The sequence below is a fragment of the Procambarus clarkii genome, chromosome 73, assembly GCF_040958095.1.
Source record: "Procambarus clarkii isolate CNS0578487 chromosome 73, FALCON_Pclarkii_2.0, whole genome shotgun sequence".
NCBI classification, from domain to species: domain Eukaryota; kingdom Metazoa; phylum Arthropoda; class Malacostraca; order Decapoda; family Cambaridae; genus Procambarus; species Procambarus clarkii.
This window is the reverse complement of record NC_091222.1, coordinates 3,732,464-3,793,411: the sequence shown is the minus strand read 5'-3', so window position 1 is coordinate 3,793,411 and position 60,948 is coordinate 3,732,464. Positions and strand designations below refer to the sequence as shown.

General features: G+C 39.2%; 1 protein-coding gene across 1 annotated transcript; it reads left to right on the top strand.

Annotated features, from left to right (window-relative positions):
- Positions 1-2,920: 2,920 nt before the first annotated feature.
- LOC138356546 (DNA ligase 1-like) lies at positions 2,921-31,441 on the top strand. The gene is made up of 11 exons (XM_069312738.1): positions 2,921-2,983; positions 4,626-4,772; positions 8,278-8,376; positions 9,908-10,045; positions 10,383-11,224; positions 12,976-13,114; positions 22,912-23,058; positions 26,563-26,661; positions 28,196-28,333; positions 28,673-29,514; positions 31,261-31,441. The coding sequence occupies exons 1-11, from the start codon at positions 2,921-2,923 to the stop codon at positions 31,439-31,441; spliced, it is 2,835 nt and encodes a 944-aa protein (XP_069168839.1).
- The last annotated feature ends 29,507 nt before the right edge of the window (positions 31,442-60,948 follow it).

Below are 60,948 nucleotides of genomic sequence, written 5' to 3'. Positions count from 1 at the left end.
ATTATTGACTAGACGAGAGGTTTGTCTCATCCTAATCACACTCATTCCTTGATTTGGTGTAAATTCCTTACATAAATTTCAAAAGTACACAAGTTTGGGTATTATTATTATTAAAGGCAACGAGTTGAGATGGACATGATTGAAGTGTACAAATACAAAAATATAATAAGGTTTCATATGTATAAACACATAAGAATAATGGTAACTGCAAAAGGTCTGTGAGCCCATACGAGGCAGGTCTTATTGATAACCACCCAATTCCACACACACAGATTTGTTCATTTGATGCATCACGCTATTGTGATTTCTGTGTGTAATGAAGAAAGGGCGAAGAGGTAGAACAGCTAATTGACAGAGCCCGGATGCATGGTATAAAACCCTGGTTTGTGCAGAATCCGGGTGAGGGCAGATGAACTCCCGGTTGCAATTCTTTTGACCTTATCGTGGCCTAGTCGATTAAGGCAGCGTCTGGGATCCTATCAGACTTAGGTTCCAACGCTCATCATGGCCCTGTGTGTTCATTTGATGCATCACACTATTGTGATTTCTGTGTGAAATGTCCAATCCACGTTTGAAACAATCGATGGACCACACTTCCACCATGTTACGCAGTAATTGGTTCCACAAATCAACAAGCCTATTACCGAACCAAGTCTTTCCTCAATCTGAACTTATCTAGTTTATACCAGTTATATAGGGGGAACCTACTTCCCCCATGCCATGAGATATGTCAATGGGCCGTTCTCCCTCTTCCCTATGTAATGAAGCAAGGGCGAAGAGGGAGAAGGGCCTATTGACATAGCTCGAGTGCATGGGGGGAGTTGTGTAAAACCCTGGTTTGTGTCTCGGAGAGACTGCGGGATCCAGTAAGTTCAGTACAACTTCGGTTTCAACTCCCTTTGACCATGTCGTAGCTCAGTCGATTAAGGCAGCGTCTGGGATGCTCTCGGACGCAGGTTCGAATCGTTGTCACGGCCCTTCTGGATTTGTTTAATTATAGGGTTATTTTTGCAGAAACCACGCAGTTTAAATAAGAGATTTTGTCTGAACATGGTCAGACATTCGTTCACATATACAGTGGATTTACTAGTGACTGCAGATTTGATAAGGTCAGACTTGCGGGAGCAGCTATCTAGTTTCACTGGAATTCTCTTGTTATTCTCTACCAGGTGATTTGTTACCCACTCTATAAGTAGATTTAAAGTCACTAGTTTTGATTGAGTATTTAATCTTATTCTGCAATTCATGGATCACGATGGCAGCACAGTCTTCTCCATCACATTCTTGGGGAAAATCACGTGAAGAGATAACGACGGAATCAAGGAGTTTATGCTGGTCTGATTCGTCTTGGGTAATAGTGTGTTGCTGTTGAAGGTGGTTTGAAAAAAGATGGTTGTCAAACTGTTGCAGCATGGCTTCCTGTTGTCTAGTGGTTTCTGCTGGTTTAAAGTCAATAACTGTGGTCTTGAGAGAGCTTAATTCTTGTTGGAGGAAGTCGACTCTGGCAGACAGATCTTGATTAATCTTGAGCATTGCTGAAGCTTCACTTCGCATGTTAATTATTAAGTCCGATTGCTCTTGGATTACTGATAGTTGGTCCCTCCCCGAGGAAGGGACAGCTGGACTAACCTTGATGCTAACGTGGCAAGTTCATTTATTCCTAATCGGTGCGCTATCTGCCTTAGTGACCTTACCGGCCTTGGATCTGTTATTCGTTGTAGCAAGATAAATGTAGGCAGGCACAATAGTGAAGACTCGTTGATGTGGCAGCAGAGAACATCGGGTGCAGCTTCCTCCAGGGAACAACACTAGTGAGGTCGAAATGAGATTTTGAGGATTGGTATGGAAGTTTGTTTCAATCACATTTGGGTCACTGTGTACTTAGCTGCCCTCGGGAAAAGCTACGTCGTTTGAGGGTTGCAGAGAGGCCAGGGACAGCAGATAAAATTGGAGAGACGGCGGAGCAGTCGAGCGTTGGAGTTTTTTTTAGCCAAAACATATCTTTATATGTTTTGATCTTTAACATATAAACATCTTTGATCTTGGTAGATTTTTAGATCTTGGAAATCTTGGTAGATTTTTGATCTTGGTAGATCTTTAGAACCAAGATCTACCTACACCCCATCTTCGCTCTCCAGCTACTTACTGGCAGAGGGCCTCAGCAACACGCTGACAGGGGTCCCAAACAAACTCATATAAGGGCAGTTAACCCCTGGCAGAAGCCGCTAGCAGTACTTCACACTAGGCATATCATACCTGTAACCCTTAATAGCCAATCCCGGGGTCTATCGATCTTCACCAACACTGCCTATCCAAGCAGCTAACACACTGTTTCGATCGACGGCGGCTACTTAGTCTTCTTCCAGAGCCACGCTAAGGGTTCGTGGACTGCCCAAGGTAAACTGCCTTCCTCAGTATAACTGCCTCCAAACATCACTTCTGTGGACATAAAAACATCATTAATTAGATGGACAGGACACTGGGGAAACCACGAGATAACACTCGTTCACCAGGGAGTTGACATTATGCTCTGTAACCACAACCTAGATGGCATTGAGCGTGACATGGCACCCACCAGAGGTCATCCATAACGACGTCTCTTTCTAGCTAAGGTAGGAAACTGGAGCCATTCATCATTGTCATGCCACCACCGACCGATGGCGCCTAAAACGCAACTACATACTAAAATAAAGGTATCGATACATTAACAATTTCCCTACCGATTTCTGTATCATCGGAAAATTTGCAAATGTTGCTACTCGAACCTGAATCTAAATCATTTATAAACAACAGAGCTCCCAGGGAAGAGCCACAGGCACTCTACTTACAACATTTCCCACTCTGATTAACCCCATTTATACTATCTGTTTCATCTGGTATAGCTATGCCCTAATCCAACTTAACATAGCACCCTAATACCATGAGCCTCTATCTTTTAATCAATCTTCCATGTGGCTGTATCAAAAGCTTTGCTAATGTCAAGGTACACAACATCATAATCCTTACTATTATCAGCTGCCTCAACTATGCTGGAATAAAATTATACCAGATTTGGTAAATATGAGCAGCCATTTGTAAAACTATGTTGAGACTCATTTATTAATTTATGTTTTTTCAAGATGAAGACGAATTGTATTTGCAATTATTGATTCAAGTAATTTTCCCACGTTAGGCTAATTGACCGATAGTTTGACGCAAGTGATCTATCTCCTTTCTTAAAAATTGGTACCACATTAGCAACCTTCCATGATTCTAGCATTCTGCCTATTTATTTAATAGGCTATATTTAATAAATCAATAGCCTAAGTATTGATTTATTAAATATGGTAGCCAGTGGCTCGCAAAGCTACTCTTATCATTCTTTAAGCATCCTGACAAACACTTCATTCGGCCCTGAAGATTTGTTTTGTTTGAGTTTTACTATTTGTTTAATAATATCGTCCTTGGTAACTGTTAGATTAGTCAACCTGTCCTCGTCCCCACCCACTTAGCCTTGTTTGGCTGAAGGCATAGAATTAGGTTATTCTTTAGTAAATACGAGATAAAATATTTATTAAAAATACTACTCTTGTCATTATCCATTCTTGGTCATTATCCATTAGCTTACCTGTCTCAGTTTTTAATGAACCTATCCTTTTGCTAATATTTGTTCAATATAACTGAAAATCCCTTTAGGATTGCTTGCCCTGCTATACAAACTTCATAGTATCTTTTTTGGCCTCCTTATCTCTTTTGTAATATTTAATATTTTTAATATAATATTAATCAGTCTCCGTGGTGTAGTTGTAAGACACTCGCCTGGCGTTCCGCAAGCGCTTTGTCACGGGTTCGTATCCTGGCCGGGGAGGATTTACTGGGCGCAAATCCGTAATCCTGTATTATTATTAAAAGCGAGGAGTTGGGGTTGACATGATTGAAGTGTACAAGTAGAAAAAATGAAAATACGGTTTAATATGTATAAACACATAGGAGTAAAGGTAACTGCCGAATGCCTATGGGCCCATACGAGGCAGGTCTAATTTATAACCACCCAATCCCACTCATATATATGTCCTACCCACGCTTGAAACAATCGAGGGACCCCACCTCCACCATGTTTCACGGTAATTGGTTCCACAAATCAACAACCTTGTTACCACACCAATATTTTACCATGCCCCCTAAATCTAAACTTAACCAATTTATACCCATTGTTTCGTGTTCTGTCTTTCGTTGATACTTTTAATACCCTATTAATATCCCCCCTTGTTATGACCATTCTTCCACTTGTAAACCTTTATCATGTCACCCCTAACTCTTCGCCATACTGATAAATACATAATATATATAATAGGATATATAGGATAAGGATATCCAATATAGGTTATAAATTGGATAAATTAAGATTTAGCGAAGACCTGGGTAAATACTGGTTGTATTTACCTTTTACATTTACCCAGGGATGTGGATTTGTGGTACAAATTTTCGGGTAATATAGTAGGCGTAGGATCTGTTGGTTGTCTCAAGCGTAGGTTAGACATATGAATGAGTTTTGGTGGATGTAAATAGGAGCCACATATTAGCCAGTTTAATTGATTTTTATGTCCTTACTTAAACCACGCACACTATCATTTATATTATTTCAGGCAGCAATCAGTGGGTTTCGTGCAACGTCCTCCAGGCCAAACAAGGTAGAAAGACCAGCTCCTAAACCGGAAGCAATCCAAGCTGTGTTGTCCAGGAAAGAAGAGTTGAAGCAGAAGGAGAATGAAGAAGCTCGGCTTAAGAAAGAGGTAGGTTTATTTAAGGATTTTAATATGCTGTAAATTCACAAATTTTCACGTGATTTTCTTTCCTGAACAGATAACAATGAACCAGTGCTGTAAAGAGTTAGGCAATACTAATCCTATTGTTGTAGCGTATTTTGATCCCCGTTCTTGTTTAAGCCGATTAAATAGGCATTATTAAAAAATAAAATATATTGATTTTTTATCTCTTTTTGTACTAGACAAAATTTATGTATCTGAAATTTATGATTGAAGTTAGAATGTGGCAGACAATTAATTTCCATGACAAAATAGCGCCTATTTATCATTCCTGTAAGGGGCTGGGCAGCTCTCGGGATTCGTAGTTCCAAGGTTCTGGGTTCGATCCCCAGTGGAGGTGGAAAGAAATGGGCAGAATTTCTTTCACCCTGATGCCTATGTGTACCTAGTAGTAAATAGATACCTGGGAGTTAGACAGCTGCTACGGGCTGCTTCCTGGGGTTGCTTCCAAGAAGTTACACTTCCTGGGGATGTGTAACAAGGAGGCCTTGTCAAGGACCGAGCCGCGGGAGCGCTAGGCCCCGAAATCATTTCAAGATTACCTAACATAATTACTGAATACACTGATGGCTTCCTCATGATGCCTCTACTCTTGTTTTTCCTGTGGCATGCTGTGGTCTCTCTAACTCTTTTACTCCTACTAATGTTCATATAATATAATTTTATCTATTGTTCTTCGTGTTCACCTTACATATTTGAGCTCAAAGTTGACTTGTTACACCGTGTTCTTGTGCTGGAAAAAGTTAGTCAGGAGGAGGAGCAGGGCGACACTTGCCTCTCTTCTTTATTTCAAGTATTGCTTTCAGGTTTTAAAGTGAATTGGAATATCTATATAAATAAAATTGAAAATGTTCATTTGTTCAAAATCGGTAAACTCCCAAACTTCTTCACCGATTGCTTTGAAATTTTGACACAACGTTCCATTCGCATAGAGCGTGTTTTTATATACCTACTATATAGATATCATGTCTGTGACAGGTAAACAGTTTTTTTTTAAACTGCGTTTTTCATGTGAGGGAAATCTCCGAAACCTCTTTACCGATTGCTTTGAAATTTTGAAACAATGTTCCATTCGAATACGGACGTATTTTTATATATCTACTATATAGATTCCTCTCACGTGACAGGTAAAAACAAGTTTTTATGGGAAAAACAGTGCCATTTGTTGCACGTAGAAGCAGTACATGCTATACTAAATATACTGCGATTCCATATCATTGTTTCCGATTTCGTTGATGCATTGAATTTTCATAGATTTCGATTTATAATCATTTTGATTTAATTATTTTGTGTGACATTGCGTTGGAATTGGGCTGTGATGTTATCTTACCGTTCATTTTGTGAATATAATTTATTTGTTTATTTTTTCATTGTTTTACATTTCGTTTTCTTAACTGTTTTTCTTATTTTTCAGTGATAATGATACCATCATATCATTTGATGTTCCCATTTTTCTGATGGGAACATCAGATCATTTGGGAACGCATCAGACTAGGGAATGGGGATTGGTGGGAAGGATGAGGGGACGGGAGAGTGGTGGTTTACTTGTCCTCCCCAGTTTAGAATGGTGGGTAGGACAAGGAGAGTGGGGGATGGTGACGAAGACGAGGGGACAGGGAAGGGAATGATGGGAGGAAGAGGGAACAGGGGAGAGAGGGGAGTGGAAAATGATTGTTAGGATGAGGGAATAGGGAAGGGGGGTGGAGGACAGGGGGACAGGGAGAGGGTGTCAGCTAGTTCTTTAAATACTTTGTTTTTAAAGGAAGTTCCCAGTACATGTATACTTTAGGCTTGCGTTGAGGTCCCCTCAAGGTCAAACTACTGACCTTCACCAGCATACAATCCGCAATGCCTAACTCCTAGGTAACTATTAATTGCAAGGTGAACAGCGGCATTAAGTGAAAGGAAAATTTCGCAACCACTTCTGTTCAGCCTGGGAATCGAACCCGGGATCTCCAATTGTCAAGGGCAAAACCATATCTTCTCTGCCTGTTATACAACCTGGCCTCTCCAGTACTACATTGCATTTTGACTTATAAATCTCTAAAGGTCAAAAACTGATGTACCAAATATAGCCGCGGCTCACATAATTGACGTTATGTCCCGTTTTCTGTTCGTGGGTCCGCAGTTAGGTTAGGTTCGGACAGTTTAGTACATGTATTTAGTGACGCTGTTGAAGCCGGGCTGTGTTATGAGCTGTAGCGAGTCTCCTCATTTATTTATTTATTTTGTGAGAGTACATAACAGATTATTATAAGTAGGTACATTGTAGCAAAACATGTATGTTGTGTTGAACATAATAACTACGATATAAGGTGATGGCAGTGATTACAGTGATGAAGTTGCATGTCTTTACTACTAATATTGGGGAAGTTGGCAGCACAAGATGCAGTGCGAATTTGAAGCACAAGAGTGGAAACTATGAGCTTGAAATTAGCTATTTTTTGGTTTTACTTCTGAGTAAATCATAGGTTGGACAGCTTTGTAATTATTTAGGGAGGGAATTCCATAGACAATTTATTTGCATAGTTTTTTACACAGATTGTTTGACTCTGGGGCTATCACAGAGATACTTAATTCTGGTGAGGTGCACATGGGTTCTATTACGTCTGTCAATGAAGAGTTTCATATAAGGATTTAGGATAAGGGCTTTGTACATGTAAAAAGCACAAGAGAATGGGTGGAGTGAGTGTATGTTTAGCATGTTTAAGGACTTAAACAGAGGGGTTTAAAACTCTTGAAGGGTTTGTGTTTGAAAACCGATTGTTATTATTCGGATTGTTGTTGAGTGATGTTGGGATTGATGTAATTTGCAGTGGGTGAACCCAATGCACCTTATGTAAGATTAGCGAGTAGTATAATGAGAGGAGAGCAGAGTGGGGAACATAATATCTGATTTTGTCGAATATACTAACAGTTTTATTTTTTTTTTATTTTACTTTTTAGCTGTGTTGAATGTGTGCTGTAATTCTTTCTTGTCAATGTAGGGCAGGGACCTTTTATATCATATCTGGAGTTGAATTGCCAAATGAGGCATTTTATTGCAAAATGAACTTTTTATTGCAAAATTTATTTATTTTATTTATATTGCCAAATGAAGTTTTTATTGATAACTTCAAATCTGTTTGACGACGTATTTCGCTTAATGATTTAAGATGAGTAAAGATTCACACTGCATCATAAACGAGAAAGTCACACTGTTCAGGACTACAGGGACCAGCTCAAAAAGATTTGTTTAACGCAAACATATTATGTTGTTTAACCAACAATTGTTTTATTTTTATACGTATGTCACATGGAACATTTTATTTCACAATACTTGTTCAGCAATGTTTGAGCGTCTTTCCCATGGAGCTGGTTGTGAAGTTGTTATAGTTGTCATTATGCTAAACTTAGCAACTATAACAACTCCACAACCTATTGTTTAGTGTTTGAATTCAAAACATTTGACACAGAAAACTTGACATTTCAGAATTTGCTGGCGCTGAGAGCACAAGCCAGGAAGTGTAATAAGCAAGTTAAGGCCATAATCAACAAGGGGGCTTCCAAGTTTGTTGTAGATGAGGCTAAGGTAAGCTTGCACAGAGAATATTGATTATTTGGTGTTATTAGAAATATTAATGAAACTACTGTCTAGTAGTTTAATGGTTTTCATTTTCTTATACCTGAATTAGTGTTATTATTTTTTAAATCAAATATTGAAGTGGTATTACCAGTTTAATTCTAGTATTCTGAGGACCAATACGTACTGACGCGAGACTCTTCTTTCAATTATAAAGCACGGTTTCTCGATTGTTCTTTCTATAGGATCACTATAGGCGGGGTTCTGTGGAGGGACATTTGTCAAATGAAATAACAAACCAATATGATAAATCGAAGTTAAATTGCAATATCAGCTGTACAGATAATCTAATAAAAAAATTCAATGTTAAAAAATATTTTAAAGTAAATCAGTTTAGTTTGAATTAATGATAAGAATTTCATAAAATAAAAAATAAAAACAGTTTTTACTGTTAATAAATATGCATAAAAAATCGTGCTTAGCTTTAAAAAGAATACTAGAACTAAGACCATCCAGCACAGTAGGGAGTCCCTATACCTGCTGCGTGTCCCATCCAGCACAGTGGGGAGTCCCTATACCAGCTGCGTGTCCCATCCAGCACAGTGGGGAGTCCCTATACCAGCTGCGTGTCCCATCCAACACAGTGGGGAGTCCCTATACCAGCTGGGTGTCCCATCCAGCACAGTGGGGAGTCCCTATACCAGCTGGGTGTCCCATCCAACACAGTAGGGAGTCCCTATACCAGCTGCGTGTCCCATCCAGCACAGTGGGGAGTCCCTATACCAGCTGCGTGTCCCATCCAACACAGTGGGGAGTCCCTATACCAGCTGCGTGTCCCATCCAACACAGTAGGGAGTCCCTATACCAGCTGGGTGTCCCATCCAGCACAGTGGGGAGTCCCTATACCAGCTGCGTGTCCCATCCAGCACAGTGGGGAGTCCCTATACAAGCTGGGTGTCCCATCCAGCACAGTGGGGAGTCCCTATACCAGCTGCGTGACCCATACAGCCTCAGTGGGGAGTCTCTATACCAGCTGCGTGTCCCATACAGCCACAGTGGGGAGTCCCTATACCAGCTGGGTGTCCCATGCAGCCACAGTGGGGAGTCCCTATACCAGCTGGGTGTCCCACCAAGAACAGTGGGGAGTCCCTATACCAGCTGCGTGTCCCATCCAACACAGTGGGGAGTCCCTCTACCAGCTGCGTGTCCCATGCAGCCACAGTGGGGAGTCCCTATACCAGCTGGGTGTCCCCATCCAGCAAAGTGGGGAGTCCCTATACCAGCAACGTGACCCATACAGGCTCAGTGGGGAGTCCCTATACCAGCTGGGTGTCCCATTCAGCCACAGACGAGAAAGGGTCTCTGGGACATCAAACATGTCCCCATAGAACATAGTAACATAGGAATTAGGGAACTGTAGAATGCCTATTGACGAATGCGAGTCAATTCACAATAAAAATGTTCTGATTCAATTATTTGATATTGCTGCTCTTGTTGTAGTGTATTACAAGATGTAATGATCGCTGTATTGTCGTTGCAGAACATAACAACTGTCAAAGGAGAGGAGCAGTATGACATGAATGATTTTGGATATGAATCTACTAATAATCAGCACATTTTCAGCAAGCTGGTTAATCAATATGCAAGCAATGCTAATTGCAGTGCAGCAGATATCAAGGTGAGTGAAATCTCGTTTTTTATGAGTATTATGAAGTTCAGTTGTCTTATTATACTCTGCTATATCCTTGTACAGGTCAGACATGTGTCGGTAAATGTCACATATCAGACATGTGTCTGTAAGTAACACAGGTCAGTCAGGTGTCTGTAAGTGACACAGGTCAAACATGTGTCTGTAAGTGACACAGGTCAGACATGTCTGTGGCGCTTGCGAGTTAGGTAGGAGGACAGGTTGGGCTGAGACATTTTGATTCCATATTTTCTTTTTACAAAACATAAAAATATTGGTATTTTATTATGTATTTTTATAATAATAAAATTACTGTATGTTATTACAGAGCGGAATTACTAACACAGTGAAGACTCAACTGGAAGATAAATCAACTTCTGGAAAATTAAAACGTAAATACAGTAGAGAGAGGGAAAACAAGGGTTATGATAAGAACCCCAAAAAGCTCAAGGTGACGCCTAGACCGGACGCACCACCACCAGTGAGTTTTAAAGAGCTTCTTGTAATTGCTCGCAAGAAGCAGTCACTGCCTCTTGCAAACTTGAAGGATGGAAAAAAAGAGAAAGACAAAGGCATATCACAGAAATACTTTGGTCGGCCTCTGACTGCCATAGAGAAACTAAAGCTGGAAGACGAGAGAAGACGTAAGCTAAAATGGTTGGGAAAATTGCCACAAGACAAAACCGGAGTTGAAAAGCCCCAGAAAAAGGAACAAAAGGCTGATGTAAAAGATTCACCAAAACTGAGTAAGAATGGTGAGATTATAAAGAAACAAGAAAATACTGCCAAATTAAACCAAGCTCTCGAGGAGCCCAAACAAGAATCTAAAGTATCGGACAGAATGAAGTTATTTGCTACTGCGGGACATTGGCCTCGGGATCATCCTCAAATCAAAGGAATCAAACCTGTGCAAAATTCCAGACCTGCGCCTTCAGAACCTCAAACTTCTATTGGTAAAGATATGAAACCTCAGAAGCCTAGATATATGCAAACAAAAGACATGAAACCATTAAGACCACAGAAGATTCCACATCCCAAACTGCGCATTGCCAGTGATTCAGAAGAGGAGGAAGACTCTGATATGGATGATTTCATTGACGATGGAGATCAAGGGATAGATTTCTCGAGGGAAATCAGAAACCTATTTGGCTATGATAAGAGAAAGTATCGGTGAGTATTGTATTTTGTTTGAGTATTTTTCCTTTTGTGTACATATGTGCAAAAGCGTTAACTAAATGGTCACAGGATGGGAGCCACAGTACTGGTTTCCTGCCTTATCTATAACCTTATTATACGTTGCTTTGATATTCCAGATGTTTTAAACATACACTACTTTCTTATTTAACAGACATTTATGCATATACTGTATTGCGTATTTGTTTGAATGCTTGAAATTATTGCCTCTTGTTCTCGATGCTACAGATGTAAACACATGCTTAAACACATTTCCTCGTAAATTCTATTGCAAGTTTGTTCATGAGGATTCTTTCACCACTTTCTCTTGTTTAATAGTTTCGACAAATCTTTTTCTTTGATTAAAAATATATACAATTTTTTCCCATATCTCTTTTTTGTCTCATATAATAGTGTATTAATTTTACAAAAATACTGTAGTGTGTGTAGAATTTTGAACTTTTAAACTTAACTTTCTCTTCCTAGGGTTTTCTCCGTGACAATTGCCTCTCATAAAATTGCATAAAACGCAGATAACTGACACTGATCAGAAAGAGACACGAATGTTGAGTTTTTACCATTGTATGTAAAAAAGGAATCTGCCATACTTATTTTCTCTTTGTTTAATTTAAAGATTTATTGAATTAAGATTTTCAGTTTCCATCTACCGTAATATGAAGCTAACCTACTGTACATTTAGTGAGTCTATTAGTTATCATTTACGCACATATTTCTATATGCATTCTTAACTATGTCATCTAGAGCTGGTTTGTTTTAGGTTTAACTACTTGGAACGAAATGTACATGTAACACGGGTTGAAGTGAGCCCTAATTGAGTTCGGTTATTGACAGTAATTTTGTTACATTGATATTTGGGTCAAAGTTTCATATGAAGGTATAGTTTTCTTCTTTTCGCACTTTTGTTTTAACAACATTATCTTGGTACATTATGTGATTTGTACATTATCTTGGCAGTGGATATAGATGCACAGTGTTCACTAGTGTGTCCCATTCTTCAATTTTTTTTAACCATTGAAGTCGCATTATATGTGAATTTTGCATTTAATGCAGCTGCTCAAGTTGGTTGAATGTTGAGTTTGATGCGCAGTGCTTGAGTTGCTTCACATTCTAATACGTAATGTAAAAGTAGCATTTCTGCATCGTTTCCACAGATATGACACCCTCTAACAATTGGGTTTGTTACCTTCCAGCAGCACTTATAGACAAGTCTAAGTCTGTATGGCTAATGCAATTTCTCTGGATAGCTTTTTACCAGGTTTGAAGAAGTAGTACCCCGTGGCATGTTAGTACCACATTGAAATGTGTCCGCTTTTCGCTACTTTGGCTCTGTGGCGACTTTTGATATTTGGGAGTTCTTTCTTTTTGATTTGCTTTTTAATCTATGAGAAACTTAGAGGTATTTTTACCTGTACAACAGTTAAAGCAGTAGCAGTTTTTACTAGTGAGTCTGCCTTTTACATAATCAACTATGCCAATGTAATTTGGTATATAATTTAGGGTGACTAACAGCCCTAGATTGTGTGCTTCTTTTCCTATTGTAAGATTTCAGTGATGAGTTTTATATTATCTTTGTGCTGGCTGGATAACAATGCTCGAAGTAAAGATTTAGATTCGGTATGAATGATGACCTCTTGTAAATTGTTCGAATCCTTAAGGGGTCAAGAGATTTCAGCTGCATACTTAAGAATAATTGTTTGGAGATGTGACTTATATAATGTGTTTTTCAGGGATGAAGTTGATGACTGCGGTGATATGGAGGCATCTTTCTCTCAGGTGCAAAAAGAAGAGAGAATATCTGCCAAAATTGGACTTAAAGAAGATCTTGAGGATATTCGACGAGAAGAAGAAGAGAGGAAGAGGAAGATTGTGAGAAAGAAGCACTTAAAACCATCTAAGAAATGTTAAACGTTAAAAAAAGTTATGATTTGAGTACACAAGATACCAGGTGTGTAATTGTTTATTGTAAATGCCACCACAATTCACACCCCATTCATTCACCAACATTCCCACCCAATTCACTCACCACCCTTCTCGCCCCATTCACTCACCAACATTCCCACCCCGTTCACTCACCACCCTTCTCGCCTCATTCACTCACCACCCTTCTTGCCCCATTCACACACCACCCTTCTCGCCCCATTCACTCACCACCCTTCTTGATCCATTCACTCACCACCCTTTTCGCCCCATTCACTCACCAGTCTTCTTGCCTCATTCACTCGTTAGCCTCACCCTCTTTAAGAGGCCTGGTCGACGATTTAGCCGCGTTGAAGCTAAGTCCCGGAAACACCTCAAGGTAACCATTTTCGCCCCATTCACTAGCCACCTTTTTTGCACTATTCAGTCCCCATACGTTTCCGCCATTTCTGTATTGAAGTTCTAATTTTATTATGTTACATGGGGCATATAACATATTTTGACAAAATGTTAGGTAATTTGACATGTTCTATATCTATCAATCCATTTATGTATGTTTGTGACAGTGTCAGACCACGGAGGAAGAACTGAAACAGGAGCAAAATTTATGGAAATTCAATTCTTCCTCCGTGGTCTGACATTCACATTTTTCATCACGTGTTAATTTTCGTGACTTACACACATGTATGTATGTTAGTATGTACGTATGTATGTATGTATCTATGAATGAATCTATCTATCTATGATTCTATCAATCCATCTATATATCTATCTACCCATCTATATCATAACTAGCCGCCATAACAGCAATATGTGGCCTAGTAAGCAAGACCTCACATAGACAGCGACTTTGCTTGGCATTTCAAGAAATGTCTTTCAAAGCTGTTTATTAATATTTTGACATCTTGTTTTTAGCTTAGAAATATTTTACGTGGGTTAGGCGGTATTGAGAAATGTTCAGCATATTTAAGATTAGCTTATAATTTAACTTTGACTCAAATCATAAAAATACCATCCATATATATTTAAATTAAAATTATCACTGCACATTATAATTTCTGATAGAAAAAACTTTTGAAAAGTTTAATATTTCATAATTTTTTTTATGCAACTCTGTCTATTAGGTGCTACATGTAAACATTTATTGTGTTTCACTCCCGCCCCTCTCACCCCGTCCCTTTATGGAGGGGCAATCAGGGCGAGGAAGAAAGGCATCTATAGGAAATGGAAACTGCATTTTAAATTCTATTTTAATTTTCATTTGTCCACGTTTTAAATGTTTTTCTTTAACTGCCATCCCCTGCCTGGAGAAGTGTGAAAAACGTCACCTGTCATAGTAGCTGGAGAGAAATGCTGTAGTGTACAGATTATATCAATAAAAGAATGTCTAAAAAGTACATAGCTGCCAATTTTATGTAATAATCCTTGAATATTATGCTGTGAAAAACATGATAATATATGTGGCACTTCTGCGTCACCAAATGTGAACATGAACAAGCACCTGTTGAACAAGAGCTTGTTCAACAGGTGTTGAACAAAGCAACAACAAAGTTCTTTTGAACTTTGGTATTTACCGCTTTTTATGACTAAACTATCAATAGAAGGCTTCCTACCACGAGAACTGCAAGTGAGATGTGTATATAATGTGTAAATTTAAAAAAATATATTTATATTCAGCTGTAAAGAAAGGCACTTGAACAAATCCACAAGGGCATTGACGAGGATTCGAACCTGCATCTGGGAGCATCCCAGACACTGCCTTAATCGACTGAGCTAGCTCTCAGACTGAGCTTACTCCCCTACGCAGGTTCGAATCCTCGTCACTGCCCTTGTGGATTTGTTCATTTGATACATCACTTTAGTGTGATCTCTGTGTGTAAAGGCACTTGCTTTCCAAGGGAGAAATTTCAAATCTAAGGAAATGAATTTTAGCCAAAGGAGGAATTAGGGAGGAATATTACTCAGGGAAGAAACTCCACACTGGGAAAGAATATACTCTATACACTAAATAGAACATAACGATGCCAACACAGAAGACACCGTTCAACATAACAGGACAATTACACTTGACTAATCATTGTATGTAGATAGCAGCTGCCTCGTATGGGCCAATAGGCCTTCTCCATTCTTATATTCTTATGTTCTTATGTATTCCCCCATGTTTTCACATTTATTGTTTTATCACCTGACCCAGTGCGGGTATAAAATCAACCAAACCTGAAAATTCCTTTCACTTGAGAATGAACCATGGAGGTTCGAAGCGTTGTGCAAATTGTATAAATAAGTGTAATACATTCTATTGTAATTCACTTCTTTTCTTCACCTTAAAATTACGAAAATAAGTTTTGGAGAACTCCTATTTCAGCTAAGCCCTGATGCTAAGAAAATAGTTAGAGGGATAGAAGCCCTAAACCAGAAAATAGTAAATACAGAATATGCGGTCATATTCAATGAGACATATACACTAAATATGTATGAAATGAAAACCAATGTACACAACAAATCCGGAAAACTTCTCTTCTTGGATTGCTCAGCTATTTAACTTGGAAACCAATTCTTTGCTATTTTTTACACTCAATACTAGACAACAGGCAGTAAAATAGTATTTATACAAAGTACAATTACAACTGGTGTAGAATTTTGTTACTCAATCAGTAAACACACAAAGAACCAAGAGGTAACATAAGGCACGCCAGCCACAGTAACCTCACTATTTATGGTAAATGTCACTATTGAGGGTAAATGTATTTGTTGTTGCAGGGGGGAGGCAAATTTAAGTTATTTAAATTTTAGAATTTTCTTGAATATTTTAATAAAAAAGTAATCTAAAAATTCTCATGACCAGTCAGACCATTTCTTATGTTAAACCAAATATTAAGAGGTATACTGCACCCAAAGGAGATTTAAATAAACATTTTGTGGAGAAGTCAATCTCAGTCATGTAAAAAAAGTCAGGAGTCTTATACATCATACAATGATGTAATTAAAAGTAATAGGCAGAGTTAGTGGGGGACACAATGAAATTTGCGGAAGACGTATGTAGCGATAGTCCTTCACCGTAGCTGCTTCCTACGACACACGTTCCAGTCAGTGAGGTGCTGTCACAATGAGAGGTTGCGTTAGCTGGAGCTCCGATTGTAGTAATATTATTACACCAATAATAGAAGGAAAAGTGAAGGAACTGGTGAATCTAGTTGGAGCTCTGAGGACAGAGCTGGATTCACTACGGGAGGAGGTACGACAGCTGAAACAACATCAGGAAGAAACAAAGGAGGCGACCAGCATTAAAAAGACCTCGTCTTGGCAAATTGTAAAGGACAGGGGTCCTAAGAAGACCTTGGCAAAACCGACAGTAATAGCCTAAGGACTTCTAACGCATTTGATGTGTTAGTGGACGAGTGCTGTGGTGAACCTGTAGTTCAACGGGGAGGCAAAGACAAAGCAACGAGGATCATTGAAGCGCAGGTTCCTCAAAGAAAGGGAAAAGGGAGGAACAAAGCAAATTTTGGTTATGGGAGATTCCCAGGTGAGGTATTTAGACAGAACGTTTTGTGCCAGAGATAAGGGGAACAGGTTAAGGGTTTGCTATCCGGGAGCTGGTATTGGTGATATTGTTGGAAACATGAAAGATATTATGACGGGAAATTGGAACAAACCCATTATTTGTATTAGTGCAGGGGGTAATGATGTTAAAGAGAAGGGCCTCAAAATAACAATTCACTTAGGGTATATTACACTAACAGAAGAAGTATAAGAAATAAAATAAACGAATTGAATGCTCTTATCTGAACAGACAAAAATATATTATCGAGCTTACAGAAACGTGGATGAATGTAGAAAATAGAGAACTATTAGCTATTTTTGGAAAGCAAAAAGAAACTATGAAGTTTGCATAGCAGAGCAAGCAAAGACAAATCCTGAAGGGTTTCTCCAGTTTTACCGGACAAAGATTAGGGAAAGGATAGGTCCATTAAAAACTGAGACAGATCAAATAACAGATAATGATGTAGAGAGTAGTATTTTTAATAAATATTTTATATCTGTATTTACTAAAGTGGAACTTAACAATATGTCTTCAGCCGATCCAGTATATGTGGGTGGGGACAGGGACAGGTTGACTAGTTTAAAAAGTCAACCATGTCATGGGTGACTTTAATTTTATTGGAATAAACTGGTTGAGCAAAACAGGGAATAGTGAAGCAGAGAATTTTCTAGAATTAATTGATGATTGCTTTCTTACGCCACACATTAAGGAACCAACGCGGGAAAATAATATTTTAGATTTAGTGTTAACTAACAGGGAAACACAAATTAATGACATCGAAATGTGGAGTGAGCTAGGGAACAGTGATCACAAAGAAATCAGATTTAGGACAGAATGGAATAGACCAGAGAAAATTCTGTTAAAGAGCCCGATTTTCGAAAAGCTTATTTTATTAGCCTAAGAAATTTTTTGGGTCAAATAGATTGGAAAGTCTTGGGTATGGGGTGTGGGCCAGTCTTGGAGCGAGACATGAACCCAGCGATAGGTGACGTAAAAGGGGATTTCGATGTGGATTTAATATATAACATAAGAACAAAGGCAACTGCAGAAGCCCTGTTGGCCCATACGAGGCAGCTCCTATTTATAACCACCCAATCCCACTCATATACATGTCCAACATGTTACGCGGCAATTGGTTCCGCAAATCAACAACCCTGTTACTGAACCAATATTTACCAAAGTCTTTCCTAAATCTAAACTTATCCAATTTATACCCATTGTTTCGTGTTCTGTCTTGTGTTGATACTTTTAATACCCTATTAATATCCCCTTTGTTATGTCCATTCACCCACTTGTAAACCTCTATCATGTCACCCCTAACTCTTCGCCTTTCCAGTGAATGCAACTTAAGCTTTGTTAATCTTTCTTCATATGAAAGATTTCTAATTTGGGGAATTAACTTAGTCATCCTACGCTGGACACGTTCAAGTGAATTTGTATCCATTCAATAATATGGCGACCAAAACTGAACTGCATAATCTAAATGGGGGCCTAACTAGAGCAAGATATAGCTTGAGAACCACACCAGGTGTCTTGTTACTAACGCAGCGATTAATAAATCCAAGTGTCCGATTTGCCTTATTACGAACATTTATGCATTGATCCTTTTGTTTTAAATTCTTACTAATCATAACTCCCAGATCCCTTTCGCAATTCGACTTCGCAATCTCAACACCATCTAGCTCGTATCATTACCTAACCTCAGAACTTTACATTTATCAGCATTAAACTGCATCTGCCAATCCTTCGACCATTTCAAAACCCTATCTAGATCAACTTGAAGTGATAGTGAGTCCTCCTCCGAATTAATTTCCCTACCGATTTTCGTATCATCGGCAAATTTGCAAATGTTGCTACTCAAACCTGAATCTAAATCATTTATATATATTATAAACAACAGAGGGCCCAGGACAGAGCCCTGAGGCACCCCACTTACAACATTTTCCCACTCTGACTTGACTCCATTTATACTAACTCTGTTTCCTTTGGTATAGCCATGCCCTAATCCAGCTTAATATAGCACCCCCAATACCATGAGACTTTATCTTTTGTAATCAGTCTTTCATGTGGCACTGTATCAAAAGCTTTGCTAAAGTCAAGTTACACAACATCACAATCCTTACCACTATCAACTGCCTCAACAATGCTAGAATAAAAAGATAACAAATTTGTTAAACATGAACGGCCATTTATAAAACCATGTTGCGACTCAATTATTAATTTATGTTTTTCAAGATGAAGACGAATTTTATTTGCTATTATAGATTCGAGTAACTTGCCCACAATAGACGTTAGGTTAATTGGTCGATAATTAGACGCAAGTGATCTATCTCCTTTCTTAAAAACTGGTATCAACTTTCCAAAACTCTGGCACTCTGCCTGACTCTATTGATATATTAAATATGGTAGACAATGGGTCACAAAGCTCCTCTTTGCATTCTTTAAGCACCCTGGCAAACACTTCATCCGGCCCTGGGGATTTGTTTGGTTTGAGTTTTACTATTTGTTTAAGAACATCCTCCCTGGTAACTGCTAAACTCGTCAACCTGTCCTCGTCCCCACCCACATAGACTTGTTCGGCTGAAGGCATATTGTTAAGTTCCTCTTTAGTAAATACAGATACAAAATATTTATTAAAAATACTACTCATCTCTTCATCACTATCTGTTATTTGACCTGTCTCAGTTTTTAATGGACCTATCCTTTCCCTAGTCTTAGTACGATATAACTGAAAAAACCCTTTAGGATTTGTCATTGCTTGCCCTGCTATGCGAAATTCATAGTTTCTTTTTGCTTTCCTTATCTCTTTTTTAACATTTCTAACCAGTTGTACGAATTCCTGTTCTAAAGTGACCTCCCCATTTTTAATCCTTTTGTACCAAGCTCTCTTTTTACCTATAAGGTTCTTCAAATTCTTTGTTATCCACTTTGGGTCATTAGTATTCTATTCAATTTGTATGGTATACTACGTTCCTGTGCTTTGTTTAGAATATTCTTAAATAAGTTATATATTGAATCCACATCGAAATCCCCATTTACGTCACCTATCGCTGGGTTCATGAATCGCTACAAGACCGGCCCCCATCCCATACCCAAGACTTTCCAATCAATTTGACCCAAAAAATTTCTAAGGCTATTAAAATCAGCTTTTCGAAAATCTGGCACTTTAACAGAATTTTCTCCTACAGGTCTATTCCATTCTATGCTAAATCTGATTTCTTTGTGATCACTGTTCCCTAGCTCACTCCCTATTTCGATGTCATTAGTTTGTGTTTCCCTGTTAGTTAACACTAAATCTAAAATATTATTTTCCCGTGTTGGTTCCTTAATGTGTTGCGTAAGAAAGCAATCGTCAATTAATTCTATAAAATCTTCTGCTTCACTATTCCCTGTTTTGTTCAACCAGTTTATTCCACTAAAATTAAAGTCACCCATGACGTAAATACTGTTAGATCTAGATGCCCTAGATATTTCATCCCATAGATGCTTTGCTTCCATTCTGCCTAAGTTTGGTGGCCTATATATAACTCCTATTATAATATTATTTGCTTTTTCGTATAATTCTATGCAAATAGTTTCTGTGTGTGGCTCAGTTTTGATTCCCTCTTTGAGACTACATTTCAAATTGTCCCTAACATATATGGCTACTCCCCCTCCTTGTCTAATATATCTATCTGTGTGAAATAGTTTAAATCCATTTATTTGATATTCAGCTAATAGTTCTCTATTTTCTACATTCATCCACGTTTCGGTAAGTGCAATAATATCTATTTTTTCTGTGCAGACAAGAGCATTTAATTCGTTCATTTTATTTCTTAGACTTCTACTGTTAGTGTAATATACCCTAAGTGAATTGCAATTTTGAGGCCCTTCTCTTTCCCTGATCATTTTACCAATTCCTTTCTCCCACAAACACGTACTTTTATTATCTCCTTCCTCCAAATCAATTCCCATACCTCTATCTACTAACACTTTACATCCAAACAAACACCTGTAACCACTTCTTTCAACGAGTTCACAACAGCAACAACCCCAGCTCTCGATAGATGCACCGCATCACGAGCATACATTTCATTTCCTCCATAGAAGTGTTCCCAGTTGTCTATGAAAGATATTGCATTTGATTTGCAATATATTTCCAGCCGGCAGTTGACAACAAGTGCCCTTGACATCCATTCATTTCCCACTCCCTTTCTTGGAAGAATGCCACATATGATCGGGATTCCTCCCTTGCTCCTAACTAATTCAATGGCTGTCCTTAATCTCTGTATTAGTTCCTCACTCCTAACTCGTCCAACATCATTACCCCCTGCACTAATACAAATAATGGGTTTGTTTCCATTTCCTGTCATAATATCATTCATGTTTCCAACAATATCACCAATTCCAGCTCCCGGGTAGCAAACCCTTAATCTGTTCCCCCTATCTCTGGCACAAAACGTTCTGTCTAAATACCCCACCTGGGAATCTCCCACAACCAAAATTCGCTTCGATTCTCCCTTTTCCTTTCGAGCAGTTTGAGGGACCTGCGCTTTAATGCTCCTCGTTAATTTGTCTTTGCCACCTCGTTGAACAACAGGTTCAACACAGCACTCGTCCTCTAATACGTCAAATGCATTAAAAGTCCTTAGGTGTAGGCTTTTTGTTTTCGGTTTTGCCAAGGTCTTCTTAAGACCCCTGTCTTTCACAACTTGCCAAGACGAGGACTTCTTAATACTGGTCCCGTCAGTCCTTCTTAATGAGGTCCCGTCAACACTGGCCTCCTCCTTCGTTTCCTCCCGAAGTCCCAGCCGTCGCACCTCCTCCCGCAGGGAATCCATCTCTGCTCTCAGAGCTCCAACCAGACTCACCAAATCCCTCACTAATCCTTCCATTATTGCAATAATAATGTTATTAGAATCGGAGCTCCAGCTAGCACAACCTCTCACTGTGACTGACTTTAAGCATCCTGACAAACGCTTCATTCGGCCCTGAAGATTTGTTTTGTTTAAGTTTTACTATTTGTTTAATAATATCGTCCTTGGTAACTGTTAGACTAGTCAACCTGTCCTCGACCCCACCCACTTAGCCTTGTTCGGCTGAAGGCATAGAATTAAGTTATTCTTTAGTAAATACGAGATAAAATATTTATTAAAAATACTACTCATCTCTTGGTCATTATCCATTAGCTTACCTGTCTCAGTTTTTAATGAACCTATCCTTTTGCTAATATTTGTTCAATATAACTGAAAATCCCTTTAGGATTTGTCTTTGCTTGCCCTGCTATACAAACTTCATAGTATCTTTTTTGGCCTCCTTATCTCTTTCTTAATATTTAAGATTTTTAATATAATATTAATCAGTCTCCGTGGTGTAGTTGTAAGACACTCGCCTGGCGTTCCGCTAGCGCTTTGTCACGGGTTCGTATCCTGGCCGGGGAGGATTTACTGGGCGCAAATTCGTAATCCGGTATTATTATTAAAAGCGAGAAGTTGGGGTTGACATGATTGAAGTGTACAAGTACAAAAAATGAAAATACGGTTTAATATGTATAAACACATAGGAGTAAAGGTAACTGCCGAATGCCTATGGGCCCATACGAGACAGGTCTAATATATAACCACCCAATCCCACTCATATATATGTCCTACCCACGCTTGAAACAATCGATGGACCCCACCTCCACAATGTTTCACGGTAATTGGTTCCACAAATCAACAACCTTGTTACCACACCAATATTTTACCATGCCTCCTAAATCTAAACTTAACCAATTTATACCCATTGTTTCGTGTTCTGTCTTACGTTGATACTTTTAATACCCTATTAATATCCCCCCTTGTTATGACCATTCTTCCACTTGTAAACCTTTATCATGTCACCCCTAACTCTTCGCCATACTGATAAATACATAATATATATAATAGGATATATAGGATAAGGATATCCAATATAGGTTATAAATTGGATAAATTAAGATTTAGCGAAGACCTGGGTAAATAATGGTTGTATTTACCTTTTACATTTACCCAGGGATGTGGATTTGTGGTACAAATTTTCGGGTAATATAGTAGGCGTAGGATCTGTTGGTTGTCTCAAGCGTAGGTTAGACATATGAATGAGTTTTGGTGGATGTAAATAGGAGCCACATATTAGCCAGTTTAATTGATTTTTATGTCCTTACTTAATTAAACCAAGCACACTATCATTTATATTATTTCAGGCAGCAATCAGTGGGTTTCGTGCAACGTCCTCCAGGCCAAACAAGGTAGAAAGACCAGCTCCTAAACCGGAAGCAATCCAAGCTGTGTTGTCCAGGAAAGAAGAGTTGAAGCAGAAGGAGAATGAAGAAGCTCGGCTTAAGAAAGAGGTAGGTTTATTTAAGGATTTTAATATGCTGTAAATTCACAAATTTTCACGTGATTTTCTTTCCTGAACAGATAACAATGAACCAGTGCTGTAAAGAGTTAGGCAATACTAATCCTATTGTTGTAGCGTATTTTGATCCCCGTTCTTGTTTAAGCCGATTAATTAGGCATTATTAAAAAATAAAATATATTGATTTTTTATCTCTTTTTGTACTAGACAAAATTTATGTATCTGTGAAATTTATGATCGAAATAAGAATGTGGCAGACAATTAATTTCCATGACAAAATAGCGCCTATTTATCATTCCTGTAAGGGGCTGGGCAGCTCTCTGGATTCGTAGTTCCAAGGTTCTGGGTTCCGCCTCCCCAGTGGAGGCGGAAAGAAATGGGCAGAATTTATTTCACCCTGATGCCCCTGTATACCTAGCAGTAAATAGATACCTGGGAGTTAGACAGCTGCTACGGGCTGCTTCCAAGAAGCAATACTTCCTGGGGATGTGTAACAAGGAGGCCTTGTCAAGGACCGAGCCGCGGGAGCGCTAGGCCCCGAAATCATTTCAAGATTACCTAACATAATTACTGAATACACTGATGGCTTCCTCATGATGCCTCTACTCTTGTTTTTCCTGTGGCATGCTGTGGTCTCTCTAACTCTTTTACTCCTACTAATGTTCATATAATATAATTTTATCTATTGTTCTTCGTGTTCACCTTACATATTTGAGCTCAAAGTTGACTTGTTACACCGTGTTCTTGTGCTGGAAAAAGTTAGTCAGGAGGAGGAGCAGGGCGACACTTGCCTCTCTTCTTTATTTCAAGTATTGCTTTCAGGTTTTAAAGTGAATTGGAATATCTATATAAATAAAATTGAAAATGTTCATTTGTTCAAAATCGGTAAACTCCCAAACTTCTTCACCGATTGCTTTGAAATTTTGACACAACGTTCCATTCGCATAGAGCGTGTTTTTATATACCTACTATATAGATATCATGTCTGTGACAGGTAAACATTTTTTTTTTAAACTGCGTTTTTCATGTGAGAGAAATATCCGAAACCTCTTTACCGATTGCTTTGAAATTTTGAAACAATGTTCCATTCGAATACGGACGTATTTTTATATATCTACTATATAGATGCCTCTCACGTGACAGGTAAAAACAAGTTTTTAATTGGAAAAACAGTGCCATTTGTTGCACGTAGAAGCAGTACATGCTATACTAAATATACTGCGATTCCATATCATTGTTTCCGATTTCGTTGATGAATTGAATTTTCATAGATTTCGATTTATATTCATTTTGATTTAATTATTTTGTGTGACATTGCGTTGGAATTGGGCTGTGATGTTATCTTACCGTTCATTTTGTGAGTATAATTTATTTCTTTATTTTTTCATTGTTTTACATTTCGTTTTCTTAACTGTTTTTCTTATTTTTCAGTGATAATGATACCATCATATCATTTGATGTTCCCATTTTTCTGATGGGAACATCAGATCATTTGGGAACGCATCAGACTAGGGAATGGGGATTGGTGGGAAGGATGAGGGGACGGGAGAATGGTGGTTTACTTGTCCTCCCCAGTTTAGAATGGTGGGGAGGACAAGGAGAGTGGGGGATGGTGACGAAGACGAGGGGACAGGGAAGGGAATGGTGGGAGGAAGAGGGAACAGGGGAGAGGGGGATGGGGGAGTGGAAAATGATTGTTGGGATGAGGGAATAGGGAAGGGGGGGGGGAATGGCGGGGAGGACAGGGTGTCAGCTAGTTCTTTAAATACTTTGTTTTTAAAGGAAGTTCCCAGTACATGTATACTTTAGGCTTGCATTGAGGTCCCCTCAAGGTCAAACTACTGACCTTTACCAGCATACAATCCGCAATGCCTAACTCCTAGGTAACTATTAATTGCAAGGTGAACAGCGGCATTAAGGGAAAGGAAAATTTCCCAACCACTTCTGTTCAGCCTGGGAATCGAACCCGGGATCTCCAATTGTCAAGAGCAAAACCATATCTTCTCTGCCTGTTATACAACCTGGCCTCTCCAGTACTACATTGCATTTTGACTTAAAAATCTCTAAAGGTCAAAAACTGATGTACCAAATATAGCCGCGGCTCACATAATTGACGTGATGTCCCGTTTTCTGTTCGTGGGTCCGCAGTTAGGTTAGGTTCGGACAGTTTAGTACATGTGTTAGAGTGACGGTGGAGAAGCCGGGCTGTGTTATGAGCTGTAGCGAGTCTCCTCATTTATTTATTTATTTTGTGCGAGTACATAACAGATTATTATAAGTAGGTACATTGTAGCAAAACATGTATGTTGTGTTGAACATAATAACTACGATATAAGTTGATGGCAGTGATTACAGTGATGAAGTTGCATGTCTTTACTACTAATATTGGGGAAGTCGGCAGCACAAGATGCAGTGTGAATTTGGAGCACATGGGTGGAAACTATGAGCTTGAAATTAGCTATTTTTTGGTTTTACTTTTGAGTAAATCATAGGTTGGACAGCTTTGTAATTATTTAGGGAGGGAATTCCATAGACAATTTATTTGCATAGTTTTTTACACAGATTGTTTGACTCTGGGGCTATCACAGAGATATTAATTCTGGTGAGGTGCACATGGGTTCTATTACGTTTGTCAATGAAGAGTTTCATATAAGGATTTGGGATAAGGGCTTTGTACATTTAAAAAGCACAAGAGAATGGGTGGAGTGAGTGTATGTTTAGCATGTTTAAGGACTTAAACAGAGGGGTTTAAAACTCTTGAAAGGTTTGTGTTTGAAAACCGATTGTTATTATTCGGACTGTTGTTGAGTGATGTTGGGATTGATGTAATTTGCAGTGGGTGAACCCAATGCACCTTATGTAAGATTAGCGAGTAGTATAATGAGAGGAGAGCAGAGTGGGGAACATAATATCTGATTTTGTCGAATATACTAACAGTTTTTTTTTTTTTTTTTTTTTTTTACTTTTTAGCTGTGTTGAATGTGTGCTGTAATTCTTTCTTGTCAATGTAGGGCAGGGACCTTTTATTTCCAATCTGGAGTTGAATTGCCAAATGAGGCATTTTATTGCAAAATGAACTTTTTATTGCCAAATTTATTTATTTTACTTATATTGCCAAATGAAGTTTTTATTGATAACTTCAAATCTGTTTGACGACGTATATCGCTTAATGATTTGAGATGAGTAAAGATTCACACTGCATCATAGACGAGAAAGTCACACTGGTCAGGACTACAGGGACCAGCTCAAAAAGATTTGTTTAACGCAAACATATTATGTTGTTTAACCAACAATTGTTTTATTTTTATACGTATGTCACATGGAATATTTTATTTCAAAATACTTGTTCAGCAATGTTTGAGCGTCTTTCCCATGGAGCTGGTTGTGAAGTTGTTATAGTTGCCATTATGCTAAACTTGGCAACTATAACAACTCCACAACCTATTGTTTAGTGTTTGAATTCAAAACATTTGACACAGAAAACTTGACATTTCAGAATTTGCTGGCGCTGAGAGCACAAGCCAGGAAGTGTAATAAGCAAGTTAAGGCCATAATCAACAAGGGGGCTTCCAAGTTTGTTGTAGATGAGGCTAAGGTAAGCTTGCACAGAGAATATTGATTATTTGGTGTTATTAGAAATATTAATGAAACTACTGTCTTAGTAGCTTCATGGTTTTCATTTTCTTATACCTGAATTAGTGTTATTATTTTTTAAATCAAATATTGAAGTGGTATTACCAGCTTAATTCTAGTATTCTGAGGACCAATACGTACTGGCGCGAGACTCTTCTTTCAATTATAAAGCACGGTTTCTCGATTGTTCTTTCTATAGGATCACTATAGGCGGGGTACTGTGGAGGGACATTTGTCGAATGAAATAACAAACCAATATGATAAATCGAAGTTAAATTGCAATATCAGTTGTACAGATAATCTAATAAAAAATTTCAATGTTAAAAAATATTTTAAAGTAAATCAGTTCAGTTTGAATTAATGATAAGAATTTCATAAAAAAAAAAAATAAAAACAGTTTTGACTGTTAATAATTATGCAAAAAAATCGTGCTTAGCTTTAAAAAGAATACTAGAACTAAGACCATCCAGCACAGTAGGGAGTCCCTATACCAGCTGGGTGTCCCATCCAACACAGTGGGGAGTCCCTATACCAGCTGCGTGTCCCATACAACACAGTGGGGAGTCCCTATACCAGCTGGGTGTCCCACCAAGAACAGTGGGGAGTCCCTATACCAGCTGCGTGTCCCATCCAACACAGTGGGGAGTCCCTATACCAGCTGGGTGTCCCACCAAGAACAGTGGGGAGTCCCTATACCAGCTGGGTGTCCCACCAAGAACAGTGGGGAGTCCCTATACCAGCTGCGTGTCCCATCCAACACAGTGGGGAGTCCCTATACCAGATGGGTGTCCCACCAAGAACAGTGGGGAGTCCCTATACCAGCTGGGTGTCCCACCAAGAACAGTGGGGAGTCCCTATACCAGCTGCGTGTCCCATCCAACACAGTGGGGAGTCCCTATACCAGCTGGGTGTCCCACCAAGAACAGTGGGGAGTCCCTATACCAGCTGCGTGTCCCATACAGCCACAGTGGGGAGTCCCTATACCAGCTGTGTGTCCCATACAGCCACAGTGGGGAGTCTCTATACCAGCTGGGTGTCCCATACAGCCACAGTGGGGAGTCTCTATACCAGCTGCGTGTCCCATACAGCCTCAGTGGGGAGTCCCTATACCAGCTGCGTGACCCAAACAGCCTCAGTGGGGAGTCTCTATACCAGCTGCGTGTCCCATACAGCCACAGTGGGGAGTCCCTATACCAGCTGGGTGTCCCATGCAGCCACAGTGGGGAGTCCCTATACCAGCTGCGTGACCCATACAGCCTCAGTGGGGAGTCCCTATACCAGCTGGGTGTCCCATTCAGCCACAGACGAGAAAGGGTCTCTGGGACATCAAACATGTCCCCAGAGAACATAGTAACATAGGAATTAGGGAACTGTAGATTGCCTATTGACGAATGCGAGTCAATTCACAATAAAAATGTTCTGATTCAATTATTTGATATTGCTGCTCTTGTTGTATTGTATTGCAAGATGTAATGATCGCTGTATTGTCGTTGCAGAACATAACGACTGTCAAAGGCGAGGAGCAGTATGACATGAATGATTTTGGATATGAATCTACTAATAATCAGCACATTTTCAGCAAGCTGATTAATCAATATGCAAGCAATGCTAATTGCAGTGCAGCAGATATCAAGGTGAGTGAAATCTCGTTTTTTATGAGTATTATGAAGGAGTTCAGTTGTCTTATTATACTCTGCTATATCCTTGTACAGGTCAGACATGTGTCTGTAAATGTCACATATCAGACATGTCTGTAAGTAACACAGGTCAGTCAGGTGTCTGTCAGTGACACAGGTCAAACATGTGTCTGTAAGTGACACAGGTCAGACATGTCTGTGGCGCTTGCGAGTTAGGTAGGAGGACAGGTTGGGCTGAGACATTTTGATTCCATATTTTCTTTTTACAAAACACTAAAAATATTGGTATTTTATTATGTATTTTTATAATAATAAAATTACTGTATGTTATTACAGAGCGGAGTTACCAACACAGTGAAGACTCAACTGGAAGATAAATCAACTTCTGGAAAATTAAAACGTAAATACAGTAGAGAGAGGGAAAACAAGGGTTATGATAAGAACCCCAAAAAGCTCAAGGTGACGCCTAGACCGGACGCACCACCACCAGTGAGTTTTAAAGAGCTTCTTGTAATTGCTCGCAAGAAGCAGTCACTGCCTCTTGCAAACTTGAAGGATGGAAAAAAAGAGAAAGACAAAGGCATATCACAGAAATACTTTGGTCGGCCTCTGACTGCCATAGAGAAACTAAAGCTGGAAGACGAGAGAAGACGTAAGCTAAAATGGTTGGGAAAATTGCCACAAGACAAAACCGGAGTTGAAAAGCCCCAGAAAAAGGAACAAAAGGCTGATGTAAAAGATTCACCAAAAATGAGTAAGAATGGTGAGATTATAAAGAAACAAGAAAATACTGCCAAATTAAACCAAGCTCTCGAGGAGCCCAAACAAGAATCTAAAGTAACCGACAGAATGAAGTTATTTGCAACTGCGGGACATTGGCCTCGGAATCATCCTCAAATCAAAGGAATCAAACCTGTGCAAAATTCCAGACCTGCGCCTTCAGAACCTCAAACTTCTATTGGTAAAGATATGAAACCTCAGAAGCCTAGATATATGCAAACAAAAGACATGAAACCATTAAGACCACAGAAGATTCCACATCCCAAACTGCGCATTGCCAGTGATTCAGAAGAGGAGGAAGACTCTGATATGGATGATTTCATTGACGATGGAGATCAAGGGATAGATTTCTCGAGGGAAATCAGAAACCTATTTGGCTATGATAAGAGAAAGTATCGGTGAGTATTGTATTTTGTTTGAGTATTTTTCCTTTTGTGTACATATGTGCGAATGCGTTAACTTAATGGTCACAGGATGGGAGCCACAGTACTGGTTTCCTGCCTTATCTATAATCTTATTATACGTTGATTTGATATTCCAGATGTTTTAAACATACACTACTTTCTTATTTAACAGACATTTATGCATATACTGTATTACGTATTTGTTTGAATGCTTGAAATTATTGCCTCTTCTTCTCGATGCTACAGATGTAAACACATGCCTAAACACATTTCCTCGTAAATTCTGTTGCAAGTTTGTTCATGAGGATTTTTTCACCACTTTCTCTTGTTTAATAGTTTCGACAAATCTTTTTCTTTGATTAAAAATTTATACAATTTTCTCCCATATCTCTTTTTTGCCTTACATAATAGTGTATTAATTTTACAAAAATACTGTAGTGTGTGTAGAATTTTGAACTTTTTAACTTAACTTTCTCTTAATAGTGTTTTCTCCGTGACAATTGCCTCTCATAAAATTGCGTAAAACGCAGATAATTGGTACTGATCAGAAAGAGACACGAGTGTTGGGTTTTTACCATTGTATGTAAAAAAGGAATCTGCCATACTTATTTTCTCTTTGTTTAATTTAAAGATTTATTGAATTAGGATTTTCAGTTTCCATCTATCGTAATATGAAGCTATCCTACTGTACATTTAGTGAGTCTATTAGTTATCATTTACGCACATATTTCTATATACATTCTTAACTATGTCATCTAGAGCTGGTTTGTTTTAGGTTTAACTACTTGGAACGAAATGTACATGTAGCACGGGTTGAAGTGAGCCCTAATTGAGTTCGGTTATTGACAGTAATCTTGTTACATTGATATTTGGGTCAAAGTTTCATATGAAGGTATAGTTTTCTTCTTTTTGTACTTTTGTTTTAACAACATTATCTTGGTACATTATGTGATTTGTACATTATCTTGGCAGTGGATATAGATGCACAGTGTTCACTAGTGTGTCCCATTCTTCAATTTTTTTTAACTATTGAAGTCGCATTAAATGTGAATTTTGCATTTAATGCAGCTGCTCAAGTTGGTTGAATGTTGAGTTTGATGCGCAGTGCTTGAGTTGCTTCACATTCTAATAAGTAATGTAAATGTAGCATTTCTGCATCTTTTCCACTGTTATGACACCCTCTAACTATTGGGTTTGTTACCTTCCAGCAGCACTTATAGACAAGTCTAAGTCTGTATGGCTACTGCAATTCTCTGGATAGCTTTTTACCAGGTTTGAAGAAGTAGTACCCCGTGGCATGTTAGTACCACATTGAAATGTGTCCGCTTTTCGCTACTTTGGCTCTGTGGCGACTTTTGATATTTGGGAGTTCTTTCTTTTTGAATTGCTCTTTAATCTATGAGAAACTTAGAGGTATTTTTACCTGTACAACAGTTAAAGCAGTAGCAGTTTTTACTAGTGAGTCTGCCGTTTACATAATCAACTATGCCAATGTAATTTGGTATATAATTTAGGGTGACTAACAGCCCTAGATTGTGTGCTTCTTTTCCTATTGTATGATTTCAGTGATGAGTTTCATATTATCTTTGTGCTGGATAACAATGCCCGAAGTAAAGATTTAGATTCGGTATGAATGATGACCTCTTGTAAATTGTTCGAATCCTTAAGGGGTCAAGAGATTTCAGCTGCATACTTAAGAATAATTGTTTGGAGATGTGACTTATATAATGTGTTTTTCAGGGATGAAGTTGATGACTGCGGTGATATGGAGGCATCTTTCTCTCAGGTGCAAAAAGAAGAGAGAATATCTGCCAAAATTGGACTTAAAGAAGATCTTGAGGATATTCGACGGGAAGAAGAAGAGAGGAAGAGGAAGATTGTGAGAAAGAAGCACTTAAAACCAAGTGCATCTTGGTTTTAAGAAATGTTAAGAAATTTAACATCTAAGAAATGTTAAACGTTAAAAAAAGTTATGATTTGAGTACACAAGATACCAGGTGTGTAATTGTTTATTACACACCTGGGTGGTTCAAATAGCCTCGGCTATCACCTCATTATGTCCGGTCGTGATGGTCAAGTGGATTAAGGCGTCTTGTACATACCAGTTGCGTTGCTCCTGGGAGTATGGGTTCGAGTCACTTCTGGGGTGTGAGTTTTCAGTTGCATATTGTCCTGGGGACCATTCAGGCTTGTTCGCATTTGTGTTCCTCACGTGTGCCCCAAAGAATGAGGTGATTTGGTAAAATGCTATGCCCAAGATTACTATCCGAGTGCCGGCGGTGGGGTGGTTCAAATAGCCTCGGCTATCACCTCATTTTGTCCGGTCGTGATGGTCAAGTGGATTAAGGCGTCTTGTACATACCAGTTGCGTTGCTCCTGGGAGTATGGGTTCGAGTCACTTCTCGAAAAAGGTGGTGTTACTTACAGACATGTCTGATATGTGACATTTACAGACACATGTCTGACCTGTACAAGGATATAGCAGAGTATAATAAGACAACTGAACTCCTTCATAATACTCATAAAAAACGAGATTTCACTCACCTTGATATCTGCTGCACTGCAATTAGCATTGCTTGCATATTGATTAATCAGCTTGCTGAAAATGTGCTGATTATTAGTAGATTCATATCCAAAATCATTCATGTCATACTGCTCCTCTCCTTTGACAGTCGTTATGTTCTGCAACGACAATACAGCGATCATTACATCTTGCAATACAATACAACAAGAGCAGTAATATCAAATAATTGAATCAGAACATTTTTATTGTGAATTGACTCGCATTCGTCAATAAGCATTCTACAGTTCCCTAATTCCTATGTTACTATGTTCTCTGGGGACATGTTTGATGTCCCAGAGACCCTTTCTCGTCTGTGGCTGAATGGGACACCCAGCTGGTATAGGGACTCCCCACTGAGGCTGTATGGGTCACGCAGCTGGTATAGGGACTCCCCACTGTGGCTGCATGGGACACCCAGCTGGTATAGGGACTCCCCACTGTGGCTGTATGGGACACGCAGCTGGTATAGAGACTCCCCACTGAGGCTGTATGGGTCACGCAGCTGGTATAGGGACTCCCCACTGAGGCTGTATGGGACACGCAGCTGGTATAGAGACTCCCCACTGTGGCTGTATGGGACACCCAGCTGGTATAGAGACTCCCCACTGTGGCTGTATGGGACACACAGCTGGTATAGGGACTCCCCACTGTGGCTGTATGGGACACGCAGCTGGTATAGGGACTCCCCACTGTGTTGGATGGGGCACGCAGCTGGTATAGGGACTCCCCACTGTGTTGGATGGGACACCCAGCTGGTATAGGGACTCCCCTCTGTGCTGGATAGGACACGCAGCTGGTATAGGGACTCCCCACTGTTCTTGGTGGGACACCCAGCTGGTATAGGGACTCCCCACTGTGTTGGATGGGACACGCAGCTGGTATAGGGACTCCCCACTGTTCTTGGTGGGACACCCAGCTGGTATAGGGACTCCCCACTGTTCTTGGTGGGACACCCAGCTGGTATAGGGACTCCCCACTGTGTTGGATGGGACACGCAGCTGGTATAGGGACTCCCCACTGTTCTTGGTGGGACACCCAGCTGGTATAGGGACTCCCCACTGTGTTGTATGGGACACGCAGCTGGTATAGGGACTCCCCACTGTGTTGGATGGGACACCCAGCTGGTATAGGGACTCCCCACTGTGCTGGATGGTCTTAGTTCTAGTATTCTTTTTAAAGCTAAGCACGATTTTTTTTGCATAATTATTAACAGTAAAAACTGTTTTTATTTTTTTTTATGAAATTCTTATCATTAATTCAAACTAAACAGATTTACTTTAAAATATTTTTTAACATTGAAATTTTTTATTAGATTATCTGTACAGCTGATATTGCAATTTAACTTCGATTTATCATATTGGTTTGTTATTTCATTTGACAAATGTCCCTCCACAGAACACCGCCTATAGTGATCCTATAGAAAGAACAATCGAGAAACCGTGCTTTATAATTGAAAGAAGAGTCTCGCGTCAGTACGTATTGGTCCTCAGAATACTAGAATTAAGCTGGTAATACCACTTCAATATTTGATTTAAAAAATAATAACACTAATTCAGGTATAAGAAAATGAAAACCATGAAGCTACTAGACAGTAGTTTCATTAATATTTCTAATAACACCAAATAATCAATATTCTCTGTGCAAGCTTACCTTAGCCTCATCTACAACAAACTTGGAAGCCCCCTTGTTGATTATGGCCTTAACTTGCTTATTACACTTCCTGGCTTGTGCTCTCAGCGCCAGCAAATTCTGAAATGTCAAGTTTTCTGTGTCAAATGTTTTGAATTCAAACACTAAACAATAGGTTGTGGAGTTGTTATAGTTGCCAAGTTTAGCATAATGGCAACTATAACAACTTCACAACCAGCTCCATGGGAAAGACGCTCAAACATTGCTGAACAAGTATTTTGAAATAAAATATTCCATGTGACATACGTATAAAAATAAAACAATTGTTGGTTAAACAACATAATATGTTTGCGTTAAACAAATCTTTTTGAGCTGGTCCCTGTAGTCCTGACCAGTGTGACTTTCTCGTCTATGATGCAGTGTGAATCTTTACTCATCTCAAATCATTAAGCGATATACGTCGTCAAACAGATTTGAAGTTATCAATAAAAACTTCATTTGGCAATATAAGTAAAATAAATAAATTTGGCAATAAAAAGTTCATTTTGCAATAAAATGCCTCATTTGGCAATTCAACTCCAGATTGGAAATAAAAGGTCCCTGCCCTACATTGACAAGAAAGAATTACAGCACACATTCAACACAGCTAAAAAGTAAAAAAAAAACAAAAAAAAAACGAACTGTTAGTATATTCGACAAAATCAGATATTATGTTCCCCACTCTGCTCTCCTCTCATTATACTACTCGCTAATCTTACATAAGGTGCATGGGGTTCACCCACTGCAAATTACATCAATCCCAACATCACTCAACAACAGTCCGAATAATAACAATCGGTTTTCAAACACAAACCCTTCAAGAGTTTTAAACCCCTCTGTTTAAGTCCTTAAACATGCTAAACATACACTCACTCCACCCATTCTCTTGTGCTTTTTAAATGTACAAAGCCCTTATCCCAAATCCTTATATGAAACTCTTCATTGACAAACGTAATAGAACCCATGTGCACCTCACCAGAATTAATATCTCTGTGATAGCCCCAGAGTCAAACAATCTGTGTAAAAAACTATGCAAATAAATTGTCTATGGAATTCCCTCCCTAAATAATTACAAAGCTGTCCAACCTATGATTTACTCAAAAGTAAAACCAAAAAATAGCTAATTTCAAGCTCATAGTTTCCACCCATGTGCTCCAAATTCACACTGCATCTTGTGCTGCCGACTTCCTTAATATTAGTAGTAAAGACATGCAACTTCATCACTGTAATCACTGCCATCAACTTATATCGTAGTTATTGTGTTCAACACAACATACATGTTTTGCTACAATGTACCTACTTATAATAATCTTGCACGTTGCACGAAACCCACTGATTGCTGCCTGAAATAATATAAATGATAGTGTGCTTGGTTTCAGTAAGGACATAAAAATCAATTAAACTGGCTAATATGTCGATCCTATTTATATGCACCAAAACTCATTCATATGTCTAACCTACGCTTGAGACAACCAACAGATCCTACGCCTACTATATTACCCGAAAATTTGTACCACAAATCCACATCCCTGGGTAAATGTAAAAGGTAAATACAACCATTATTTACCCAGGTCTTCGCTAAATCTTAATTTATCCAATTTATAACCTATATTGGATATCCTTATCCTATATATCCTATTATATATATTATGTATTTATCAGTATGGCGAAGAGTTAGTGGTGACATGATAAAGGTTTACAAGTGGAAGAATGGTCATAACAAGGGGGGGTATTAATAGGGTATTAAAAGTATCAACGTAAGACAGAACACGAAACAATGGGTATAAATTGGTTAAGTTTAGATTTAGGAGGCATGGTAAAATATTGGTGTGGTAACAAGGTTGTTGATTTGTGGAACCAATTACCGTGAAACATGGTGGAGGTGGGGTCCCTCAATTGTTTCAAGCGTGGGTAGGACATATATATGAGTGAGATTGGGTGGTTATAAATTAGACCTGCCTCGTATGGGCCCATAGGCATTCGGCAGTTACCTTTACTCCTATGTGTTTATACATATTAAACCGTATTTTCATTTTTTGTACTTGTACACTTCAATCATGTCAACCCCAACTCCTCGCTTTTAATAATAATACCGGATTACGGATTTGCGCCCAGTAAATCCTCCCAGGCCAGGATACGAACCCGTGACAAAGCGCTAGCGGAACGCCAGGCGAGTGTCTTACAACTACACCACGGAGACTGATTAATATTATATTAAAAATATTAAATATTAAAAAAGAGATAAGGAGGCCAAAAAAGATACTATGAAGTTTGTATAGCAGGGCAAGCAAAGACAAATCCTAAAGGGATTTTCAGTTATATTGAACAAATATTAGCAAAAGGATAGGTTCATTAAAAACTGAGACAGGTAAGCTAATGGATAATGACCAAGAGATAAGTAGTATTTTTAATAAATATTTTATCTCGTATTTACTAAAGAATAACTTAATTCTATGCCTTCAGCCGAACAAGGCTAAGTGGGTGGGGACGAGGACAGGTTGACTAGTCTAACAGTTACCAAGGACGATATTATTAAACAAATAGTAAAACTTAAACAAAACAAATCTTCAGGGCCGAATGAAGCGTTTGTCAGGATGCTTAAAGTCAGTCAGGTGCAGTCACAGTGAGAGGTTGTGCTAGCTGGAGCTCCGATTCTAATAACATTATTATTGCAATAATGGAGGGATTAGCGAGGGATTTGGTGAGTATGGTTGGAGCTCTGAGAGCAGAGATGATTTCCCTGCGGGAGGAGGTGCGACGGCTGGGACTTCGGGAGGAAACGAAGGAGGAGGCCATTGTTGACGGGACCTCATTAAGAAGGACTGACGGGACCAGTATTAAGAAGTCCTCGTCTTGGCAAGTTGTGAAAGACAGGGGTCTTAAGAAGACCTTGGCAAAACCGAAAACTAAAAGCCTACACCTAAGGACTTTTAATGCATTTGACGTATTAGAGGACGAGTGCTGTGTTGAACCTGTTGTTCAACGAGGTGGCAAAGACAAAGTAACGAGGAGCATTAAAGCGTAGGTCCCTCAAACTGCTCGAAAGGAAAAGGGAGAATCGAAGCGAATTTTGGTTGTGGGAGATTCCCAGGTGAAGTATTTAGACAGAACGTTTTGTGCCAGAGAAAGGAGGAACAGATTAAGGGTTTGCTACCCGGGAGCTGGAATTGGTGATATTGTTGGAAACATGAATGATATTATGACAGGAAATGAGAACAAACCCATTATTTGTATTAGGGAATATGAATTAGTGAATATGAATGTATCTATCAATCCATCTATATATCTATCTACCTATCTATATCGCCATAACAGCAATATGTAGCCTAGTAAGCAAGACCTCACATAGACAGCGACTTTGCTTGGCATTTCAAGAAATGTCTTTCAAAGCTGTTTATTAATATTTTGACATCTTGTTTTTAGCTTAGAAATATTTTACATGGGTTAGGCGGTATTGAGAAATGTTCAGCATATTTAGGATTAGCTTATAATTTAACTTTGACTCAAATCATAAAAATACCATCCATACATATTTAAATTAAAATTATCACTGTACATTATAATTTCTGATAGAAAAAACTTTTGAAAAGTTTAATATTTCATAATTTTTTTTATGCAACTCTGTCTATTAGGTGCTACATGTAAACATTTATTGTGTTTCACTCCCGCCCCTCTCACCCGTCCCTTTATGGAGGGGCAATCAGGGCGAGGAAGAAAGGCATCTATAGGAAATGGAAACTGCATTTTAAATTCTATTTTAATTTTCATTTGTCCACGTTTTAAATGTTTTTCTTTAACTGCCATCCCCTGCCTGGAGAAGTGTGAAAAACGTCACCTGTCATAGTAGCTGGAGAGAAATGCTGTAGTGTACAGATTATATCAATAAAAGAATGTCTAAAAAGTACATAGCTGCCAATTTTATGTAATAATCCTTGAATATTATGCTGTGAAAAACTTGATAATATATGTGGCACTTCTGCGTCACCAAATGTGAACATGAACAAGCACCTGTTGAACAAGAGCTTGTTCAACAGGTGTTGAACAAAGCAACAACAAAGTTCTTTTGAACTTTGGTATTATAATTTATGCTTTTTATGACTAAACTATCAATAGAAGGCTTCCTACCACGAGAACTGCAAGTGAGATGTGTATATAATGTGTAAATTTAAAAAATATATTTATGTTCAGCTGTAAAGTAAGGCACATGAACAAATCCACAAGGGCAGTGACGAGGATTTGAACCTGGATCTGGGAGCATCCCAGACACTGCCCTAATCGACTGAGCTAGCTTACTCTCAGACTGAGCTTACTCCCATACGCAGGTTCGAATCCTCGTCACTGCCCTTGTTGATTTGTTCATTTGATGCATCACGTAAAGGCACTTGCTTTCCAAGGAGAAATTTCAAATCTAAGGAAATGAATTATAGCCAGAGGAGGAATTAGGGAGGAATATTACTCAGGGAAGAAACTCCACACTGGGAAAGAATATACTCTATACACTAAATAGAACAAAACGATGCCAACACAGAAGACACCGTTCAACATAACAGGACAATTACACTTGACTAATCATTGTATGTAGATAGCAGCTGCCTCGTATGGGCCAATAGGCCTTCCGCATTCTTATATTCTTATGTATTCCCTCATGTTTTCACCTTTATTGTCTTATCACCTGACCCAGTGCGGGTATAAAATCAACCAAACCTGAAAATTCCTTTCACTTGAGAATGAACCATGGAGGTTCGAAGAGTTGTGCAAATTGTATAAATAAGTGTAATACATTCTATTGTAATTCACTTCTTTTCTTCACCTAAAAATTACGAAAATGAGTTTTGGAGAACTCCTATTTCAGCTAAGCCCTGATGCTAAGAAAATAGTTAGAGGGATATAAGCCCTAAACCAGAAAATAGTAAATACAGAATATGCGGTCATATTCAATGAGACATACACTAAATATGTATCAATGAAAACCAATGTACACAACAAATCCGGAAACTTCTCTTCTGGATTGCTCAGCTATTTAACTTGGAAACCAATTCTTTGCTATTTTTACACTCAATACTAGACAACAGGCAGTAAAATAGTATTTATACAAAGTACAATTACAACTCGTGTAGAATTTTGTTACTCAATCAGTGAACACACAAAAGAACCAGGAGGTAACATAAGGCACGCAGCCACAGTAACCTCACTATTTATGGTAAATGTCACTATTGAGGGTAAATGTATTTGTTGTTGCAGGGGGGAGGCAAATTTAAGTTATTTTAACTTTAGAATTTTCTTTAATATTTTAATAAAAAAGTAATTTAAAAATTCTCATGACCAGTCAGACTACGATTTCTTATGTTAAACCAAATATTAAGAGGTGTACTGCACCCAAAGGGGATTTAAATAAACATTTTGTGGAGAAGTCAATCTCAGTCATGTAAAAAAAGTCAGGAGTCTTATACATCATACAATGATGTAATTAAAGGTAATAGGCAGAGTTAGTGGGGGACACAATGAAATTTGCGGAAGACGTATGTAGCGATAGTCCTTCCCCGTAGCTGCTTCCCACGACACACGTTCCAGTCAGTGAGGTGATGTCACAATGAGAGGTTGTGTTAGCTGGAGCTCCGATTGTAGTAATATTATTACACCAATAATAGAAGGAATAAGTGAAGGTACTGGTGAATCTAGTTGGAGCTCTGAGGACAGAGCTGGATTCGTTACGGGAAGAGTTACGAAAGCTGAAACAACATCAGGAAGAAACAAAGGAGGCGACCAGTAATAAAAAGATCTCGTCTTGGCAAGCTGTAAAGGACAGGGGTCTTAAGATGACCTTGGCTAAACCGACAGTAATAGCCTAAGGACATCTAAACGCATTTGATGTGTTAGAGGACGAGTGCTGTGGTGAACCTGTAGTTCAACGAGGAGGCAAAGACAAAGCAACGAGGATCATTGAAGCGCAGGTTCCTCAAAGTGCCCTAAGGGAAAAGGGAGGAACAAAGCGAATTTTGGTTAGTGGAGATTCCAAGGTGAGGTATTTAGACAGAACGTTTTGTGCCAGAGATAAGGGAACAGGTTAAGGGTTTGCTATCCGGGAGCTGGTATTGGTGATATTGTTTGAAACATGAAAGATATTATGACGGGAAATTGGAACAAACCCATTATTTGTATTAGTGCAGGGGGTAATGATGTTGGCGAGTAAGGAGTGAGGAACTAATACAGAGATTCAAGACAGCAATAGAATTAATTTGGAACAAGGGAGGAATCCCGATCATATGTGGCATTCTTCAGGAAAGGGAGTGGGAAATGAATGGATGTTGAGGGCACTTAACGTTAATTGCAGGCTGGAAAGATATTGCAAATCTAATGCAATATCTTTCATAGACAACTGGGACAACTTCTATGGAAGAAATGAAATGTATGCTTGGTATGGGGTGCAACTATCGAGGGCTGGGGTTGTTGCTGTTGCGAACTCGTTGGAACCAGTGGTTATAGGTGTTTGTTTGGGTTTAAACTGTTAGTAGATGGTGGTATGGGAATTGATTTGGAGGAAGGAAAATAAAAGTATGTGTTTAGGGGAGAAAGGAATTGGCAAAATGATCACCGAAATTCATGGGCCCTCAAAATAACAATTCACTTAGGGAATATTACACTAACAGAAGAAGTCTAAGAAATAAAATAAACGAATTGAATGCTCTTATCTGAACAGACAAAATATATTATCGAGCTTACAGAAACGTGGATGAATGTAGAAAATAGAGAACTATTAGCTGAATATCAAATAAATGGATTTAAAATATTTCACACAGATATATATATTAGACGAGGAGGGGGAGTAGCTATATACGTTAGGGACAATTTGGAATGTAATCTGAAAGAGGGAATCAAATCTGAGCCACACACAGAAAACTATTTGGATAGAATTAAACAAAAAGCAAATAATATTATAATAGAAGTTAATATTAGGCCACCAAATTTAGACAGAATGGAAGCAAAGCATCTATGGGATGAAATATTTAGATCTAAGAGTATTTATGTCATGGGTGACTAATTTTAATGGAATAAACTGGTTGAACAAAACAGGGAATAATGAAGCAGAAGATTTTATAGAATTAATTGATTGCTTTCTTACGCAACACATTAAGGAACCAACGCGGGAAAATAATTTTTTAGATTTAGTGTTAACAAACAGGGCAACACAAATTAAGGACATCGAATAGGGAATGATCTAGGGAACAGTGACCATAAAGAAATCAGATTTAGCATAGAATGGAATAGATCTGTAAAAGAAAATTTTGTTAAAGTTCCTGATTTTCGAAAAGCTAATTTCAATAACCTAAGAAATTTATTGGGTCAAACAGATTGGAAAGTCTTGGGTATGGGGTGTGGGCTGGTCTTGGAGCTAGACGTGAACCCAGCGACAGGTGACGTAAAAGGGGTTCTCGATGTCGACTCAAAATATAACCTATTTAAAAATATTCTAACCAAAGCCCAGGAATGTAGTATACCATATAAATTGAATAGATCGAATACTAATTATCCAAAGTGGATAACAAAGGATCTGAAGAACCTTATAGGTAAAAGGAGAGCGTGGTACAAAAGGATTAAGAATGGGGAAGTCAGTTTAGAACAGGAATTCGTACAACTGGTTAGAAATACTAAAAAAGAGATAAGGAAAGCAAAAAGAAACTATGAAGTATGCATAGCAGAGCAAGCAAAGACAAAATCCTAAGGGGTTTCTCCAGTTATACCGGACAAAGATTAGGGAAAGGATAGGTCCATTAAAAACTGAGACAGATCAAATAACAATAATGATGAAGAGAGTAGTATTTTTAATAAATATTTTATATCTGTATTTACTAAAGTGGAACTTAACAATATGTCTTCAGCCGATCCAGTATATGTGGGTGGGGACAGGGACAGGTTGACTAGTTTAAAAATTCCCCCATGTCATGGTTGACTTTATTTTTATTGGAATTAAACTGGTTGAGCAAAACAGGGGAATAGTGAAGCATGGAATTTTCTAGAATTAATTGATGATTGCTTTCTTACGCCACACATTGAGGAACCAAACGAGGGAAAATAATTTTTTTGATTTAGTGTTAACTAACAGGGAAACAAATTAATGACATCGAAATAGGGAGTGAGCTAGGGAACAGTGATCACAAAGAAATCAGATTTAGGACAGAATGGAATAGACCTGTAGGAGAAAATTCTGTTAAAGAGCCCGATTTTCGAAAAGATTATTTTAATAGCCTAAGAAATTTTTGGGGTCAAATAGATTGAAAAGTCTTAGGTATGGGGTGTGGGCAGTCTTGGAGCGAGACATGAACCCAGCGATAGGTGACGTAAAAGAGGGATTTCGATGTGGATTTAATATATAACTATTAAGAATATTCTAAACAAAGCACAGGAACATAGTATACCACACAAATTGAATAGATCGAATACTAATGACCAAAGTAGATAACAAGAATTTGAAGAACTTATAGGTAAACGAGAGCTTGGTACAAAAGGATTAAGAATGGGGAAGTCAGTTTAGAACAGGAATTCGTACAATTGGTTAGAAATGTTAAAAAAGATATTAGGAAATCAAAAAGAAACTATGAAGTTCGCATAGCAAGCAAAATCAAATCCTAAAGGGTTTTTTTTCCAGTTACATCAAACTAAGACTAGGAAAGGATAGGTCCATTAATAACTGAGATAGGTCAAATAACGGATAATGAAAAGGAGATGAGTAGTATTTTTAACAAATATTTTATATCTGTATTTACTAAAGAACTTAACACATATGCCTTCAGCCGAAACAACTCTATGTGGATGGAGATGAGGACAGGTTGACTAGTTTAGCAGTTACCAGGGAGGATGTAATTCAACAATTTAAAAAACTAAAACCAAACTAATCCCCAGGGCCGGATGAAGTGTTTTGCCAAGGTGCTTAAAGAATGCAAAGAGGAGCTTTCCGAGCCACTGTCTACCATATTTAATAAATCAATAGAGTGAGGCAGAGTGCCAGAGTCATGGAAGGTAGCTAATGTGGTACCAATTTTTAAGAAAGGAGATAGATCACTTGCGTCAAACTATCGGCCAATTAGCCTTACGTCTATTGTGGGAAAGTTACTTGAATCAATAATTGCAATACAATTCGTCACATCTTGAAAAACATAAATTAATAAATGAGTCGCAACATGGTTTTTACAAATAGCCGTTCATGTTTAACAAATTTGCTAACTTTTTATTCCAGTATAGTTGAGGCAGTTGATAGTGGTAAGGATTGTGATGTCGTGTGCCTTGACTTTAGCAAAACTTTGATAGAGTGCCACATGAAAGACTAATTAAAAAAATAGAAGCTCATGGTTGGGGGTGCTATATTAAGTTGCATTAGGGCATGGCTATTCGAAAAGAAACAGAGAGTTAGTATAAATGGGTTAAGTCAGAGTGGGATAATGGTGTTAGTGGAGTACCCTCAGGGCTCTGTCCTGGGAACTCTGTTGTTTTATAATAACATATAAATGATTTAGATTCAGGTTTGAGTAGCAAAATCTTTAAATTTGCAGATGATACAAAAATCGGTAGAGAAATTAACACGAAAGAAGACTCGCTATCACTTCAAGTTGATCTAAATAGGGTTTTAAAAATAGTTAAAAAGACTGGCAGATGCAGTTTAATGCTAAAAAATGTAAAGTTTTGAGGCTAGGTAATGATAGAGTTACAAGATACGAGCTAGATGGTGTTTAGATTGTGAAGTCGGATTGCGAAGGGGATCTGGGAGTTATGATTCGTAAGAAATTTAAAACAAAAGGATCAATGTATGAATGTTCGTAATAAGGCAAATAGGAACACTGGGATTTATTAATCGAAGCGTTTAGTAACAAGACACCTGGTGTGGTTCTTCAGCTATATCTTGCTCTGGTTAGGCCCCATTTAGATTATGCAGTCCAGTTTTGGTCACCGTACTATAGAATGGATATAAATTCACTTGAACGTGTCCAGCGTAGTTACGAGTTAGGAGTGAGGAACTGATTCAGAGGTATAAAACAGCCATAGAATTTAGTTAGGAGCAAGGGAGGAATCCCGATCATATGTGGCATTCTTCCAAGAAAGGGAGTGGGAAATGAATGGATATCGAGGGCACTTGTGTCAATTGCCGGCTGGAAAGATATTGCAAATCAAATGCAATATCTTTCATAGACAACTGGGAACACTTCCTATGGAAGAAATGAAATGTATGCTCGTGATGGGTGCATCTATCGAGAGCTGGGGTTGTTGCTGTTGCGAACTCGTTGGAAGAAGTGGTTAGAGGTGTTTGTTTTGGGTTTAAAACTGTTAGTAGATAGAGGTATGGGAATTGATTTGGAGGAAGGAGGTAATAAAAGTATGTGTTTGTGGGAGAAAGGAATTGGCAAAAACGACAGGGAAAGAGAAGGTCCGCAAAATAACAATTCACTTAGGGTATATTACACTAACAGTAGAAGTCTAAGAAATAAAATTAACGAATTAAATGCTCTTGTCTGCACAGAAAAAATAGATATTATTGCACTTACCGAAACGTGGATGAATGTAGAAATAGAGAACTATTAGCTGAATATCAAATATACGGATTTAAACTATTTCACACAGATAGATATATTAGACGAGGAGGTGGAGTAGCCATATATGTTAGGGACAATTTGAAATGTAGTCTCAAAGAGGGAATCAAAACAGAGCCACACACAGAAACCATTTGGATAGAATTAAACGAAAAAGCTAATAATATTATAATAGGAGTTATATATAGGCCACCAAATTTAGACAGAATGGAAGCAAAGCATCTATGGGATGAAATATCTAGAGCATCTAGATCTAACAGTATTTATGTCATGGGTGACTTTAATTTTAGCGGAATAAACTGGTTGAACAAAACAGGGAATAGTGAAGCAGAAGATTTTCTAGAATTAATTGACGATTGCTTTCTTACGCAACACATTAAGGAACCAACACGGGAAAATAATATTTTAGATTTAGTGTTAACTAACAGGGAAACGCAAATTAATGACATCGAAATAGGGAGTGAGCTAGGGAGCAGTGATCACAAAGAAATCAGATTTAGCATAGAATGGAATAGACCAGTAGGAGAAAATTCTGTTAAAGTGCCAGATTTTCGAAAAGCTGATTTTAATAGCCTAAGAAATTTTTTGGGTCAAATTGATTGGAAAGTCTTGGGTATGGGGTGTGGGCCGGTCTTGGAGCGAGACATGAACCCAGCGATAGGTGACTTAAATGGGGATTTCGATGTGGATTCAATATATAACTTATTTAAGAATATTCTAAACAAAGCACAGGAACGTAGTATACCATACAAATTGAATAGATCGAATACTAATGACCCAAGTGGATAACAAAGAATTTGAAGAACCTTATAGGTAAAAAGAGAGCTTGTACAAAAGGATTAAAATGGGGAGGTCACTTTAGAACAGGAATTCGTACAACTGGTTAGAAATGTTAAAAAAGAGATAAGGAACGCAAAAAGAAACTATGAAGTTCGCATAGCAGGGCAAGCAAAGACAAATCCTAAAGGGTTTTTTCAGTATATCGTACTAAGACTAGGAAAGGATAGGTCCATTAAAAACTGATACAGGTCAAATAACAGATAGTGATGAAGAGATGAGTAGTATTTTAATAAATATTTGTATCTGTATTTACTAAAGAGGAACTTAACAATATGCCTTCAGCTGAACAAGTCTATGTGGGTGGGGACGAGGACAGGTTGACGAGTTTAGCAGTTACCAGGGAGGATGTTCTTAAACAAATAGTAAAACTCAAACCAAAACAAATCCTCAGGGCCGGATGAAGTGTTTGCCAGGGTGCTTAAAGAATGCAAAGAGGAGCTTTGTGACCCACTGTCAACCATATTTAATAAATCAATAGAGTCAGGCAGAGTGCCAGAGTTTTGGAAAGTTGCTAATGTGATACCAGTTTTTAAGAAAGGAGATAGATCACTTGCGTCTAACTATCGACCAATTAGCCTAACGTCTATTGTGGGAAAGTTACTCGAATCTATAATAGCAAAAAAATTCGTCTTCATCTTGAAAAACATAAATAATAATTGAGTCTCAACATGGTTTTATAAATGGCCGTTCATGTTTAACAAATTTGTTATCTTTTTATTCTAGCATTGTTGAGGCAGTTGATAGTGGTAAGGATTGCGATGTTGTATACCTTGACTTTAGCAAAGCTTTTGATACAGTGCCACATGAAAGACTGATTAAAAAGATAGAGTCTCATGGTATTGGGGTGCTATATTAAGCTGGATTAGGGCATGGCTATACCAAAGGAAAACAGAGAGTTAGTATAAATGGAATCAAGTCAGAGTGGGAAAATGTTGTAAGTGGAGTGCCTCAAGGCTCTGTCCTGGGACCTCTGTTGATAATATATATAAATGATTTAGATTCAGGTTTGAGTAGCAACATTTGCAAATTTGCCGATGATACGAAAATCGGTAGGGAAATTAATTCGGAGGAGGACTCACTATCACTTCAAGTTGATCTAGATAGGGTTTTGAAATGGTCAAAGGATTGGCAGATGCAGTTTAATGCTGATAAATGTAAAGTTCTGAGGTTAGGTAATGATGATAGAGTTACAAGATACGAGCTAGATGGTGTTGTGATTGCGAAGTCGGATTGCGAAAGGGATCTGGGAGTTATGATTAGTAAGAATTTAAAACAAAAGGATCAATGCATAAATGTTCGTAATAAGGCAAATCGGACACTTGGATTTATTAATCGCAGCGTTAGTAACAAGACACCTGGTGTGGTTCTCAAGCTATATCTTGCTCTAGTTAGGCCCCATTTAGATTATGCAGTTCAGTTTTGGTCGCCATATTATAGAATGGATATAAATTCACTTGAACGTGTCCAGCGTAGGATGACTAAGTTAATTCCCCAAATTAGAAATCTTTCATATGAAGAAAGATTAACAAAGCTTAAGTTGCATTCTTATGTTCTTATGTTATGTTCTTATCAACTGTCCCACAGACAGATATAAATAATCCCAACGAATTATGTTAGCTCAATGACTTCGCCCTACGACAGTCAGTCAAAACCCAGTGACGTTAATTACCTTAATTATCTTGAGCCATTAATTAGCCATCCTACAGATAATTTGTCCAAAGCAATTACGTTACCACAATTTCCGTCGCCCTCCCGACAGTCCCTCACTACTGTGTACTCACCTAGTTTTGTTTGCGGGGGTTGAGCTCTGGTTCTTTGGTCTCGCCTCTCAACTATCATTCAACCGGTGTACAGATTTCTGAGCCTACTGGGCTCAGGATGCAGGATTGGGTCAGAAACTGTGTATGGAGTCAGCCTCCACCACATCATTGCGTAATGCATTCCACCTGTTAACTACTCTGACACTGAAAAAGTTTTTTCCAACGTCCCTGTGGCTCATGTGGGTACTCGTTTCCACCTGTGTCACCTTGTTCGCGTATGTACCACCCATGTTAAACAGTTTATCTTTATCAACCCTGTCAATTCCTCTGAGAGTTTTGTAGGTGGTGATCATGTCTCCCCTTACTCCTCTGTCTTCCAGTGTCGTGACGTGCATTTCTCGCAGCCTTTCCTCGTAACTCATGCCTCTTAGTTCTGGGACTAGCCTAGTTGCATACCACTGAAATTTTTCCAACTTTGTCTTATGATTGACATGGTACGGGCTTCAGGCTGGGGCTGTGTGAATTCACTATGATGACGCTATTTACCCTAATTAGCTAGAGTGATCAATTAGCTGCCCATGTACAGACAATTTCACCAGAATGCATTAAGTTATTCATTAATAACTTAAGCGCGAGCACTCGACCAGTACACTTATTGATGTCTGCCGCGTGACTGGGTTAATGACCACAATATCCCACACAATACCTGCTCCTGCATACCTCTTCCCCTACACTTAGTAACATAGCATAGAAATCAACTTTCTGTCTGATGTCCAAATATAATTTTTGAAAATGCGAAGCATGTTTAGCACCCGCTCCATTACATCCAGACACCAATTAAAATATTACTGCACACATGTTTAGTTCTTGTAACACATTACATCATAACGTAACGTAACGTGGAAATCAACTTTCTGCCTGATGATCAAATAAATTTTTTGAAAATGTGAAGCATGTTTATGGGGTGCTTGCGCTGTCTGTCCGTTATTCTGTCTCGTTAGGGTCAGGCCTTCGTTAGATCTCGGCCTTGTCTCTCCAAATCGCTTAGTTGTCTGTCACACAGCACCACCCCTCTCTCATCCCCCCATTAGTGCTCGATCCTACAGGTGTCTAATCTTCACCTTTTGTAATTCTCAATGGAATAGTCGGTGAGTTTTTTTTTTTTTAACAGAGGAGCTTAGTTTTAGTTTTAACATACTTTTAGTTGATAGCCGTTAACTACGTAGGAATGGATAGGCCAGTTGTCCTGCGCAAAAAGCCTTTTCTTTTCACTTGTGCTAAGTTAGCCAGACAAAATGTGGCATTATACTATTAGCATGGCAATACAGAACAAAGAAAAATGTAGCAATACTCTATTTGTTAAATAGTCAAAACACAAAACACGCATTATTTCACAGGCTTTTAAACTATTACAAGTTTCTTCCAGCAAATAAGGTTCCTTTAAGCAGTTCAACACATCAAATATAATGTGGGCAGATTTAGTTTTTTTCACATTTCTTTTCGAGTGTGTTGATTTTGTTTTAAACACAGGTGTGCCACTAGTCCATGAACTAAGAGGGATGAGTTAGGAAGAAACACTTTGTGAAGTATGTACCATACCACGCTGGAAGACAGAAGAATTTGGGGAGATGTGATCACTACGTACAAATTTTAATATTTTTTGTTAACTGTGTTATCACACCATATACCTCATAGTCTCTTCTTCTGCCTCTCACTAGTCAATAAACACAATCTTTGTATCATTTATTGACTTAAATAGCACTCCGAACATCTCTGCACATCTTAATTTTTCATTAACACGTGCACACCCATCAAAGGGACTCTCACTACTGCATGGATGTCTTGTGTGTTAAATAAAGCGTTCCTACCTAGCTTATCATTTTCTTTGAGAAACTTATATATGATGATCATATCTCCCGAGTCCACACAAAAAAACCACACATCACCCAACTTCTGTTTTCAAATCATAGCACCGGATCCTTTTTTTCCAGAAACTAAGTTTTGAGAATAAGCACAAAGTCACCAATTGGTCTTCGTATCATCAAAGTTATTCTCAGATTATTTTCTAATTTAAAAAATACTTCCACCATCCTACATCCATATTGAGAGATGGTAAACATAACTTGGTTATTGCATCTAGTTTGAAAAAGGGTTTGAATAAGAAGTCATGTTCCATAAAGAAAATACTTTAGAGCATCCATTATCTATGAGCAGTAAGAGGTAAACAGGATCCTCACATTCAATTTCCAAGCATTTTTTGCATCATTTCTTGACTAAAATAGCACTCCAAACATAGGTGGTCATTTTTATTCTCATTGACACACTTATAGTCAACAATAATTTGTTTTGCAGAGTGACGAGTTATTCACAGTGACGAGATTTCACGGTGTGCCCAGTTTTAAGAGAGTTCACAGTGTATTAATATCGGTCGTGGATATGTTATGTTATGTTGATCATTAATGCTTCTTATTTTTACCGATTTCACTATGCCATGCTTTTCAGTCTTCTCATGTTCCTTTTCAAATAAAGTTTACTTACTGTTTTCCAGTAGCATCGCTTCACACTACATATATATTATTCAACTTTCAAATTCTTTACAACTTTAGTTCAGTTTCTTTCCACTATCATGGCTTTTTGTTGTTTCCCCCCTGTCAGTATCTAGTTCAAGACCTCCTATTATCAGTCATTATTGTTTGTCAACAAGTTATTTTTTAGATAGTTCAAATTATTTTGTGCTGATAGCATGGTTACCGCTTACTGTCTACCACCAATGTGTGTATCATAGTTCCTCTTTCACAAAAACATATATATATTTATACTTGAACACTACCCCCTCACAGTCTTTTATTCGCATTATAGCTTAACACGCGCACTTGACTTTTACTTATTTTATATTTTCTCATTCTTTGCAAATAATTTATAGAAATGACTGTTATACAACATCTAGGCTTTACATACATTCTTTTTCATTTATCATCTAATCATATGCATATATGTTTTTCTCCAACTCGGTTGCGTTTTTCCTTATGTGTTCCATATACTTTCCCTCCATCATACCCATAAAATATTTATAAATTGGCTCGGATCGAGGTTTGAATTGGACTCTGGTCCATAACCAGGACCAGATTTCCAAGCCCGACCTCTGGCTTCCATGTATCTTGTCCTCCATGTGCGTCTCTGTTCTCCCAATCTATCTTCCATGAGTTAAAGTCTCCCATGATTACTAGTTCAGATCCATTCCTGCTAGCAAGAAAAGCTGCATTCTCTCTATTATGTTAATGGTGGCCATGTTGTTTCTGTCATATTCCTGTCTGAGTCTTTTGTCATTTGCTGATGGGTTATATATGACTACGACTATAATTGTTTGTCCTCCCGTTGCTATGGTACCTGTTATGTAGTCACTGAAACCTTCACAGCCCTGAATAACCATCTCCTCAAAACCGCAGCCTTTTCTTAACAGCAGAGCTACACCACCACCTCCTCTTCCTTCTCTCTCTCTCATCACAACACAGTAGTCCTGTGGAAACACTGCATTTATTATGGTTTTTGTTACCTTAGTTTCTGTGAGTGCTATTATGTCTTGGTTTTCTTCAAGTCCCCATTCTCCAAGTTCATTTGTTTTTCTTGTAATCCTATCTATGTTAGTGTACATTGCCTTGAGACTCACTTTCTTCTGTCCTTTCTCATGTTCCCTTCATAGTGAGCGTTCTGCTGGTGAGGGAAGCTGTTCCATTGGTGTGAGGATTTGCGGGGTGGATAACGGGGTCAGAGGATACTGGAGTGAGGGATGGGGGGTCAAGTGAAGGAGGTACAGGGAGGGTATGGGATGAAGGGGGAGGGAAGGACAGTGGGGGAAATGGTGGAGGGGGACATAGTAGGAGTAGAGGAGGGGTAGCAGGGTGGGAGTGGGGATGAGGGGGAAGGGAGAGTTGGCTGAGCATTTGAGTGGGGGCATGGAGGGTTCAAGGTATTGGTGGTTTCTATGCACAGGAGGTTGGTGGAATTGCCCTTCTGTCTGGAGTTACTGGGTTACTGGTTGTGGGTTCCCCCTCACTACTGAGGAGGATGTGTTGGGAGCTGTGATTTCGTGGTTTTTGCCTCTCGTCCTGCACTTCTTCCTTGCTTCTGCAGCCATGACTCTCTCCTCCCTTGTCATTTCCCTCTGGATGAATACTTTTTTTTAATTCTCCCACATATTGCAGGTAGTTTTTCCTTGTTAGAATCTTCTACTTTGTGGTCTCGTTTGCAAACACTATCTTCAACATGAGGTTCTGTCCTTGTTGTACCAGCCTAACCTGAATACCTTTTCAATGCTATGTTCAGCCCCTTACATCTCTAGTCCCTTTAGTATTTCATTCTCAGCTGCTCTCTTTATTGTTCCATTCTGTCCTCTTGGAGCCTTCCTGCTCTTTAATACCTACAGCTACCACTGATCATTTTCTTTCCAGCAGCTGACTAGTGGCCTTTGCTACTTCCTGTGAGGTGGCTGCTTTCATTGCTACCTTCCTCACTGTGGACATTACTTCCTGGTTCTTTTTAGCATTTTTGCAAATGTTGTTTGTACTATGGCAGTCCCTTCCAATGTACAATTTTCATCTTCTCTTTGGATGATTATCTGAGTCTCAGCCTCCGTATTGTTCTTCTTGAAGGGTTTTAATCTCCTCTTTTGCTGCTGTCAGCCGCTTTGCAGGTTGCTTATTGTATTATTCATTTCCTGCATCTCCCATGCAGGAAATGGAGAATAAGATATCTTGTCCCCTGATGTCCTCCAAAACCTGGGCGAACATTTCCTTCATTTGGTCACATTAACTTTTCCATGTTCCATTGGTATTCCTTGCTGCCATGTTTGTCCCTGTTCCTACTATGTCTTATAGCGTTTGCCTGAAGGGGGGCAGAGAGAGAGAGAGAAAGAGAGAGAGAGAGAGAGAAAGAGAGAGAGAGAGAGAGGGAGACCATGAGAGAGAGAGAGAGAGAGAGAGAGAGAGAGAGAGAGAGAGAGAGAGAGAGAGAGAGAGAGAGAGAGAGAGAGAGAGAGAGAGAGAGAGAGAGAGAGAGAGAGAGAGAGAGAGAGAGAGAGAGAGAGAGAGAGAGGGAGAGGAGGGAGAGAGGATGAGGACAAACAGGGGGCTGGGATGGAGGTTTAATATCCTGGGGTGAGAAGTTGGTGGTAGGATGTTTGTGTCTGTGTGCACATGTGTATTCACCTAGTTGTGCTTGCGGGGGTTGAGCTTTGCTCTTTCGGCCCTCCTCTCAACTGTCAATCAACTGTTACTAACTCCTTTTTCTTTCACACACACACACACACACACACACACACACACACCAGGAAGTAGCCCGTGACAGCTGACTAACACCCAGGTACCTATTTTACTGCTAGGTAACAGGGGCATAGGGTAAAAGAAACTCTGACCATTGTTTCTCGCCGGCGCCTGGGATCGAACCCAGGACCACAGGATCACAAGTCCAGCGTGCTGTCCGCTCAGCCACCGCCCCCCTCCCATGTGTGAGTGTACTTGTGGGGGATACGGTGGGGGGGGGGGTGTATGTGTATGCAACCCGTTCTCACAAATTTAATAAGTCAATATTGACTTATTAGTTGCGTGCATAGGTGACATACTAAACATAATAGTTTCCCTTGAAAAACTTTTTAGAAAACACCGACCGTACCTAACCTACTTAGTATGTTAAAATAAGCATCTTATAACTTCGTAATTACAATTGTTACTTAACCTATTATAGGTATAGGTTAGGTAATAATTGTAATTACGAAGCAATAAGATGCTTATCTTAACATACTAAGTAGGTTAGGTAAGGTCGGTGTTTTCTATGAAGCTTTTCAAGGGAAACTATTATGTTAAGTATGTCATCTATGCACATATTTAATAAGTCAATATTGACTTATTAAATTTGCGAGAACGGGTTGGTGTATGGAATACGTAATCCTTATCATATCTTTAATGTGTACTCACCAATGTGTGCTTGCGGGGGGGTTTAGCTTCGGCTCTTCGGTCCCGTCTCTCAACTGTCAATCAACTGGTTGATAGATTCCTGGGCCTATTGGGCTCTATCATATCTACATTTGAAACTGTGTATGGAGTCAGCCTCCACAACATCACTTCCTAACGCATTCCATCTGTTAACTAATCTGACACTGAAAAAGTTTTTTTCTAACGTCCCTGTGGCTCATCTGTGTACTAACTTTCCACCTGTGTCCTCTTGTTCGTGTTCCACCTGTACTAAAGCGTTTGTCTTTGTCCACCACGTCAATTCCCCTGAGAATTTTGGAGGTGGTTATCATGTCTCCCCTTACTCTTCTGTCTTCCATGGACGTGAGTTTCAGCTACTTTAGCCTTTTCTAAAACTCATTACTATCAGTTCCGGAACGAGTCTGGTGACATACCGCTGAATCTTCTCTAACTTTGTATTGTGTTTAACTAAGTATAGACTCCAAGCTGGAGCTGCATATTCCAGGATTGGTCTGACATAAGTGGTATACAGGGTCCTGAATGATTCCTTACATAAGATTCTAAAGGCAGTTCTTCTCTTGGTCAGTCTAGCATATGTCGCTGATGATATCCTTTTGATGTGGGCCTCTGGGGACAAGTTCGGTGTGATATCAACCCCCAGATGTTTTTATCTAATTGACTCTTGCAGGATTTCACCTCCCAGATGGTTCCTTGTGTTCAGCATTCTGCTCCCTTCGCATAATTTCATTACTTTGCACTTTCCTGAGTTGAACTTTATTAGCCATTTTCTAGACCATTCCCCCACCCTGTCCAGGTCGTCCTGTAGTCTCTGTCTATCATCATCTATCTTGATTCTTCTCATAATTTTTTCATCATCTGTAAACAGTGTGTGTGTGTACTCACCTAGTTGTACTCGCCTAGTTGTGCTTGCGGGGGTTGAGCTCTGGCTCTTTGGTCCCGCCTCTCATCCGTCAATCAACTGGTGTACAGTTTCCTGAGCCTATCGGGCTCTGTCATATCTACACTTGAAACTGTGTAACTGAAACTGTCAGCCTCCATCACATCACTTCCTAATGCATTCCATTTGTCAACCACTCTGACACTAAAAAAGTTCTTTCTAATATCTCTGTGGCTTTTTTGGGCACTCAGTTTCCACCTGTGTCCCCTAGTGTGTGTGCCCCTTGTGTTAAATAGCCTGTCTTTATCAACCCTGTCGATTCCCTTGAGAATCTTTAATGTGGTGATCATGTCCCCCCTAACTCTTCTGTCTTCCAAACAAGTGAGGTTTAATTCCCGTAGTCTCTCCTCGTAGCTCATACCTCTCAGCTCGGGTACTAGTCTAGTGGCAAACCTTTGAACCTTTTCCAGTTTAGTCTTATGCTTGACTAGATATGGACTCCATGCTGGAGCCGCATACTCCAGGATTGGTCTGACATATGTGGTATATAATGTTCTGAATGATTCCTTACACAAGTTTTTAAAGGTCGTTCTTATGTTAGCCAACCTGGCATATGCCGCTAATGTCACGCTTTTGATATGGGCTTCAGGGGACAGGTCTGGTGTAATATCAACCCCCAGGTCTTTCTCAGTCTCTGACTCTTGAAGTATTTCATCTCCCAAATGATACCTTGTATCTGGTCTCCTGCTCCCTACAACTATCTTCATTACATTACATTTGCTTGGGTTAAACTCTAACGACCATTTGTTCGACTATTCCTGCTGCTTGTTCAGGTCTTCTTGAAGCCTCAAGCTGTCCTCCTCTGTCTTAATCCTTCTCATAATTTTGGCGTCGTCTGCAAACATTGAGAGGAATGAGTCTATACCCTCTGGAAGATCAATTACGAATATATCAGAAATAGGATAGGTCCGAGTATAGAGCCCTGTGGGACTCCACTGGTGTCTTCACGCCAATCTGAGGTCTCACCCTTCACTGTAACTCTCTGCTCCTTATTACTTAGGTACTTCCTTATCCACTAGAGCGCCCTACTAGTTACTCCTGCCTGTTTCTCCAGCTTATGCATCAGCCTTTTGTGGAGTACTGTGCCAAAGAGTTTCCGCTTGTCCAAAAAAATGCAGTCCACCCATCCTTCTTTTTCCTGCTTAATCTTTGTCACATGATTACAGGATCTTATTATGGCTGTAAGACAAGATTTACCCCCCCTGAACCCATGTTGATGGGTTGTCACGAAGTCCCTTCTCTACAGATGTGTTACTAGTTTTTTTCTCACGATCTTCTCCATCACCTTGCATGGTATACAAGTAAAGGACACTGACCTCTAGTTCGGTGCCTCTTGTCTGTCACCTTATTTGTATATTGGGACTTCATTAGCCGTCTTCCATATTTCTGGTATTTGAGATGGTCTCCCATCTCCAGTGACCTACTATACACTATGGAGAGTGACATGCAAAGTGCCTCTGCACACACTTTCAATACCCATGGTGAGATTCCGTTCGGGCCAACAGCCTTTCTCACGTCGAGATTCACCAGATGCCTCTTTACCGAATCTCTTGTAATTTCGAACCCTTCCTAGGCCGCCTGGTTTATTGTCACCTCTCTTAGCGCAGTGAACTCTCCTTGTTCTGTTGTAAAGACCTCCTGGAACCTCTTGTTGAGTTCTTTGCACACCTCTTTGTCAATCTCTGTGTACCTGTCCTCACACATTCGAGGTTTCATCACCTGTTTCTTAACTGTTGTTTTCCTCCTGATGTGACTGTGTAGTAGCTTTGGTTCGGTCTTGGCTTTATTAGCTATATCATTTTCATACTTTTTCTTAGCTTCTTTTCTCACACTAACATACTCGTTCCTGGTTCTATGGTATCTCTCTCTGCTCTCTGGTGTTCTGTTAGTTCCTCCACGCCCTTTTGTTCAGTTCCTTTGCTTCCATACATGCCCTGTTAATCCACGGATTCTTATTTTGCTTCTCTGTTTTTTCCTGTCGGGCCGGGATAAACCTTTTTACTGCCTCCTGACTCTTTTGGGTGAAATAGTCTATCATGTCTTGTATGGACTTAGTTGAGAGTTCTGTGTCCCATGGTATATCCCCTAGGAAACTTCTCATCTCATAATTTCTCTTTCGGAACTCCAGCAATTTGTTTCCCAGTTCTTTTTTTGGGAAGATAATTCCTAGCTCTACCAGATACTCAAAGATCAATACATTGTGATCACTCATTCCCAAGGGGGCTTCCAACTTAACTTCTCTTATATCCGACTCATTTTGGGTAAATATCAGATGAAGCATAGCTGGTTCATCCTCTCCTCTCATTCTTGTCGGTCCCTTGATGTGTGTGCTTAGAAAGTTTCTTGTTGCCACATTCAGCAGCTTAGTTCTCCATGTGTCTGGTCCTCCATGTGGGTCTCTGTTCTCCCAATGTATCATCCCTGGGTTGATGTCTCCCATGATTAGTAGTTTGGATCCGTTCCTGCTAGCTACAGATGCTACTCTCTCTCTATTATGTTAATGGTGGCCATGTTGTTTCTATCAAATTCCTGTCTGGGTCTTCTGTCATTTAGTGAAGGGGTTATATATGACTACTACTATAATTTTTTGTCCTAGAATTGCTGTGGTACCTGATATGTAGTCACTGAAATCTTCACAGTCATGAATACCCATCTCTTCAAAACTCCAGCCTCTTCTTATCAGCAAAGCTACCCCACCTCCTCTCCCTTCTCTCTTTCCTCAATACCTAGTAGTCCTGTGGAAACACTGCATTTGTTACGGTTTTCGTTTTCATTGTTTCTGTGAGTGCTATAATGTCTGCATTTTCTTCTAGTGCCCATTCTCCAAGTTCACTTGTTTTATTTGTAATCCCATCAATGTTAGTATGCATTGCCTTGAAGCTCACTTTCTTCTGTCCTTTCTCATGTCCCCTTCTTGGTGAGTGTTCTGCTGATTGAGGAAGCTGTTCCCTGGGTGAGAAGGTCTGTGAGGTGGTTAATAGGGTCTCAGAGGATTCTAGAGTGGGGGGTTGGGTATCAAGGGAAGGGGGGACAGGTAGAGGATGGGGTAAGGAGGTAGGGGGAAATGGAAGATACAGGGTGAGGGGGGATAGTGGGGGGATGGGGTGGAGGGGGAGGGGGGAAAGAGGGAAGGTTGAACAAGGTGGGAATGGGGGAGTGGTGACCTGGTCGGAATGGGGTGGGGGAGGAGGGAGGGTTGTGTAAACATTTGAGTGGGGGCAGGTAGGGTGAGGGGTAGGGAGGGTTTCTATGCAGAGAAGGGAGGTGGTGTTGCCCTCCCCTCTGGTGTTGCTGGAATGCTGGTTGTGGGTTCCCCTCTTTTCTCTGGGAGCGTTGTGTTGGGGGCAGTGCTCTTCGGTTTACTCCTCTCACCCTGCGCTTCCTCCTTGCCTTTGCTGCCTCGTTCTCTCCTCCTACATCCTGTCCCTCTGGAGGAATACTTTCTTGTATTCCTCCACATAATGCAGATGACTTCTCTTTTCTAGAATAACCTCCTTCGTCGTCTCGTTTGCAAACACTATCTTTACTAGGCGGTTTGAGTCCTTGTTGTACCAGCTAAACCTGAAAACCTTTTCAAAGATTTGTTCAGCCCCTTCCATCTTTAACGCCTTCAGAATCCCATTTACTGCCTCTCTGTCCTTGCTATTCCATTCTTGCCTATTGTATCCTTCCTCTTCTTTGATGCCTACAGTTACCATTGATCTTTTTCTTTCCAGGAGCAGACTGGTGCACCTTACTGCTTCCTGTGAAGCAGGAAGCAGCAAGCAGGATATATATATATATATATATATATATATATATATATATATATATATATATATATATATATATATATATATATATATATATATATATATATATATATATATATATATATATATATATATATATATATATATATATATATATATATATATATATATATATATATATATATATATATATATATATATATTAAATATGACCGAAAAAGAAAGATTAATAATTCTAACACGAATTTTCTCTATCTTTCTTACGTTTCTTTTCACTGTTGATGGTAATTCAAAGATCAATTCTCCAAAATTCATTTTTATTTCTAGTCTGACGCGACAATTGAACGCGTTTCGTAAAACTTATTACATTTTCAAAGACTTTAGTTTACAAACACACAACTGAAACTGAATAGAGCTTACACATCTTCGAGTTTATATCTACATTTGGGTGAGGTGGATGAGGTAAAAACGAACTTTCAACAATGGGTATTGAATGGGTATTAAATTCCAACACAAGACAGAACACGAAACAATGGGTATTGAATGGGTATTAAATTCAAACACAAGACAGAACACGAAACAATGGGTATTGAATGGAAGTAATTGTAGAAAGCCTATTGGTCCATATTTCTTGATGCTTCTATATTGGAGCGGAGTCTTGAAGTGGGTAGAATATAGTTGTGCATTAATTGGCCGTTTTTCTGGTTTTATAGTAGATCGTCAATTGTATCTTCTGATTTTTGTCTGTATGGATAACGTTTCTACTGACAATATCTTTCAGGACCCTTTCCTCCGTTTTATGGGCTGTGGAAAAGAAGCTCCTGTAAAATAGTCTAATAGGGGGTATAGGTGTTGTTTTAGTTATATGTATATATATATATATATATATATATATATATATATATATATATATATATATATATATATATATATATATATATATATATATATATATATAATATATATAATATATATTTAAGGCACAACTCTCCTAAACACGAAAGTGAAGTATACAACTTTAGAACACTTTCCCACCAGGAGACTCGAACCCTAGCCAGCACAGAAGCCTTCCAGCAACTGGCATAACAGGTACGCCTTAACCCGCTCCACCACCTGCTCAGACCCTTAAAAGAGATGGTAATTTCGGAGTATTTAAATACCACAAAGATCACCACCTCCCAAGAGCACTAGAGCAAGTGAGGGGTCATTTATACGTTTATTTCATCAAGTCCCTGTTAATATGGGAGAACACTGTGTCTATGAACTTAAGGCACAACTCTCCTAAACACGAGAGTGAAGTATACAACTTTAGAACACTTTCCCACCAGGAGACTCGAACCCTAGCCAGCACAGAAGCCTTCCAGCAACTGGCATAACAGGTACGCCTTAACCCGCTCCACCACCTGCTCAGACCCTTAAAAGAGATGGTAATTTCGGAGTATTTAAATACCACAAAGATCACCACCTCCCAAGAGCACTAGAGCAAGTGAGGGGTCATTTATACGTTTATTTCATCAAGTCCCTGTTAATATGGGAGAACACTGTGTCTATGAACTTAAGGCACAACTCTCCTAAACACGAGAGTGAAGTATACAACTTTAGAACACTTTCCCACCAGGAGACTCGAACCCTAGCCAGCACAGAAGCCTTCCAGCAACTGGCATAACAGGTACGCCTTAACCCGCTCCACCACCTGCTCAGACCCTTAAAAGAGATGGTAATTTCGGAGTATTTAAATACCACAAAGATCACCACCTCCCAAGAGCACTAGAGCAAGTGAGGGGTCATTTATACGTTTATTTCATCAAGTCCCTGTTAATATGGGAGAACACTGTGTCTATGAACTTAAGGCACAACTCTCCTAAACACGAGAGTGAAGTATACAACTTTAGAACACTTTCCCACCAGGAGACTCGAACCCTAGCCAGCACAGAAGCCTTCCAGCAACTGGCATAACAGGTACGCCTTAACCCGCTCCACCACCTGCTCAGACCCTTAAAAGAGATGGTAATTTCGGAGTATTTAAATACCACAAAGATCACCACCTCCCAAGAGCACTAGAGCAAGTGAGGGGTCATTTATACGTTTATTTCATCAAGTCCCTGTTAATATGGGAGAACACTGTGTCTATGAACTTAAGGCACAACTCTCCTAAACACGAGAGTGAAGTATACAACTTTAGAACACTTTCCCACCAGGAGACTCGAACCCTAGCCAGCACAGAAGCCTTCCAGCAACTGGCATAACAGGTACCCCTTAACCCGCTCCACCACCTGCTCAGACCCTTAAAAGAGATGGTAATTTCGGAGTATTTAAATACCACAAAGATCACCACCTCCCAAGAGCACTAGAGCAAGTGAGGGGTCATTTATACGTTTATTTCATCAAGTCCCTGTTAATATGGGAGAACACTGTGTCTATGAACTTAAGGCACAACTCTCCTAAACACGAGAGTGAAGTATACAACTTTAGAACACTTTCCCACCAGGAGACTCGAACCCTAGCCAGCACAGAAGCCTTCCAGCAACTGGCATAACAGGTACCCCTTAACCCGCTCCACCACCTGCTCAGACCCTTAAAAGAGATGGTAATTTCGGAGTATTTAAATACCACAAAGATCACCACCTCCCAAGAGCACTAGAGCAAGTGAGGGGTCATTTATACGTTTATTTCATCAAGTCCCTGTTAATATGGGAGAACACTGTGTCTATGAACTTAAGGCACAACTCTCCTAAACACGAGAGTGAAGTATACAACTTTAGAACACTTTCCCACCAGGAGACTCGAACCCTAGCCAGCACAGAAGCCTTCCAGCAACTGGCATAACAGGTACGCCTTAACCCGCTCCACCACCTGCTCAGACCCTTAAAAGAGATGGTAATTTCGGAGTATTTAAATACCACAAAGATCACCACCTCCCAAGAGCACTAGAGCAAGTGAGGGGTCATTTATACGTTTATTTCATCAAGTCCCTGTTAATATGGGAGAACACTGTGTCTATGAACTTAAGGCACAACTCTCCTAAACACGAGAGTGAAGTATACAACTTTAGAACACTTTCCCACCAGGAGACTCGAACCCTAGCCAGCACAGAAGCCTTCCAGCAACTGGCATAACAGGTACGCCTTAACCCGCTCCACCACCTGCTCAGACCCTTAAAAGAGATGGTAATTTCGGAGTATTTAAATACCACAAAGATCACCATCTCCCAAGAGCACTAGAGCAAGTGAGGGGTCATTTATACGTTTATTTCATCAAGTCCCTGTTAATATGGGAGAACACTGTGTCTATGAACTTAAGGCACACTTCTCCTAAACACGAGAGTGAAGTATACAACTTTAGAA

Coding starts and splice junctions, on each gene's coding strand:
- LOC138356546 (XM_069312738.1), top strand. CDS start 2,921: ATGAGCCTCTATCTTTTAATCAATCTTCCATGTGGCTGTATCAAAAGC. Junction 8,377..9,907: donor TTGTTGTAGATGAGGCTAAG/GTAAGCTTGCAC, acceptor TTGTCGTTGCAG/AACATAACAACTGTCAAAGG. Junction 28,334..28,672: donor GCAGTGCAGCAGATATCAAG/GTGAGTGAAATC, acceptor ATGTTATTACAG/AGCGGAGTTACCAACACAGT.